The sequence below is a fragment of the Rhinichthys klamathensis genome, unplaced genomic scaffold (assembly GCF_029890125.1).
Source record: "Rhinichthys klamathensis goyatoka isolate OS25496 unplaced genomic scaffold, OSU_Roscu_1.1 h1tg000011l_1, whole genome shotgun sequence".
NCBI lineage: Eukaryota > Metazoa > Chordata > Actinopteri > Cypriniformes > Leuciscidae > Rhinichthys > Rhinichthys klamathensis.
In genome coordinates this window covers 1,518,139-1,581,649 of record NW_026606564.1, presented here as the reverse complement: position 1 = coordinate 1,581,649, position 63,511 = coordinate 1,518,139, and the positions used below count along the sequence as shown (strand labels likewise).

The window sequence follows — 63,511 nt, the reverse complement described above, 5'->3', positions numbered from 1 at the left end:
TTCTATATAAATTCTAAGATTCCCACGTCTGTAAAAAAAGGGTTCAAAGTACTGTATTAATATGATATATGGATTTTAATAATATGGATTGTTCTGTATTAAATTGTATTGCTGTTTTATATATATTTTAATATTCTGAGGTTTTTATGGTTAAAGGAAACGGAAAATATTTTCAGTTAAAGGCAGAAAATATTCTGGCAGTACATTTTCCTTTTTTTCTTTCTTCTTTACAGTGGGAATATTTGTTTTACTACTTTTAATGGTAATAAAAAATAAAAACTGAAATATTAAATTATTTAATAAAATATAATTTTTTATTTCTGTTTAATTGTCATGAAAATAAATAATTTTAACAACCCCAAAGTTTAATAACCTATTTTAAAAATCAACCCAAAATTTAATTATAAGAGCTTAAACATAAGAACTTAAATCAACCCCAAATATTACATTTTGGGTTTCTTCAATTCCAACCCAATATTAAGTAACTATTCTTTACTTTTTGCAGATTTAAATAAATAATTGTACCAGAGAATTTTGAATATTGTATATTTAAAAAAAAAAAAAGAATTAAATGGTAATATAATGGAAATCACCTTTGGGAATAATGGGAATTACAAAAAAATAAAATAAAAAAATAAAATAAAATTTAATAATAAAATTAAATATTAGTTTTTATTTCTGTTCAATTATCATGAAAAATAAATATTTTTTAACAACCCCAAAAGTTTAATAGCCTTTTAATATACACTCACCGGCCACTTTATTAGGTACACCTGTCCAACTGCTCGTTAACACTTAATTTCTAAGCAGCCAATCACATGGCGGCAACTCAGTGCATTTAGGCATGTAGACATGGTCAAGACAATCTCCTGCAGTTCAAACCGAGCATCAGTATGGGGAAGAAAGGTGATTTGAGTGACTTTGAACGTGGCATGATTGTTGGTGCCAGAAGGGCTGGTCTGAGTATTTCAGAAACTGCTAATCTACTGGGATTTTCACGCACAACCATCTCTAGGGTTTACAGAGAATGGTCCGAAAAAGAAAAAACATCCAGTGAGCGGCAGTTCTGTGGGCGGAAATGCCTTGTTGATGCCAGAGGTCAGAGGAGAATGGCCAGACTGGTTCGAGCTGATAGAAGGGCAACAGTGACTGAAATAACCACTCGTTACAACCGAGGTATGCAGCAAAGCATTTGTGAAGCCACAACACGCACAACCTTGAGGCGGATGGGCTACAACAGCAGAAGACTCCACCGGGTACCACTCATCTCCACTACAAATAGGAAAAAGAGGCTACAATTTGCAAGAGCTCACCAAAATTGAACAGTTGAAGACTGGAAAAATGTTGCCTGGTCTGATGAGTCTCGATTTCTGTTGAGACATTCAGATGTTAGAGTCAGAATTTGGCGTAAACAGAATGAGAACATGGAACCATCATGCCTTGTTACCACTGTGCAGGCTGGTGGTGGTGGTGTAATGGTGTGGGGGATGTTTTCCTGGCACACTTTAGGCCCCTTAGTGCCAATTGGGCATCGTTTAAATGCCACGGCCTACCTGAGCATTGTTTCTGACCATGTCCATCCCTTTATGGCCACCATGTACCCATCCTCTGATGGCTACTTCCACCATGTCACAAAGCTCTAATCATTTCAAATTGGTTTCTTGAACATGACAATGAGTTCACTGTACTAAAATGGCCTCCACAGTCACCAGATCTCAACCCAATAGAGCATCTTTGGGATGTGGTGGAACGGGAGATTCGCATCATGGATGTGCAGCCGACAAATCTGCGGCAACTGTGTGATGCCATCATGTCAATATGGACCAAACTCCCTGAGGAATGCTTCCAGCACCTTGTTGAATCTATGCCACGAAGAATTGAGGCAGTTCTGAAGGCAAAAGGGGGTCCAACCCGTTACTAGCATGGGGTACCTAATAAAGTGGCCGGTGAGTGTATATATATATATATATATATATATATATATTTTTTTTTAAATATATATTTCTTAAATAGCTACCCTACACATTTTTCCCATGAAATGCAATCATATCTCCCCATACTTGATATTTTCAGAGGTTGCTCAAAGTTTCTGCTTGAACAACACAGTGTACAATAAGATAGGTATTATATGTTCACAGAAAGGCAAGATTATGTCCATAGAAAATATACAGTCTGATGTTCAGCCTATCAGTCAAAGGTTTCTATTTGTAATTGCTAATTTAGTCAGGAACTACGGTGGTAGGCTATTTAAAGATGAAGAATGCAAGGAAACATTCTTTTAATTCAATAATCCACAGAATACAGGGCAGACACACAGGTCAACACATCCACTTCACAAAGACGAGACCGGACAAAGAACTGAACAAAACAGGGAGTATGTAGAGTAGACTATATACAAAGACTAAATTAAGTAATTAATGAACGACAGGTGAGCGGAATCATTAATCAAACACTAGAAAACTGGGTCAAATTACAGGGCCCACAGGCAAACAAAAACTAAAACACAAAGAAACTAAGCCTAAACCGAACATATATGTGACACAGAGACCCATCTGCTCTCACAGGAGATATTTAATGCTGTGCTTACTCTTCCATGTACTGTCTTTATTTGCTAAATCGGAAGGTCTGACCCTCCCCCATCTCATTTACCTTCAAGTGAAATCATATTCCCTGCATAAGTCCCTCTATTACTTTACAATGACAGAGGCTGCGTTCGAAACCGCATACTCACTGAGTAGGTACTTAATTTCAATAAGTTCTTACTTAACGAGTTCTAAAAGAGTAGGTACTATATACCTGAAATATAATAGAAATATGTATATATACTATATACACCCTGAAAGCGTGACTTATGAATGCAATCCGGACATCATCCGCCATGTTGACGTTATCACAAGCGCAACAACTTAAAGGCCCACTGAAGTGCCTTGAAACGTGCAGCTTTGTATGATGTGTTGACGCAATTTCCACTGAAACAGGAAGCTAAGGCGGGACATATTGAATGGCTCCTCCCCCTTTTCAAATAGCCAATAGCGTTTAGTTTACCTCACTGACTGCGAGTCGTACTTGACAACGCCATGGAAAAGAATTTGAGCGCTGATGATACGTTGGATTCAGAGGTGGGCCATCAGGGCCTTCTCTGCTGGCCCTGTCAAAATGTAAAATATGTATATATTATATAATATATCAAATATATTTCCAGAAAGAATATGGTTATTTTTTGTGAGGCTGAGCTGGATTTTCCATATGGTCATCTAAACGGATCACAGCTCCATGGACCAGCACTATAGCTAGCCTTCCGTTGAAGCTGCCATTTCCCATTTGATCATAACTTTGACTGACGTTCATCATTAGCCAATCAAATTTTGATGCGCCGTGACAGAACGCGCCAGGGGCCCAGCGATGTGTCGGCGCTAGCCCCCGCGGATGTCATCAACCGTTTGAAATTTTGGCGGATTGGGAGCAATGTCAGTGAACTGAGCTATGGCCGATGCCTTCACACCTCTTACCGATCCTGTTTCCGATCTCCTTCGTGTGCCTTTTTCAAGGCGTTCGTTTGGAGAGAAGAAAGAGATCATTTTAAAAGGAAGATCTAGACCTAAGCTGGATGGGCTGACCAAGGCCAAAAAGGTTTTGTGCGGCACTTCACTGAGGATTACTACGACCGCTATGACTGGCTAACAGCTAGCACAAGCTATTTTGCTGGCCGTGTTTGCTTTTTAATACCAGTGAGGGAACATGGAACAGCACGGGCTTTAACAGCCTTAGCTTCACCAAGGCAGCTATCAAACACCAGGCATCCGAGCGTCACCTCACAGCGGTGGTACATTTGAAGACCTTTGGTGAGTCCAGGGTGGATTTGCAGCTGGATGACCAGCGGAGACGAGAGACAAGCCTGCACAGGGCCGGCTCTAGCCCTTTGGTTGCCCTAGGCGAGATTGAGTTTTGCCAAAGTCCTTTTAGGCAAGTCATGCCACTCGGCCGCCATCTTGGCAACGCCTCCGGGCAGCTATTTCGGACTAACAAGACCAGGCTCCTATCTAAATGAATGGGCAGAGAGTCAGAACTGCAGTTTCACTGGTCACCGGGACATAAAAACTGCATGTATAGAAACAGCAGTAAAATATGATAAAAATCGCTGAAAAAGTTTGATGACTTTGCCCCAAAATAAGGTTTAAAACGCCTTTTCCCCCACAGGTTATCCTTTTACTGCGCATGCGCAAGGGTTCTCTCCCTCTGTCGTGTGCGCGCTACACAGTTTGAAGCACAGTATGTGCGAGCTCTTGCTCGCTCGCTCTAGATTCCGGGAGATTTGAACTAATTTGCGGGCATGCAGGGAGCCGCTATCAATCTGCGGGAGACTCCTGATGTCTGATATTTACACAACTCACACATACACTGCATATCAAATCTGCCGCCTTTTCAAACAGTAACATATTTTGCGCTGTCGCAAACCTCAACTGTGCGCATGCGTCAGTGGAACCAGACGATAGGCTTACATGTTTCCCGGCTTGACTGTTAAAAGCAGACGATTGGCTTTCCAGCGGGAGGGGCGGGACATGTGCATACAACCGCCATCTTTGGCGTTACAGGTTTTCCCTATATAGTTGTATTAAGGATTGATGAAGTGGCATGTCTCTATATAAATAGTCTCTGGTTTTGCACACTAAATATGGGTTGGAGCTTTTAATTTTGAACTCTCAAAGTGCAACAGATTGATGAATTTAACTCCTGTACTTTGGACTACTCTGCCTCTTGAACTTAGGGAAGCCCAGTCTTATGCCATTTTTAAAGGTCAACTTAAGACATACTTTTTAAAACTTTTTTTTAAACTGTTATATTTTTTTAACAATTGCCTATTGTTTAGGCCTACAGCGCTTTGAGAAGCTGCTTTTAAAGGCGCTTTATAAAATAAAGGTTATTATTATTATTTTGTTACAGTGTCTGTCTACATTACACTACTGCATAATAATATAATATTAATCCCATGACAGTAATAGCCATATATTGTAAAACAAATGCAATAATAAGGAAACTTTATAGCCTAATAAGTTTTGTACACATTTCTATACTTGAAAGCAAGTTATAACCCAGCGCCACCAATTAAACAAAACAAAACGAATGGGCCGCCGATGTACGAGTTTTATGGGCCGTTCAGACAAAAAATAAATAAATAAATATATAAAAGTATTCGAGATGTATCGGCCCAAAAAGCACGTCGGCCCACCGGGAATCTCCCGGTAGTCCCGATGGCCAGTACATGCCTTTGCACAATACTAAGTAAATTTATTTCGTTTGACACCTTAATGGCTGAGATGAGAAGACTTACCTCTATACTGGGCTTTCTTTTTATCTGGTTCCTTTCTCCTTTTCTTCCCTGTGCACCAGAGGGTTTAGACCGCTTCATTTTCGATCAACGCGCCAGCACTTGCCTTGCCTAACCTAACGTAACGTAACGCAACGCAACGCAACGCAACTCCCCCTCCCCCATTAGGAAATGATCGACAATAATCATCAATTCAATCTAATAATCAAGTTGACAAGTAATTAAACGTGTGGCTGAGGGACGCCTTATGATGATCATGTTTAATAAACATGTTTTATTTCGCTTGTCATTCTAATTCTATGATTAATGGGAAGTAGGCAAAGAGCGACACTAGAGGGCGCCTGCGCCCCCAACACATTTGCCGCCCTAGGCGATCGCCTAGTTCGCCTATAGCAATCGCCCGCCCTGAGCCTGCACAATGAGGCCCTGTCCACACGGACACGGGTATTTTTATAACCGTGACTTTTTTTACGCGGTTCGGCCGTTCGTCCACACGAAAACGCACTGAAACCGAACATTTTTGAAAACCCCTGCCAGGGTGAGGATTTTCAGAAACGCCTGTTACAGTGTTGTCGTGTAGACAGTGAAACCGGGGTTTTTGCCTTGCGACGCCAGAGTTTGCGCCGTTATCCGCTGTGTTTGACGTCAGATTTGCGCTTCTGATTGGCCAACGTGGCTTTACGGTTAAGGTTTATATCGCCGCCTGCTGGCATGGCATGCTCTTGACCGCGCTTGATAGCGTGTTTTTACGTTTTCATGTAGACGGAGACCGAGCATGTGTGGACGGGATTTTTTTTTAAACGCTGTAGGAAAAACTTTGGTTATAAAAATACCCGTGTCCGTGTGGACAAGGCCTGAGAGAGTGAAGAAAAACCGTGAGGATTTTGACCGTGAAACGGTACATTGTGCATCAGGACACTTTGACAGTCAAAAAGCTTTGACTTCTGTTTTTTTTTTTTTTTTTTTTTTTTTATTGACATTTTTGACTTCGCTGATGTGCTCTTCGGAATACTGCAAAATAAGAGCTTAGATGTGCAATTCAGTCTGGCCAGAATTGCAGATTTTTGCCAGATTCTTGAAGATGAGTGCGCACTACAGACAGCTACACACAGCGCTGATCGACAGCATCATCGCACAAATCCGCAATCGATTTGAGGATCACAAGCGACTGTTTGTTGCATTACTGATGCACAGCTGTTTTAAAAAGTTCAAGCAGACATTTCCCTGAAGCAGAGCTCAGGAGCCTGGATGAGAGCTACGGCGCACAGTTTGACCTGGGCAGACTCAGAGCTGAGCTCAAAGTGATGTACAGCATGACAGTAGTGTTACAGTTCACATTGTGTCAAAATGATTGATGGCCCTATAATTAATGATGATTGATGGGTTTGCATGACAAACTGACAAAGTGGCCTACTGACATTTCTGAGGAGCAACGTGTGTATGTCACAGCTTTATGCCCTCACATGCTTGATCGTTACTGAAGGCCCTGACTGAAACCCCACGGTACGCTACTGGTTGGATTCAATAGTAACGTTAGAGGTGTGAATAAATTCTAGCCATTTCATTAAAAAAAAGGTGTAAAACTCGAGCGTTTGAGCAACCGAACACACATCTCCAACCCATATTGCTCCGTGACGTGACAACGGTATATGTCCGGTTCGTGAACGAATCGTTCTTTTGAACCGTTTCTTTTTTTGTGAACCGGTTGAACCAGTTCACCAAATCGAACTGAATCATTCAAAACAGAGTCAGCGCTCGCTGATCCAATTTTTTAAAGTTACTCGCTTTCGGACGTGCCTAACAGTCACTCTGACTCGAAATAAACAATATCCCGGAGTATATGTTACTACAGTAACTCCGTTAACTGATGGAACTGATGCACAAGCAGCTGACACTGAGCATGTGTTTACTGCCGAACATACAGTCAGGTATACAGCCACAGTCGCTTTGGCCAGGTGGTATTTATAGCATAGGGACGCTAGAGAGCATTCGATTGGACAGGAGATGTGATGAGAAGCAGAAGTCCACGGTGACGTCATAAAAATCCGTGATCCATTTTAGCGGAAGTGAGAGACTGTAAGTTTTGAATGCTTATATCTCCTAAATGCGAATTTTGTCATTGTTTTGGAACACACCAGCTTATTAACATTACGGCTAACATATTCATCCTAAGAGCTAAAAAACGTACATTTTGATTTCAGGGGGCCTTTAAAAGATATGAATGACAGCTTTATTTAATCTAGCTTATCTGTAAATATTTTGATATTGATGAAACTTGCTCATTTTGTGGTCTTGTTAAAGAAAAGAGTGCTAATTTGTTTTGTGATTATAGCCTAACCAATACATTTTGGGTTGAAGTTCTTATATTTTTAACCCTTCTAATGTGACCCACAGTATTATCCTTAGAGATATTGTTTTTTATTACGAAAACCCAAAATCGTTACCTCTTGAGTATGTTGTTAATTTCTTTATTTTATATGAAAAAAATGTTCATCCACAAGCAATGGCTTAAATCTGCTTTATGTTTTCCTCTTTTCCTTGTTGAATTTAACTCTCTTGTTTCATCCCTCAGACTTATACACTGTAAAAAAATTGCTGTAATTGTGCAGCTGTTTGCCAGTAACTTACTGTAGATTTAAATTGATGTATATTTACTGGCAACAGTTTGTTCAAAGTTAAATGAACATTAAACATTAACAAGTCTTTGTCTTTACAGAATAAAATTATAAAATAACAGCCTCATGCAAAGCATTCTGGGAACCAGAAATCTTCATCAACCTTTTTCTGTTTTTTTTCCTTCAGATTTTGGTTCCCAGAATGCTTTGCATGAGGCTGTTGTAAGGGGTATACAGTCAAAGACCCAGAACCAGATATGAAGAATGAAGACCCGGAGTCAGAATTATAAAAAATTAAAGAAAAGTTTTACTGAAGATAGTTTGCATTTTCATCAGCAGAAGTCAGCTTCAAGACTCACACAGGAGTTCGTAGGCCGCCCCCCTTACAGTTACAAAGATCACAGCAGTTATACCATTTCCAAGGTCTAAGCTACGTCATTGCTTACAGGTTGAATGATTCTCATTGGCTAAGAAACATGAAAGCCTAAACAATTTAACACATGTGAGGAGATAGGGGTGCCTATCGCCATTAGTCAAGATAGTTGTCGTCCACTCATTAGATTTAGGTCTGTGGTGGCCTCGCAGGTTCGAGAAGGGCGCCGGGTTGTCTGGTCCGACCGTCCAGAACCTACATAGAATGTCATACGCACACACACACAAATAACAGACACTAGCAAATAACAGCTCCCATCAAGGCTGAAGAGAGTCTGAGCTCCTTATTATCAGTTAAAACATAATGCTAAAACATTCACTCGTTTGGGAGAAAAACAGATCACTGGCATTCACTCCCAAGAAAGGAAATATACTGGAAAGAATACATTTTAATACAACAATTAAAGCTTGATAGTAACGCTCAATATAGCTTGACCATATGTCCAGCGAAGGATCATATGTGTCCACGCTGCCTTTAGGACCCTCTAACCTTTCTACTGATCCCAGAGAAAGAGACAAACGGCCTTGTGGGTTACGTGGCCTTCGTGTCCTGCGTGTACTACGTGCAATCTCAAAGTAAGATTGGAATGCACCTAAAAGAAACTGGTTATTTACATCACATGCATTTAAGAAAATATAATTTCACAAGCACAAAGAATATAAAAATTATTATGTGATAATGAATATATTTGATTATTGATTTTTATAAAGGAAGTATATAACCATTCAAAAGGATATATGATTATAGATGTATTTGAAGAGGCAAGGGATTTTGACCAACCCTTCACTGTTATTTTAGTTTTATTCTGTAAAGATAAAGACTTGTTAATGTTTAATGTTCATTTAACTTTGAACAAACTGTTGCCAGTAAATAACATCAATTTAAAACTACAGTAAGTTACTGGCAAGCAGCTGCCAGTAATACTGTAATTTCTACAGATTTTTTTTTTTACAGTGTAGCTAAATAATGCAAAAAAAAAAAAAAAAAAAAAAAAAAAAATGCATTATGGCGAATTATTCAAAGATATTAAACCTTGTCATTGTGTTTTTTTTCTCTCATACTCATACTGATGTACGCAAAACCATGATATTTATGTTTTCTGTTCCCCCCCCCCCCCCCCCCCCCCCATTATGATTGTTTGGGATGGGATGGAATTGTTTGGGATTCATTATGATTGTTTGGGATTATGATCTTGCCCTGATCTTGTATGTAATTATAAGTTCTGCAATAAAAAAAGATATGAACGCAGGTGCACTAACACCTCATAGCATCAGCAACCCGACAACCCTAGAAAGGTTTTCCTCAGCGTTTGCAATGTTTGTAATGTCTGCAATCGGGCTGCTCGAAGATCTCGCCTTTGGAGAAGATACTCAAAAAATGTAAGTATCACTACTTAAAAATTAAGATTACCCCAGAATGAATTGCATTGCAAGCCCACCCCAACACTTACGCACAATAATAACGATAAATGCTGATCTATACGTAATTACATTAGCCTATTTTTTTTTTTTTTTTACTGAAAATGCATAGGAGGCCGTGACTGATAAATATTGCATGATATGAACTAAACGTTTTTTCAAGAAACAGTTTTGGATTTAGAACAACAGTGTGCCGGATAGCTTACATTTGCATATCTCCATTATTATATTGTGACATCGGAACCTGTAGCGCCCCCTTCTGATCTCACTAACACCTCTTCCATCAGCAATATAGGTTCTCACTGTAGTTTGGAAGGCAGTTTCTGTAGACTAAAACATTACATGCAGTTCACTCTTAAGTATATTCTTTTCAAAGTATATTATTTTGCATAATAAGTACTCTTTGTAAAAGTATACTAAATTGTACTCCTTTTTCACAAGGGAAAACACATTTTTTTATGTAACTTTTTACAAAACAGACTGTTTTAAGCCAGTACTGTTTTTAAATGTCAAGTGTAGATCAGATGACAGCTGCAAATACACAAGGAAATAGAAATGAGTCAACAGATAATAAACATTACCCATTAACCTAGCTGAACAGTTACACCTCTTTCAACCTTTGCTCAAGATGCTTCCGTTGTGATTCACTCCGCACTTTTCCAACATGATGCAAAAATAATCAATTACGCTGAATTATTGTATTGCACCAAGTACCAGGTATGTATAAAACATTTCTTATTTTACTGTTATTTCAATATGTTTTTGACTCTATGATAATGTATTTCTCTTTTCAATTGATCACATGATGGCCATTGTGCATTGCGTTGCACGAGTGCACATTCTTGTATTTAAGCATTAATGCTACAGTAACATGACTTAACATATTATCAAGTAAGATCTTGTCTATGTGCCTCAAAATTAGTTATTACTTCTAATTTAGAGAAAATGTAATGCTTTGACTGTTATCAGGAATTTGATATGACAGACTAAGGGTGATTTATGGAAACAACAAAAATGATCATGATATCAAAATTATTTTGTTTCTTCTAAATAGGGCATCATGGGAAATATCATGCACCACAGAGTTAATATGGTTCTAATTACATATTTGGTTATGGCAATGTCTGCACATGAATGTCTGACTTCTGAAGAAAAACAAGTAAATTGTTCATCAGAACTTCATCAACTGGAAAGTTCTTCAGAAACCCAGCATAAGGACAATGGTTAGTGCATCCATTTAATGTCCTTCGTTCATTAGCATTAAACGGTAACAAACATTATCTAATGAATGCCTTAATCACTGTTTAGCCCCGTCAAACATAAAACATGCATCATATACAGTATATATATATATATTCTTGTCAGATTATTTGCATGGCAAAAACTGTGTGAAATTTTATTTTAAAATACAAAAAAGCAAATCAATCTCTAATTGAAGCTGATGACAGTACCAAAATTGAGCATTAGTAATTATTTTTTAAATAAAACATACACATTACACCTCTTAAAATCAGCACAGTGATAATTAAACAATAATGTTCTGGGATCAAAACATTGATATTTGTTTTATTTTACACAGACAATAAATTATTATATTATATTATAATTATATTATTTAGTCCATATATACTACACTGTAAAAAAATTATCGTGATTTTAACGCTAAAAGACTGTAAAAATGCTACTGTGAAAAACTGTTAATTTGTTAACAGAAAGTTTCCTTAAGGTAAATAACTGTGATAGATCTAACGGTACTTGTAATGTAATTTTACTGTAAAATACCGTTAAATTTACAGTTTTTGAAAGTGGAAAAACAACAACAACTCATTGTATAATTTACAGTGAAAAACCGTAAATTGACATTCCCACAATTCCCTGCGTGACACTTCACATTTGATGTATTTTTGTTGAAATAATATGTTTCTTCTTAGTTTTCTTAGTTCTTTTCTTATCAGTTATGTACATTAGAGTTTTATGTTACATTTAATGTTGTTAAATTAATGTTTATTGCATTTTTTAAATTTCATGTTACCATGATGCTGTTTAGTGTTTGTGCGAATTACACTGTGCAGCTTAATACTATCTTTCTCGTGGAAGAGCTGCTTGTGATGAGCTTTGATTTATCACGTTACTTTAATTATTGCAGTGATGATAGATGATTGTAAGTGAATTACAAAGGTACAAAACAGATATTAATACATAAATAGGTTGGTAAATTATATAATATCAGATAATGAAATACGATTTATTACTGTAAATTTTAAGTTAAGCATGTAAAACCAAGAACGTCTGTACCATATTTTTGACGGTAAAGTTCTGGCAACCACAGCTGCCGGTATTTTTACCGTAAAAATGGCATTTTATTTTTTACAGTATGTAATACTGCAGCTTAATTATTTGGTTACACATTACCAAACGTAATTCACGTTGAACGCACTAGGTTAATGGCTTTGATGACAGGAACTGCAAAGACAATATTAAGCAAATGTATCACACTAGGTCTTGTGGCTATATTAATGTTTAACCTCATGGAATGCATTGGACCTTAAACTTCCATTAAATGTGAATTATGTTTGTATATAGTTTGTACAGTATAAAAATCATTATGTCTATGGAAAGTCCTCATAAAAAAATGGAAACTCAATGTGTGTGAGTGTGTGGTAAGGATTCTGTCCATAGAGCTTTTATTTGACTGAAACTTGACCTGAACCAAGCTCTGAAATGTATGGTTTTGTGAATTCATAGAGACACAAGCCACTGCCATCAAAAACAATAACTGTGTATTCCTGATGTACTGTAACCTCTTTGGTCAGACACAACAGGAGTCGCTGAAGGGAACTCCACCTGGCCTTCTGTGCTCGGTGCTTTGACAGCTGTGCTTTCCATCGGATGCCTCATAGCACTGGCCGTGAGATACCGTTTCTTCCGATGGTGCCTGGCCGGAAACAGTCACGCTTTATTACTGGACCAAGAAACAGCCAATCAGTTCAACCAAGACGGAGCGCTGGAGGGAGAAATCCCAGTGCGTGGCATGAGGGGTAGAATGATACATACTGGAGAAAGTTCAGATGAGGATGATGATGGCTTCATCGAGGACAACTACATCCAGGCAAGTGTGAGAGAGATAGAAGAGGAAGAGGAGAACCAACTGGAAGATGCTGAAGACAGTGATGATGAACTGGTCATTCCAGAAATTATATAAACTGGTTTTGTCCGTGTACTGCTATGTCCCCATAAAGTTTGGAATTACTATGACATTTTTTTAAATGTATGCTTTTTAACCCAGACAGTAAAGATGTTATATTGTTACACATTTCTATTTCAAATAAATTGTTCTTCAAAGAATATGCATTCTAGCAGTCAGTTTATTAAAGCAATATTCTGGGTTCAGTACACGTTAAGTTTAATCAACAGCATGGCATGATGTTGATCCCTCCTTTTGTTTAAAAGAAGCAAAAATATGGCAGTTGCAATAGAAGTAAAAGCAGCAGAAGCCTACATTAAAGTACCTTGAAACGGAAGTTACAATAGACTTTTTTTATCCATATTTTGACATATATCCGAGTGAAATGGTTTATCAAACAAAAAAATTTAGGGTGGGACGTGATTTTGTCCATGGTGAATTGATTGGATGGTTGTGGATTGCTATTGCTGTGATGTCATGTGATTGACAGGTTGCCCCGCCCTCACACCAGTAAACACATCATCAGAGAAGAGAAGAGATGATGTCGCTGCAAGAGGGAGCGGAAGTTATTTTGATTAAAGATTACGAGGACAAAACATGTGCAATATTCCATAAAAAATAGGATTAAAGTTGTGCTTTTTACAATGTAGCCCAAATGCATTTGGCATTGTAAACACTCTTTGTGGATTGGTGGCCCTTTGTACCAGTCGCACTGAGACTTTTCAAATGATACCAAACATGTATAGTGTTGTGATAATTGTTCACATTAAACCATATCGATTTTTGGGTGAATTTCAGATGGTTTCAGCATGTGAAATTGAAGAGATGGGGGAAGAGGGGGTGAAGGGAAAGAAATGTAAATTAAGACAATACTGAGGTGGTTGACTTGAGTGTGTTTTCGTCTTGGATGGAGATGCTAATTCTTCTAGAACATCTTCCAGTTTTTCCAGCCTTACAAAAGAGAGGAAGTAGTAAAAAAGGAAGAAGTTGAGGATCAATGAGGATAGAAGCAGAGATAAAGAATATAAGTTATAGATTGTTGTGGAAGTCAGGCATTTTGTTACATTATCCTATGCCAGATTGGAAGATGCCAGATAATCCCATACTACAACCAGAGGTCAGGAAAGATGCCACTATTGGCCTCTCTACACTGACAAGCAAATACTCCAAAATATTTGCTGATGATACTTCCTATTCTTTTGTTTTCTGCCTGTGGTAACTATGAGTGAAATGTCACTTCATCATTGTGTATCTGACATTGCCACCTTGTGGAATAAAGGTGAATTGGACTTATTCAGTCATCGAAGATTCAATTATTGTTGTGCGGAAAAAATATACTTACACTGTTACATACCTCGGGTCATTAGCGACCCTATACCATTTTTTACAAAAAATGAATGGGAAAACAGGTATTCTTTTACAATTTTATTATTTTTTTCTTGTTATATTGTTTCTAATGAATGGATTGAGGAATACGAAGACGGTTGATGTCTAACTTTAAAAAATAATTGAAGAGGGAAGTGAATGACGTCCCGGGTCACTAAAGACCCGAGGTAGGCATTTAAGGGTTAATGCTTTTTGAAAGTCTAAGACATGGTTTCATACTTTACAGGCAGAGAAGTTGCATCTGAATTTGTGTCAAGTTTTTGACATTTTCACATGTGAGTTCCGAATGAAGCACAAGAATATCAATACAGCTTTTTTGATGTTTTTGAAATTAAGGCCTTTTCACTACTTTTTAGATAGTGAAAATTAGTTTTGAATGTGTGTAAAGTTTCAGACAATTTACCAAAAATAATTTACCCCATAGGACAAAGTCAGTAATAAATGACGGCACATCAGCAACCTAAAAGAAAAGTTAATGGACAGAAAACTAATTTTGGAAAATGATTTTAGCCTTAAATATTTGTAAAATATAAAGTCTTTTATTTTTTCTCGCTGTGATTTCATAATTAGTTCAATAGAGAAGTAAGTTATCTCATGAGACCGGGTTGTCATCATCGCGACACATAACACCTGAAACCCTGAAAATGACTGTAAACATGATGGTTTAAACAGCTTTATATAATACACAGGTTTTAACAGAAGAATAAATATGTGCTTTTATAAAATTATAAGCTTCCCATTTCTACTTTTGAATCCTCCAAAAATTGGCTACATCCTCCATTGTAAGTGCCTCATTTAAAAAAGAAAAATAAGAAATGTATGTTTAGTGGTAATTAACATAAGTTTTGCCACAAATGCTGTTGAATAATCTTAACTTTTCATATTCAGGTGAATCCCCAAAGATTTGTTTTCTTAAGATCACACACAGTTCAAACAACAGCTCAACACCTCAAACTTATCTATTTAATCCACCCATAATAATTGTTTACCATATTGTTAAGTTATTTAGCTCATTCTTCACTGTTTGTTTTATTTTCAAGTGTAGATGTTCCTTTACAAATCTCGTTTAAAAAGAAGAAGAAGAAGAAGAAGAAAGAAGGTAACTTGTGGTGTCTTCAATTCAGCAAATGAAAAAAAAGACACTGTCATTCCCACACTTAATGGAACAAAGATGCTTACAATGCTTTGTATGTACATATATTTCACAATAAAAGCATTTCTACATTAACTGCTTAGCATCAAATTTGTGTACAATTTATTTAGTTTAGGTGAAATAAAACAATCATAAAGATCTCCCAACAGTAGCCTACTTAAAACATTAGTCAATCAACATATGCGAGTTGGTTCAATGAACAGCTAGTCTGGAAAAGAAATATAAATATAGAAAACAAAGCGCTATAGACATAAGATTAGACGTTTAGACATAACAGCATCACTTCAAGTCAAGACAGAGCATGAATTCAGAATAGGACAGGCATTTTGCCACAGAAATAGTATGAGTATTGTGCCAGTGCACTAGCAGTTCTCCATTCATCAGATTGGAAATGCAAGGGGAAGTCGAACACATTGCATTCTGGGATATAGTATTGAGTGTGCTCTGCACGTTTTGTCAAATGTCATCCAGTTATTCCAATCCTGCCTTCCATTCAGTCTTTTTATTTCTTTCTCTCTTTTTTTGCAGCACTTAGATTTGTTTTCTTATAATCACAAAGTTGGCATGACAGCACACACCTCCAATGTATGTAATTGATCCATCCATAATAACTGTTTACCATTCAATCTTTATTTGCCATTGTGGCATTTCTTTTTAATATCTGCCTTAAAGTCTTGTAAAATCAATAAAAAATAAAATAAAAATAACTTTTTTCAATGAAGTATTCAATACTTCAGATCCGACATGAAAAAAATACTGGTTGCATCTGAAATCAATACTTCTGCCTATAGCTAGTTGGGGGAAAACCAAAGTGTCTGAATTCACAGTAGGCCTATTTAAAGCTGCCGTCGGCAACATTTTTTTGATCATATTCAGTGAAATCGACACTATAATCTGACAGAACAACATAAATAAAGTGGTTTTAGAAAAAAACCCGAGCTTCTAACTCCACCTGGAGCGTGTTATTTGTTTTGCAAAAATCCACAGCTCCCGGTTCATCATGTCCAATCAGCGCAGGGGGGTGTGAGATCTGACTGTCAATCACAGATCGGGCACACGCCACCCCTCGCGCACGTTACAATCACATGCACACGCCTGAAGTTCGCGGAAGTTCGCGCAGTAACGAAGAGTGATGGCGGAAAATCAAGTACGCTCATTTAGAGTATAAATGACGTTAGCAATTGCAATCTATCGGTAGATTAGCCAGGACAGCATACCTCCAAATATTCCATGGTGTTGATGGATGCTGATGAGACGGGCGTGTTCCAGGGCTCTCAAGTTTTGAAGACAGGTAAGAGTGACACCCAGCCGACGGGGGGTTGGATACATTTTTGTCATTGGTTGTTGCGTTAAATCTTACCCAGATACAATAGTGCTATTTTCTGATTGGCTATTGTGTAGCTTGACGAACAACACCAGAGGAAACACGCTTGATTCATGCCGGTTCCACAGTGAGAGCGGCGCGGCCAGAGTTTTGGGCGCTGCGGCATATTAAATATATTTCAAATAGTTTTTCAGCGTGAGAAATACAATGTGTGGCGGGAGAGCGTGACAAAAGACCGAAATGAGTGACTGTCACGCTCAATGCGTGACACTTGAGAGTCCTGGCGTTCACTGAAAATCTGGTGCACACGCACTGACGAGCATGAACTGGGTGGGAGGGTATCCGTTGATAGTGGGGGAGGGGCATGAGAGTTGTAAACATTCAAAATTTTCCTAAATCCACTCAATCTGCCAGACTTGCCGACTGGAGCTTTAATAAAAGAGTAGGCAGAAAGTACCCAGAAGACATACTAGGCCACTTCTACTTCTACTTCTACTTCTATCCCATGAGGACAACAAGGGAGAGGATTTATGAATGAATGATAGTGAATAAGCGACGTATCTGACGCTGATAGGTCACATGATAATGACAACATGGCGAATGTAAGTCCAGATTGAATTCAAACTACACACATTCTATTTAGAACATACTTTTTTAGCGGTCGTGAAGTAATTACTTATTCAAAATTAGATGCAACCTCTGTCGTTTCCACTCTTAATAGAACAAAGATGCGTATTTCACAAAAACTGCATAGCATAAAATTAGATTAGAATGTATTTAGTTTATGTGAATTAACATAATTATGAAGAGCGCATCACAATTTACTTTACTGCTAAACTTCATCACATGTCGGCTACCACTTATATTTTATAGAGCTGTATATAGATTTTATAGATTTATTAATTATGCACACTTAAGTGTGTATACTTATTGTTTTGGCCATTCGACAAATATGAGCTGGTTGATTTACTCTGGAACGTGTGTAGAAATAGCTGTTGAGTGTTGACACAGTTGGTTTTGGTGCTATCTGGACTGTACACAGCTGTGTGGAATGACACACTTCATGTGAACAACAACATTACACTTACTTTTTTTGCCACCGAAATAGTGCGAGAAGTAGGCCAGAATTCATCAGATGGACGGTGAAGTTGAATGCATTGCATTTTGGGATACAGTATTCAAAGGCTTGTACTTTATTGTAATCTACTGCACATACTGCTTTCCATTCAGAATTCTTCCATAGGGATATGGGATATTCCTACTTGTTATCTTTGACTTCCAACTATAAGGGCGATCCATTGCCTGGCGCTCAGAAAAAACATAAAGCAAGAAATGACAATGCTATTATTTGCTTTGGAGGTGTTTGATTGTCAAAGATGTCTTCTAGACAAACTGCAGAGAATACATGATGCCATTTATTTTGCAGGTGTAAAATTAACAGAACAATATGTGCAAATAAGTTGTATCAGGAACCAGGGGCAGAAGGAATTTCCCATTTATCTCTCATAACAAATTCGACTGACTAGATGTTGAATCCCTCCATGGACGGTTCCTTTGTCCCGTCACTGTATACACTCTCCCCCTTCGTCGTCTTCGCCTTCTCGCATTTCTCTTTCCCTGCACATAAACTATCACTTCATATGCCATCACACCTAGCACCACAGCGCCCCCACTGGCCAGGAGGGTCACACCAGAAAGCAGCATGTCTGACTTAGTGAGACTGAGAAGCGTAGTCCCACAGACCACCAGCGCCAGGCCAGTGAAGAGCAACAGCACGGGATCTGCCGTTCCTCCACTCCGCAGCTGCTCGATGCGTCTGCGGTTGTGTATGCAGCCCATGTCTTGCACAGCAGAGCTGAGCAGCTGCTTCATGAGGACCACCAGAGCCAGGAGACAGAGAGTAGATCCTACGCCCAAGCGCCACAGCACCGAGGCCCCAACAGCAGAAGAGGCGGTCGAGAGGAGCCCCACGCCAGCCGAGCCCAGGCTCAGAACCATGGCCACTGAAAAGCAGTAGCACACAAGAGAGACGTGCGGCTTTTTGAACCACCACAGCTCCACCTGGTCCTCCACGGCTTGGCGCTGGAGCCACAAAGGGTCCGCTTGCAGATGAAGGTGAGCTCCAGGACTCATCACACTCAGAGGGAGAAGCTCCATCTCAAGGGTCGTCTGGCGGCTTGCTGTATGGTCAGACATGACACATTTTACAGTTATTAACACTTTACAAAAAGGTTCAATGCATTAACGTAAGTTAAGTTTACAGCATTTATTTATCTAGGTTGTTATTAATTTATAAGTATATTCATTATATTATTATATATTAGTTGAAAATAGATTATTCAAGTGCATTTTACAAAAAAAAAAAAAGTTTTTATACTTCAGAATTTCATGTTTCAAACAATGTATTATTTTGTGTCAAATCGATTAATTGCAATTAATCAGATCTAACATAAAAGTTTGTAAATATATAATATATGTGTGTATATACAGGCTACACACACACACACAGCACACACGTTGACTTGATTTTGATCTTATTTTACAGGTCGTACTTCATTTGTAAAAGCAGTTTAGATCAAAGCCTTCCCTTCATACATCAAAACTGGTGTTCCCCAGGGCTCAGTTTTGGGTCCTCTTTTATTTATTATTTATCTTTTACCCCTTGGTAATATTTTTAGTAAATTTGGTATTCAATTCCACTGTTATGTCAATGACACCCAACTTTGAATGTCCTCCAAAGTTTGGAGTCAAAACCTACCTCTACTTTCCCCCCATTTATCCTCTCAGATTGTTTAGCTGAGATTAAAGAGTGGTTCACATCAAATCTTCTTAAACTTAAAACTGAAATACTTTTTGATTTTTGAACCAACATGGCCAAATATAAATGTTCCTCTGTGAATATTGATAATTTTCCAGTGTTTGTTTTGTTTCTAAACAGGTTAAAAGTTTGGGTGTCATCTTTGACATTAGTTTATCATTTGAAGGTGAAGCCCATATAAACAGTGTCATTAGTTTGAAATATTTCCACATACGTAATAGTAATCGACTTCGTCCGGCTCTCTCAGTAAAGAGCACTGTGATTCTTGTTCATGCTTTAGTCAATACATATATTGATTACTGTAATGCTTTTTTATGGCCTGCCGTCAAAGGTTCTCTCCAGACATCACACATTGCTCTCATACTACAACACTTGCATTGGCTCAGGGTTAAATATTTTATTGATTTTAATTTCTTGCCTTACAAGGCACTACAATAAATTTGCCCCTTCATACTTATCTGACCTTCTTCACTCCTACTCATACTTTAACATCATCTTCTGCGCTCACTCTTGTTCTCCATCAAACTCACGCAACGTCCCGAGCCTTTAGTCATGCAGCTTGTTATTTATGGAACTTGTTGCCACAGGATGTGCGAACAGTGAAAGTCTTCTTTTTTAATATCTCTCCTTAAGACTAATCTTTTTAGGCAGGCTTTTATGTGATTGCTTTTATGCTTGTATCCAGTCTGTAATAATGATATGTTGTATAATGCTGGTTGTTTTATTGTGTTTGTAAGGTGTCCTTGAATGTAATAAGGCGACTATAAATAAAATGTATAATAATAATAATATATATATACAATATATATACACACAAACTTTTATGTTAGATGTGATTATTGCGATTAATTGCTTTGACAGCACTAATCATTTGCTGTTTCTTTGTAATTATTTGTGAAATTTATTTCGAAGTAAATTCTACACCAGTTTCTTTTCAGTGTAATGGAAACTGCCGCGTGCACTCATCAAGAAGTTCTAATTTTGTGCAAAAAATAAGGTTTTAAAGTCCCCCTGTAGTCAATAATTGTATCCCTTAATACAAATTTTTGGTCACCAAAATTACATATTTAAATGGGGGGGTTTTTCTTGAAAAAAAAATAATACTCCATGCCTTAAAATAGCTTGAATTCCTTCACAACCTTAAAAAGCATTAAGAAAACTTGTGAAGAGACACTGCAATGTCTCTATAAAAACTCAATCTACTTTTTTACTTTAGTAAAACAATTGTGTTAAAACATTAAAAATGCAAAATAAATGCTTCAGTATGTGTAACCCAACCTGTTTTTTTTTTAAACAACTTTACCTATCCCTCTATTACTTAAATTAAGTGTATACTATTGAAACAGTTTTTCAAAACACTGGAAGAAATGATGAAATCCATCATTATAAACCACAGAGATAATTGTAACTAATGGAGATTTTCCTCACCTTTCCTCAGTGCATGCTTCCAATCCTTGATTCAAACTTTTGAATCAACATCATCAAATTTCCAAACGTGATCCTCTTGTATCCTGAACAGCAGATTTCATTCATCGTCCTGCTTTAGAAAGTGAAATTTTAGTAAGCTTAATTCTGACAAACACACGCACACACACCATCCTCATTTGCTTTGGCTGTAGCGCAGGACTGGCAACTGTCACATCTCTCTTTCTTTGTCATTTTGTTTACCTGTCTCTCTCATTCTGTGGTGTGTCACAGTGCAAGCTGACTGGACATTGGTGCCAAGCACTTGGGGCGATGACATACTTTCCCCGTTGTCTCCTGCCACATTCCACCAAGACAATAAGAGGTTTCTCATTGTCTTCTTAGCGACACACTAAACAGCATGTCCGCAAATGAAGAACACACACAAACGCTCACACTCACACATGTGTGCGCCTAGCAGGCAGGCTGACTGACACTGAAAAGCAAGGATGTCTTTCAAGGCATTGTGGGAAAGACAATAGGCCGACTGGAGGGACATCCCACAAAGTGAATCTCTGATGTCACGCTTGCAGCATAATGGATGTTTTGTGACTGTAAGGATGGTGTCATTCACATGACAGAAGTTTACTTCGCCTCAGCAACAATAGAGCCACTCTTCTCAGTGTTTATATGTGCTGATTGTCCAGAAAAGCATGTGTGGCATGTTATTCTTCATAAACCTCATTTAGAATCATATTGGAAATTCATACGCTGTGGAGGACTCGGCATATCGAAGCCGTGCCCTAAATTTGAATATATCCTGCTCACTTTTCTACTTAAAGTAGTATTTAACTAGTATTTAAGAATGTTGAACACGTTTACAATTTATTTTTGATTCAGTTTATATAGAAGTCTATGTTTTGGATGAATATTTTATGTACAGACGAGCGGCGGCTGCCCTTGTTTCAAGAGTTGTGAGCTAAAATTCAAATTTTGTACCATCACACCAAGTTTGAGATCTCTACGACTTACGATCTCTGACGTCCTGCTGCTTGGACCTTTGCTTCTGCGTCGGGTCAGAGGTCGACTCGGGTACGGCCGTTACCGAAAGCCATTAATTATAGTTTATAAAGTCATAAATATGAATATTTTTCTTACAAAAAAGCATCACTTTGCTTCAGAAGACCTTTATTAACCCCCTGGAGCCGTACGAATTACTTTTATGATGAATGGGTGTGATTTTTGGGATTCAAAATCACAGTTCCCGTCACTCAGTTCACTATTCACTCCCATTATAAAGCTTGTTGGAAAAGCCAGGATATTTTTAATATAGGGCTAACTCCAATTGTGTTTTGGCTGAAAGAACAAAGTCATATAAGCACCCAGGATGGCTTGAGGGTGAATAAATTATGAAATAATTATCATTTTTGGGTGAACTAACCCTTTAAATAGAATTTATTTATAAAGTGTAAGGACAATGACAAAGCCTTCAGTCTGATGAGGAAAGCTACAGGTAGCTAGTGATTTTCTGATGTATTAGAATGAATCATGTTCTGGTTTTATTGTAATAAAAATCTGGGTTGCTTAATTTACCGTGTTAATGTTGTCACATGACCCTCTTTTACCATTGTGGCGGCTCAAACGGTGGCATGCAGATGGAGATCGAGCACAGAAATGAATAGTAGAGTATCAGTGATGCAGTGATTTTTCAGACTTCATGAATTTACAGTGTTCATTTATCGCAGTTCAGTGTTCAGTGATATTTTCCGCTGCGGTGACTCAGACATTAACGTTAACGTGTAGATGGAGATACATGCACAGCTTGTACATCAAGCTTATCATATAAACATATTCAGGCTGAATGTTTGGATCCAAACACAAGCAGCAGAGCATCACTGAAAAATAAAAGACCTCTAAACTCCAAAAACATTTTAATTAATAATAACAAATGAGTTTCTTTGCATTTTTAAATTACACGTGAAGCTATTCTATTCATGGATGATCATTTAGAAATTGCTCTGCGTTCCGTGTATTTGTTCAAATTATTCTTCATAGACCTCATTCATACAGGTTCATACACGGAATTCATAGAGTACAATTAACAAACCCTAAGTTGAAAATATCTGGAACATTTATTTAAATCTGTTTTTCTCGTGTTCTCCGTCGTTTCATAAAGTAACACCCATATGACATATATTTGATACACTTTATTCAGCCATGGAGAGCAAGAAGTACATTCAGTTGGCAAGCGGTGGTAGTTTTGTTCTGGATGTGGGTGTCTGGCCGAGAATCTCCTGCTTGAGTCTATGGATCTCCAGTCGCTGAAACTGGATGATCTTCTCCGTTTCTTCAAAACTCTGCTCCGTCACCAAGCCAGCCCTCCCCGCTGAAGCTGCACCTGAGGCATGACAGAAAAAAGGCAGCTGAGAACCTCCAACATGAACATCTGAGTTGGTCCATTGTAAAGATGTAAAAAACGCACCAAAAACCATCAGTTTCAAGTCAACATGGGTCACCTCTTGTGTTAGCAGAGCCCTTGATGTTCTTGTTGAAGTTGGTTTGACTCTCGTAGTTGTGCAGCTGCGTTCGGACAGTGCGCAGTTCCTGACGCAGATCATTGATCTCTTTCATAAGAACTACGTTGTCCTGGACACAGATGGCAGATGTGAGAACCTTCACACAAACAGAAACTTGAGGAAAATCCGGCCCACATCTGGACCACAAGGAATCCACATGTACCAGATGCAGGCAGGATCTGGGCCAACACTATGTTGCTGTCTGGGATTGTATTTCTATAGGTAGACGTGGATCAGCATTACTGACGCGAACTAGCGCTACGCTTGATTTCTACATGCACGTGTCCGATTTAGACTGAAGATACTCATTTCCACACTGTCATATTTTGTTCCTCTCACCTTCATGAGCTTCGTATTGTTGGCCTGGAAGACGTTTGCATCTCTGCTAATCTGTTTTTTCATAGTAGTGATAATCTTCTCATAGTGCTCCCTCTGTCTGCTGTTTTCCCTCTGCATGTCTGTGTGCACTGCCACTTTCTCCATCTACAGACAAACACCACACAAGCTCGCTTCAGTGGAGGTCAAAACAGACCGAAATATGAATAACAACCCCAATGTCTAGAGCTTACCACATCTGATGGCTGAACGTAACATTTATAGAGCTCTCGAATGTTGTCCTTCAGCCTTTTTGGGTCCTGAATGCATTCCACACATGTGTGAAGGTCAGCTTTAAATCTCTGTACCAGAACCCCAAAGTCCTGCACCTGGAGAAGACAGCAGGACAGTCACTCGTTAAAAAAATTATAGGACATTGGTATATTTATATATTTAATTGTCAACTAATGCTCCCATAAAGGGCAGTTTTAAAGACAATTTATAAAAATAATAAATAATACTGGTAAAGGTAATCTTTAGCAAACCTCAAAATGAATATTTTCACATTTTCCGTACTGTATATCATAATGTAGAAGTAACATAATTTGTTGCCTAAATTCACTTTTAGTACTGATTTTAGTTTATAGTATTTTATTTTTTAGATAAATCTGTATAGAATGTACAAAACAGCCATTTATTGGTTATTGGCAATAGCATGAAAATCATTTCTGGCAGGGGTGTACAACTAAAGAGTACATCAAAATGAATCTAAAAGTATGGATACTGAGTGAAAATTTTACTTAAAGGAATATTTCTGAGAATAGCCAATCAGCAGTAGGGGGCGTGTCCACTCATGATGAGAGAGAGTGAGCATTGAGCAAGAGACCGATTTGAAGAAAGACTGTAGAAAGAGAGATGGCTGAGAGACATTACAAAAGAGAAAAGGAAAAAGAAGGGTTATAATCAGGCAAGAGCTTTAGCACCCGCGTTATTATTAGATGAGCTTTCCAGCGCTTATGTGGAAAGGCCTGAAAACGGACGGCAAGGTTGCGTTGTTTCTGCTTCATACGTGAGTAACATTGGATTTGCTATGTTTCACAGAACCAAGATATTCTGTTTAGCTCTAGTAACAGGACAGGATTGAGTCCCATTGTTTGTCTGGAGCTGCTGTGCTGCTGGCGACCAACAACAAACTCTTGCTTGTACTCTTGTGTACTGTATGTTCTACCTTGTCATTCATTCATTCATCATCTCTTTATTTTTCGGGAAGCATTATTTTGCTTCACCTCAGGTATGATAAAGAGACATCCACTCTTGCATTGCGTGTTTGTGCTTTTTGGGGGAGGGGAAATGAAGGGAGGGGTGTGTTTGTTTGGGTTGATTTCAACAGTGTTTCTCAGAAACTGCTTACTGCACCTTTGATTAAAAGTATCTAGTCAAAAACATACTTGAGTGGAAGTAAAATGTAAAATTTTCATCTTCGGAACACAAATGAAGATATTTTTGATTAAATCTGAGAGCTGGATCACTGCTACATAGGCTGCCAAAGGGAATGATACTTGACGGCCCAGAAAGTCATTAAAGAAAATGTTTAAATATTTCATGTGCCTACAGTGGCTCCACTATAAGTTTATCAAGCGACGAGAATACTTTTTGTGCGGAAAACAAAACAAAAATAACGACTTTATTCGACTATTCCATTGCTTCCTTGTGGGCCTGAGACGAGAGTTCAAGAGATTTCCAGGACGCATGCGTGAGAACTGACATTCTTCTTCTACTACTATGTACAGCACGCGTCTTCCTCTGCTTGTAAGACGCGCGCTGTGTAGTAGAAGAAGAATGTCAGTTCTCGCGCATGCGTCCTGGAAATCTCTTGAACTCTCGTCTCAGGCCCACAAGGAAGCAATGGAATAGTCGAATAAAGTCGTTATTTTTGTTTTGTTTTCCGCACAAAAAGTATTCTCGTCGCTTGATAAACTTATAGTGGAGCCACTGTAGGCACATGAAATATTTAAACATTTTCTTTAATGACTTTCTGGGCCGTCAAGTATCATTCCCTTTGGCAGCCTATGTAGCAGTGATCCAGCTCTCAGATTTAATCAAAAATATCTTCATTTGTGTTCCGAAGATGAACGAAGGTCTTACGGGGTTGGTACAGCATGGGGGTGAATAATGAATGACTTAATTTTCATTTTTGGGTGAACTAACCCTTTAAGATACATTTTATTTGAGTAAAATCAATGAAATATATTTTTGTTCAATGATATTTTTTCTTTTCTTTTTTGGTGTTTTGAGATAATTTTATGATTTATAATTATTATTTATGCAATAATTAAGACCCATTTTTTCCCATTGAACATAATAGAAAATGTATATATATATATATATATATATATATATATATAATTAAAAAAAAAATTTATTAAAGCTATATTTCATTTTAGAGTCAAGTCTAGGCCTCATGAAAGCAATTTTTGAAATGAGATCGGAGCCATCTGGTGGACACACTGAGCATTTTTATCACGCAATAGCACATTTTTACCACTAGTGGATTTACAGCTCTCTGTAGAAACCTATGGTAGAAACACTCTAGTGATTTTTTCACATTTGTTTAATTTTTTTCAGGTTGTTGATTTGAATATATAATAACAGATTCTCATAAACTATTTTTGTCATTTTTTATTTATTTAAAAATTTTTTTTTTTTTTTTGGTTGGTTTAAATGGTAATTTGAAGTGGCAGTTTTACTTTATTATAATACAGTCAAACCTGAACATTGCATTATAAAGAGAACAAATGGAAAACAGTTTGTCACCCATTGTTTTAAGAGATTCACCCCTTCACTGTTGTGTGCTTTTTTTCTGCATCCTGGCTGTTTTGTAGATTGTATGCACAAAAAAACTCTGTATTTTCACATTTTTGCCAATTTCCCATTCATTTCCTATGGGGGTCATTTTTGACCCGAAGGTCCTGAGTGTGACTATTTTGTTTTAAGACCACTCCCTGGTAAAAACGTCAATAAATATTCACAAAGGATTCAACATTTTATAATGTTCATTTAAATGCTAATTGTTTTCAAGGTTTAAAACCTCTAATAAAAAACATTTAATAGTGGCCAATATGAATTTTCAGTAACACTCTAGTTTGGGGTCCAATTCTCACTATTAACTAGTTGTTTATTAGCATGCATATTACTAGGATATTGGCTGTTTATTAGTACTTATAAAGCACATATTAATGCCTTATTCTGCATGATCATATTCTATATCCTATACCTAAACTTAACAACTACCTTACTAACTATTAATAAGCAGTAATAAGGAGTTTATTAAGTCTGTAAAAATTCTCAATGGCCAACTTATTTTATAATTATGACTTATTAAAGGAAATATTAAATATAGACAGTGGGTTCTAAATTTAAGGGACAGTTAGTTCGCAGTACAAACACAGCACTAACCTTCTTCATTTCTTTGTGTATTTCTTTGTCTTTGGTTTTCAATTTTAAGTTCAGTTCATCAATTTTCAGTTCCAGTTCTGTGTTCGTCTTATGGAACTCCTTCAACTCTCCCTCCATCTGGAACACACACACACACACACACACACACAAACATCTTTTATCACACTGTGTTCATAACAATAACCTTGCTTATTTTTTATTTACATCTGACAATGTATTCTGGATACCACTTTATTTCGATAGTCCTCTTTGGGCATTCTACTAACTATGTACTAACATGTAGTTGCAAAGTCACTTATAGTTGTGTATGGCTCAGGCAGAAAGAGCTGAATAAAACATGACCGGTTGAAGGGATGATGACATGACATATATGCAGTAAAACACCTCCTGCATCTGCTCCTTCAGCTCTTCAATTTGATTCTCTTTTGGTGCAATCTCCTCCTCCATGAATTCAGCCCTGTGCTTCATCACTTCCAGCGCTTTGTTAAGTGTGCTATTCTTCTTATTCAGATCATAGATGCTCTTTTCCTGTTGAGACAAAGCAGATATTCCTCTCATGTACAGTCCCTTGGCATGAGTACAATACTAAATCCGTTTTTGCCAATATTAATTAAACTAATTGAGGCTCTGTGATTGATTTTCTTAAACCATAATACATTTATTTATCAACCATGTTTACTTCAAATGCACATCTTTCACTCATTCATGCTTTTATCTTCTTGATTATTGTAATGCTATGTACACTGGCTTGCCTAAGGGTTCTATAAGTGAAGTAACAATTGATACAAAACGCAGCAACCAGAGGACTATATTATGCATATTACACCGGTTTTAATGGAAATACATTAGTAACCAGTTCATCAAAGGAATGACTTTAAGGTTCTTTTATTGGTTTTTATAACACTGCATTTCTGGCATCTTTATACATTTCAGACTGTCTGTCGAGATACGTTCCAATTCGTAGTTTACGATCCTCTAAGCGCTAATCATAAACAATCTGGTGCTACTTCTTTTAGCCACTCTGCTCCAAAAATGTGGAATTGTCTACCAAATGAAGTGAATACATAGCATTCATATTTTTAAAAGGCGGGTTAAGACATATCTTTTTAAATCAGTATAGCAATATTTTACCTTCTGATTCTCTTGTAGTATCTATATTCATTTATATTGACATTGAGGTGAAATTATAAGGCCAATTCTTTTATTTTACATTGTGAACCTTTTATAGTTGCATAAATGTTGTTTCTTTATATTGACATTGTGTGAATTATTGTATTCCCAATATTTGTTTTGGTAACACTTTACTTGAAGGGGTGTGCATAAGACTAACATGACAGTGACACCTTCATAATCATGACATGACACATGTTATGAATATGAAGGAAGTTTTATGCATGTTTGTGACAACTGTCATTAAGTGTCAATCGCTCAATTATGACATTTTTAATGCAAATATGACATTGTTTGAGATGTCTTTGTTATGACACCTTGACATAAACCAATACATCATAACCTGTCAGTGTCTTTGTCATGACAACTTGACATTACTAAGACAACAAAACCTGTCATAAATATGACATAGCAGATTAATTATCAAACTTAAGAAACCACTTAGCTTTACTGGTTAACATTACATTAAACTGTCAGGTGGTTGGTTTTGACATTGGCTCTCATGAAGCCATTATAACTGTTTAATGACAAATTCAATTTGTACCACTGTAGTTGAGGTCAAGAAAAATATTCATGACACAGTTATAATGGCCTTATGACAGCCAATGTCAAAACCAACCACATGACAGTTTAACTTAATTTAATGTCAAGTTGTCATGACAAAGACACTGACAGGTTATGATGTTATGGTTTATGTCAAGGTGTCATAACAAAGACATCTTAAACAATGTCATATTTGCATTCAAAATGTCATTATTGAGCGAAAGACACTTAATGACAGTTGTCATAAACATGCATAAACCCTACTTCATATTCATGACATATGTCATGTCATGGTTATGAATGTGTCATGTCAGTCTTATGTACACCCCTTCAAGTAAAGTGTTACCTTTGTTTTAAAGCTTGTGAAGCACTTTGAGTTGCATTCCATGTATGAAAAGTGCTATACAAATAAATATGTCTGTATTAATAATAAAGATGATGGATGCATTACTTGGAGTGGTTTCTATGACTTTGGAGGGTGCGAAATTAGCAATTTGTAATCCGTCTTCAACTGCTTAGACAGGCAAATGTTGTTTAAGGAACAGGGATAAAAAGTGACAAGAGTGTTAATGTGAATTTTAGTTCTAATCAGACTCGACCGTTAGTCACTTGATTTCTACAGGATTGCGTCTGATAGCCGTGCCCACACTGAAATATCACTGGAACAAAGTGCTGCTCCTCTTGAATATTGATCATCAAATATGGACGAGGAGAGACGTATGATTTGTGATTGTGTCTTGTCATTCAGAATGATCAACGTCAGCTTAGAAAGACAAACTGCTTATTGCAATATGAAAAGAGCTATATGTAAATAAAACTGACTTGACTTGCTTTTCCTCATGTCATTATGAACAGGGTTCATGTGCGCTCACCTTGTCCTGCATAATTCCATCTTTATTCCGAATTGCGGCCTTCAGCCCAGTGATGTCATTTTCCAGTGATTTGATCACCGACTGTAGCTTCTGCACTTCCTGCTTCAGCTTCTCGATCTCCAAGTTCCTGTTATCAATTTCCATCTGGAGGCCATGAAACTATACGACACAACCCAACCTACATAAGATTCAGCTCACTGCATATACAGTATGTCATCTTTTATACACTGTACTTTGCAGGATTGAACTCAAAACCGAATTAGAGTCACTCACCGACTTTGTTGTGGTGTCTAATTCCACTTTGAGCATAGCGTTGGCCTTTTTTTCTTTCTGAAGATCTTGCTCGTATTTCATACGGATATCATGGATTTCGATATCTGTGTCCTCCTCCTCTTGCTTTATGTATTCCTCAAGTTCCCGAACCTGCTGCTGGGATTCGTCCTGAAACTGCAAGGTGGAAAGAGAAGGGCAAGATATTATTCTGTTTCAATATACTCCTTACACAATCGTAGGACTTCACAAGACTTATATAATGACAATCACACTAATATGGATCATATGGTGGTCTTTTTTTTGGAGGTTGACAGCCAAAGACTGAATAATTAAATTATTAAACATACAGTAGTGGTCAAAAGTGATGTCCAGAGGGGATTTTTTAATTTTTTTTATTAAAATATGATTAAACCATCAACATATGGGGAAAATATTTATATATACAGTATATATATATATATATATATATATATATTAGTGCTGTCAAACGATTAAAATATTTAATCGCGATTAATCGCAGTAATGTCATAGTTAACTCGCGATTAATCGCAATTAATCGCACATTTTTATCTTTTCTAAATGTCTCTTGATTTCTTTTTGTCCCATTATTTTTTTCTCATTTTAATGCTCTTATCAACATGGAAAAGTGGATCGGCTTGCTTTGTGCAACTGTATTTTTTATTGAAAACAACATTGACAATACTGTGTTCAATTTCACACTAACATTCTCACTTGGAGCAAATAATCTCTCACACAATGTAACACTGTCCATCAATAAAAGGGTGAAAGAAATACTGACCAGGTCTTGATATTGACTAGGGGGCGGAGAATTCGAATCAGCTGTGTGTGTGTGTGTGTGTGTGTGTGTGCTTGGCCATCATCAAGTGGTATTTCAGGCTGGACGTTCTGCGATGATGATAGCTCAGTTCACAACGACAAAACACACAGATCAATTTGGTCTCGTCAATGGAACCATTTGGCAACTTTTTAAAAGTAAACTTTCCATTCAGAATCTTATTGGCATCCATTTCGGAGTCTCGCGCTCGTCATCCACTCAAAACGTAACGTTAACCTATTATTTGGCCGGCTCGCAAGCCCAAACAAGTGTGTGCGGCGTGTCTGTTGTTTTGTTTCCGGTCTAGCTAGATCCGCTTGCGCTTTCAAAACATCCTCGCGCGGCGCAAGCCATTGAAATGAATGGGTTTCATAGCGCAGCGCCGCGCATGCCGCGTCCTGTTGCAAAAGCATGTGAAAAAAACTACAAAGTTTGCTAGGCCAAAAAGACCGTTAATCGCGCGATAAAAAAATTAACGCCGTTAAAATGGGTTTGCGTTAACGCCGTTAATAACGCGTTTAACTGACAGCCCTAATATATATATTTAAATATTTTAAATATGAGTGAAGAACAAAACACTAAAATTGGTTAAGATATTTATCTGACTAAATTATTTGGCAAAGAGGCAAAAACTACAGCAACAGGTTTTATTTTACTATGCAAAAAAAAAAAAAAAAAATGCATAGAAAAACAAAAAGCTCACAGGAAAAAGCATACACTGACCACAACATAATCAGTGATTAATATATCATTGGTTCTCTGTTGCATTTGCATGTGTTCATAATTTCTTTGTATGACAGCCTGGGCAAAAATGATGTCCACACAATTTGGCATGTTTCATTGCGTTATCACAAATAAAACAACACATTTTGAATAATATTTGAATAAAGGGTGAAGATGTCAATTTTCCTAGGCCGGACATCACTTTTGGCCATTACTGTGCTTCACATGGTTTGCTGGTCACCAGCATGGGAAACAGTTTTGCTTGAGAACACAATGAGTATGTTGGTCCACCAGCAAGACCAGCACTATAATAGCTCTAACCAGCATAAACCAGCCTGGACCAACATGGAATTCATGCTGGATTTTCTTAAGTGTTCGTAGTTGCCTTTACCTGGTTCAACAGCATCATCTTCTCCTCCAGCTTGGCCTCATAAGACTGCATCATCTCCTCCAGGGCTCGGGTCTTGCTCTCCTCCATGCTGTGCAGCTGCTGCTCACATTCCTGCTGAACGTTATGAAGCTTCAGTTGTAGCTCCTGGTATTTCTCATATTCCAGCATGAGCTTCTGGTTACTGGTTGACTCTGAGAAAAACAGCTTCAGTTAGCCTGGATAACTCTGAGAGGGGAACGGGCTGCTTCTGAAGATAGTAAACTGGTTTACATTACAAGCACACTAATAGCATTATTATTTTAATTCAGTCTTGATTTAAGTTGTCATGAGCTTGTCGATAAAACGTTGTACATAGGAATCTTCCAAAAAGTTTTAGACCTACATATACCAACATAAATACTACCAAAAAAAAAAAACTTTACGAAGCCTAGAAATTAATAATAAACAATGAATAGAAGAGTAGAAGCCTAATAATGTCAGAAAATATATACTCTTAACCTCTTAAGGCCCAAGCTGATTTTTTACATGCATTTTTTAATTCTCTTTGCTATTTGGGCTTATTGGAACCTAATTAGAATAAAAACTAAGAATCATCTTTTGATATGATGTACTTTTAGAGAAAAATGATGTCCACATATGTGGACTCATGGTCCGAATTTCCATAAAACACAATAAAGTCACCTTTGTGTAATAGAATGAAAAACCCTTTATTTCTGCCTTGAACACAGCAGTTTTTTTCCTGACTGTTTTTTAATGTATTAATAACACATACACACATATTTTTTAACATGTTTTGACTATCAGAGAGTAAAAACAACATGGAAACATTGCAATATTTAAAAATGTATACGATGGTTAATAGGGAGCCAATGCAATGTTGACATAACCGGGCAATATGGTCATACTTCCTGATTCTGGTAAGAACTCTAGTGGCTGCGTTTTGAACCAGCTGAGGTTTGTTTATTAAGCGTGCAGGGCAACCACCCAGTAGAGCATTACAATGATCTAGCCTTGATGTAATGAACTAACTGTTCCACATTTTTCATTGAAAGCACATGACGTAATTTAGATTTTTTTAGTTTTAAAGTTGGTAATTGCTAGTCATCCAGTTTTTATATTGTTGCCATGGTTTTGGGAAACCTATTGGCTGTATATGAATTAGGTCAAGCAGAAAATTGCTATTTGTGCATCCATACATTTTTTTTTACATTGATTTACATTAAAAACACAGACAGCAGCAGGAATATTAGGTTGCTTTCACTTTAAGAGCTAATGCATGGATCCAATATATTGTTACACATCTATCTATAGATTACAGGAACGTCTTTCTGTCTGTGTTTGTGTGTCTCTGTTATTCGCATATCTCTCGAACCGTTAGTCCGATGGACTTCAAACTTGACAGGTGTCTTGCTACGGGCATGAGAAAGTGCAGTGCCAAGTTTGACGTTGTTTGAATTAGAAATGCAAAAGATATCGGTAAAAATGTAGATAAAAGAAGCACACATTGGCTTTTACCGCTCTAGCCGCTGGCCACTCCCCCTCCTCTCACACTGCACACTGAGTGGCCACTCTCTCTCTCACACTGCACATTGAGGGGCCACTCCCCCTCTCACACTGCACACTGAGTGGACACTCCCCCTCTCACACTGCATACTGAGTGGCCACTCCCCCTCTCACACTGCACACTGAGTGGACACTCCCCCTCTCACACTGCATACTGAGTGGCCACTCCCCCTCTCACACTGAGTGGCCACTCCCCCTCTCACACTGCACACTGAGTGGACACTCCCCCTCTCACACTGCACACTGAGTGAACACTCCCCCTCTCACACTGCACACTGAGTGGACACTCCCCTTCTCACACTGCACACTGAGTGGCCACTCCCCCTCTCACACTGCACACTGAGTGGCCACTCCCCCTCTCACACTGCACACTGAGTGGCCACTCCCCCTCTCACACTGCACACTGAGTGGCCACTCCCCCTCTCACACTGCACACTGAGTGGCCACTCCCCCTCTCACACTGAGTGGCCACTCCCCCTCTCACAGTGCATACTGAGTGGCCACTCCCCCTCTCACTCTGCACACTGAGTGGCCACTCACACTGCATACTGAGTGGCCACTCCCCCTCTCACACTGCACACTGAGTGGCCACTCCCCCTCTCACACTGAGTGGCCACTCCCCCTCTCACACTGCACACTGAGTGGCCACTCCCCCTCTCACACTGCACACTGAGTGGCCACTCCCCCTCTCACACTGCACACTGAGTGGCCACTCCCCCTCTCACACTGCACACTGCACACTGAGTGGCCACTCCCCCTCTCACACTGCACACTGAGTGGACACTCCCCCTCTCACACTGCATACTGAGTGGCCACTCCCCCTCTCACACTGAGTGGCCACTCGCCCTCTCACACTGCATACTGAGTGGCCACTCCCCCTCTCACACTGCACACTGAGTGGCCACTCCCCCTCTCACACTGAGTGGCCACTCCCCCTCTCACAGTGCATACTGAGTGGCCACTCCCCCTCTCACATTGCACACTGAGTGGCCACTCCCCCTCTCACACTGCACACTGAGTAGCCACTCCCCCTCTCACACTGCTCACTGAGTGGCCACTCCCCCTCTCACAGTGCATACTGAATGGCCACTCCCTCTCTCACATTGCACACTGAGTGGCCACTCCCCCTCTCACACTGCACACTGAGTGGACACTCCCCCTCTCACAGTGCATACTGAGTGGCCACTCCCCCTCTCACACTGCTCACTGAGTGGCCACTCCCCCTCTCACACTGCACACTGAGTGGCCACTCCCCCTCTCACACTGCACACTGAGTGGCCACTCCCCCTCTCACACTGCATACAGAGTGGCCACTCCCCATCTCACACTGAGTGGCCACTCCCCCTCTCACACTGCACACTGAGTGGCCACTCCCCCTCTCACACTGCATACTGAGTGGCCACTCCCCCTCTCACACTGCACACTGAGTGGCCACTCCCCCTCTCACACTGCACACTGAGTGGCCACTCCCCCTCTCACACTGCACACTGAGTGGCCACTCCCCCTCTCACACTGCACACTGAGTGGCCACTCCCCCTCTCACACTGCATACTGAGTGGCCACTCCCCCTCTCACACTGCACACTGAGTGGCCACTCCCCCTCTCACACTGCACACTGAGTGGCCACTCCCCCTCTCACACTGCACACTGAGTGGCCACTCCCCCTCTCACACTGCACACTGAGTGGCCACTCCCCCTCTCACACTGCACACTGAGTGGCCACTCCCCCTCTCACACTGCACACTGAGTGGCCACTCCCCCTCTCACACTGCACACTGAGTGGCCACTCCCCCTCTCACACTGCACACTGAGTGGCCACTCCCCCTCTCACACTGCACACTGAGTGGCCACTCCCCCTCTCACACTGCACACTGAGTGGCCACTCCCCCTCTCACACTGCACACTCAGTGGCCACTCCCCCTCTCACACTGCACACTGAGTGGCCACTCCCCCTCTCACACTGCATACTGAGTGGCCACTCCCCCTCTCACACTGCACACTGAGTGGCCACTCCCCCTCTCACACTGCACACTGAGTGGCCACTCCCCCTCTCACACTGCATACTGAGTGGCCACTCCCCCTCTCACACTGCACACTGAGTGGCCACTCCCCCTCTCACACTGCACACTGAGTGGCCACTCCCCCTCTCACACTGCACACTGCTCTGTGCACATTTCTGAGTGAGCACAGAGAGGGTCGAAGAAAGCAGCGGAGCTTAAGTAGCGTTTTCTTCACTGTGTAGTCTGCTCCCTGAATCGTGTAGTTCAATTTTCCATATTTATTGTATGTCATTATGTCAGTATCAGTATTTGCTTTGTACCATGCACAAATAAAAATGTCACTGAACTTTTGCTGTGTAATTGTAACAATGAGCACTCAAACACACCAAACCAACAATTACTAAAAACACACAAAAACTGATTTTGCACGGGCACTTTGCACTAGTTCATTTTATTTCTCAACTGTTTTCATTCATTTAAGGCATTACTGACTATGTTTACAAGAATACTTGCCAAGACGGGCATTTTAACAATTTTGTTTGAATATGTCAGTTCAAACGCAAGAAGACGTGAAAGAGACCTCAATTCAGTATTCTCACGCTGTCTGAACCTACCTTCGAATACGTCTTGAACAATGTTGAGATCCACTGCTGTATCTGGTAGTGTAAACGTTTATCATTAAGATTGTAAAAATGAATGAAATATGTTTTGTTTACCCATGTCCTGCAGCTCTTTATCATGTTTCTCTAAGATTTCTGACAGAGCTTTAACATGGGCTGCTTGCTGTTTCTCTTTTTCTGTCTTCAGGACCTGTAATAGAAAATTAATTATAAGTTTAAAAGGATAGTTCACCCTTCTCATCATTTACTCACCCTCATGTTGTTCCAAACCTGTATGAGTTTCTTTGTTCTGATGAACACAAAAGAAGATATTTGAAAGAATGTTGGTAACCGGACATTTGACGGCATCCATTGACTTCCATAGTATTTTTTTTTTTCTAATATGGAAGTCAATCAGAGCCGTCAACTGTTTGGTTACCAACATTCTTTAAAATAACTTTCGGTTGTGTTCAACAGAAGAAAGAAACTAATTCAGGTTTGGAAAAACATGAAGGTGAGACAACATTTTTAGATGAACTATTCCCTTAATAAGCCATTTGTGTTATGAAATAAAAATATAATTTTGGGTCTCTTGAAACTGACCTCTTTCTCAGCATTTAGTGAATTGTTCTGTTGGAGACATTTTTCAGTGAGTTCATTGATCTTCTCCTTGTAGGTCATGTCCTTGAGGCTGATCTGGTGCTTGATATCCTCCTGGAGCTCATCCACTTTTGTGTTCAGATCCAAAATCATTTTATTCTGCAATATGGTCCAACATGTTCATTTTGCCATTCAGCTTCACCATATCAATGACATTACAAAATATTTCCTAAAATTTCTCTTAAATGCCCTGTTTTATGCAGCATTGAGATGGTTCAAGAACACAATTACTGATTTGAAGACCTCAATACCAGAGCTTAATGTTATTTTTTTTCATTTAAGCATAATCAATGCTACTTTACATCAACAAAGTATTACAGATTTTGCTGATTTTTTGCAAAAAATACAAATGACCAACACAAGGGAAAATAATGACCAACATAAAAATGAAATGATCAACACAAGGGAAAATATTTCCTCAGATTACCTTTTCTTCAAGGTCTGATTTGGTGACGAGGATCTCTTCTGTGTATTTTAATTCCTTCTCTCTTTTCAGCCCTTGTCCCTCTTTATCAATGATTTTCCAGATGAAAAGACAACCGTCTTCTGAGACTGTTAGGAGGAACTGGTCATCAAAAGTGATAATCATCTATAGACAAAAGATAAATGCATACATGCTTGACTTCTGACTAGGAGCTCAAAGGAAACTTAATTCCAATGACTTTTAGCAGTGCAAACCTTAGTGACAGGTCCAGCATGGGCCTGGTACTCTAGCCAGGCATTCTGGATGGGTAGAGGGTATTTGATGGCCCTCACCGTCCCAGTGGAGGTTCCAATGAAAAGCGCTCGTCCTGAACGAGACATAGCAACAGTGGTGCAAACCACATCGCCTGAAGGCACTTCCCTAAGGATCTGCAGCAAAAATATCAACACACAGTTTTATTTTGAGGGATCATTGATGGTTTCCGTTTAATCCAAAAGATTCAAATATGCTGCGCCACAATTGTTCACAAGAAATGCGACAACCACTTGACTCCCCTGATGTCAAACCTGGTGCAATGTGCTGTGAGGGGCTATATTTAAAGGGGCACTATACAGGATTTTCACAAATAATCAAGTATAGAAAAATAATGCCTCTCAATCATTACTTATGGTCTACTAGAAGTGTGTGGTGGTGCAACTGATATATCATGTCAGGCGGCGTGGCTTCTGGCGGTGTTCAGTCTGTGAGGAGGGGCCAAATTTGAATGTTGAGTTTACAAACAGTAACTGAAAATCATGCAAAGTGCATCTTTAAATATACAATTTCTGGTTAATTTGAGCTTTTTCCTCACATAAAGCTATTGTAAGGCAATTGGTCCGTCCTCCCCAATTAATTGGACGAATTGGAGCTAAAAACAGGGCTATGCTCCTTTGTAAATATCTGTATTGGTGTTGAGCTTGACAGTTAAGAATCTGTCACACTCCCCAATTCGTCGATTGAGGGTTTAAAGCATGGATATGTTCTCTGGCAGATATCTCTATTAAGTACAGAGCTAGACATGTGGAACTGACATATTTAAGTTGCAAAACCTAAAAACCAGGCCTACTCTCTCCCGTTACCCACCGCAAATTTTCAGATTAAGGCTCACAGGTTTACATGCTCCCCTCTTAAGGGCTGGTCGCAGTGTACTCTATTTCATTGTAGAGCTTGGCAGATGAGAACTCAGATGGTCAAAGTCAAAAGAAGTGGGCCACTTTCTCATCTTTCACCATCCCCAATTTATTCCATTGGGGATTAAAGCAGGTTCATGCTAATTTGTCAAAATGTTCATGAGTGTAGAGCTTGATAGATGAAGGCTGGTGTGGATTAAACTGCAGTAAGCGGTCAGCACTCTCTCATCTATCTTATAAGTATTGACCTTCGACCTTGGACATGTCACATCCTCCCTCCCATTCATCAGACGGTGCTTTAAAGCAGAACTATATGCTCCCCTCTGAAGGTTCAAATATGGTATACTCTTCTGCAATGTGAGCTTGGCAAATGAGAGTTAAAGTGGTTAAGTTGCAAGAAACACCCAGTCTCTCATCTGTCACCCTTCCCAATTTATTAGATTGGGGTTAAGCAGGGTTAGGGCTGGTTCACACAGAACCAACAGCAAAAACCCGAGGCGCAGGTCAGTGGAATGGAAAAAAGAGTGCAAGGTCTAGAAATGTGTTTTTTAAAAATTTGACTTCTTGAGCGGCGCATTTTTAGGACGCCTGGTCTAATGCAAAAGTTCATTGAACATGGAAGCTTTTTCCTAGCGCCTATAACACTGAGGCTAACCCTTGGTAGCAAGGCTAGAGAGTCACAGGAATGCGTCCTATTGGGAACTAATGCTTATGTTTAACTCTTGGTCAAGGCCAATTAAGTTCTTCAGTGCTTGGCCTGACAAGATTGTGCTTGGTGACTTCACAGCTTACAGGAAGGCATTGGTCAGCATACCCATAGTGTCAACAACTGATGCAGCATGAGTTCCCTCGAAAGTGAACATCTTAGGGTTACATATGTAACCCCGGTTCCCTGAGAAGGGACGATATGCCATGCATCAAGCATGCCTGCACATCTTCCTTCAGACAATTCATATCTCGTTCCCTTCACATAATAAATCAATTCTGATATATACTGAAAACCCTGGATTTAAAGGACTACATTATACTGAATCAAGTTCTGCAGTGAAAAACAGTTGTTTTGAGATGTCAAATGAGTCTTTCGAGACTGCATTCATGTGCCCACCTGACAGTCTTGGATTTCCTTCAAAGTGCAGTCTGTCCCGACAGCAAAGAATGTCTTGGCATCAGGGGAGATGGTGAGCCCTGTGTAGCTGCAGGTCTTGAGCACGCTGTCGGACTCTCGGGTACCGCTGAGAGTATTCCACTCGTACACCGCCCCGTCCATGCCACACGACACAAGACGACTGTCATCTGCACTGAACGCTACGGCTCGCACCTAAGGCACAATAATATGGACTGTAACACTGTTTAAAGAGCCAAGTTTTAATAAGGCAACACTACATCTGTGGATTTCCTCCTTCAAAATATCATATTCCACATAAGAAAGAAATACACATATGATTGGAACAACATGAGGGTTGTTAAAAAATAAATACCGGTATACCAAACTGTATTTATGAAAAACATTTATTTTATGCTAAGTATCCTACAAATACAATTACATATTTATGTACTTAATATAAATACCCTGCAGTAGTACTTTTTTAGGGTACTAAACTGATAGTTTAGATATGCTGATATAGTCCGATTTAGTCTGCTAAATTGAACAACTAATTTTAATCGGAAGTTATCCTTTAGTTATCCGGAAATAGTGCTGAGGTATATCTAAAGCTATACTTAAGTTTATTTGATTGTGCTAAAGTGGAACTATTGCAAGTATACTTTAGGAACATTTTAAATATCTTGCATTATTATACAGTGATCACACTATCCATACTAACGCTGATATTAGAAATGTCCATTGTGCAATAAAGAAGTACTCCAAATAAAGTTTAATTAGAATTTTTATTTATATCAGTTAGTCTCAAGCGATATATGACGGTACCGGTAAATATGTTAATGGATTTATAGTCTACTTAGTATGAAATAAATGTATTTTAAATACATGATGGTATAGGTTTTTTTTTTTACCAGGTTGATTTCCCAGGGATAGATTTTCAAATCTAGGTGAACTGTTTCTTTCAGAAAACATACTTTTTCATTGTGCCCCTTCAGATTCAGGATGTCCTCAAACGTGGTAGTGGAGTAGATGTTGATCACATTTCCATTGACAGCAGCAAACAAGTGGCCCCCATTACTGAACACACACTGGGAACAAATGTATGGAAAATTAGCCACCACAGTCAATCAACAAGGTGTATAGGAATGTGATGAATGAGAACAATGCAGACTTTCTATGCATGAATGAATAGATAATAGCAAATTTGAACGGATACGCAGAGACGCACCTCACGGCAACTGCGTACGGTGAACTCCTTCAAAGTCCTGATGTCATCGATGAGCAGAGTCATGAAACGGAGTTTGTCTGAGAATCCCACCAGGATGAAGAGTCCAGTGGGATGAAGAGCTACGCTGTAGGATTCCTCCTGGAACTCCATATACATCTCTAAATCACTGGACGACAAACACTAACTCTATTGGATATCCAAAAGCATCCCTCCTAATAAAGACCTGACGGCTTAGACCTGGGGCTAGTTGCATAAACTGCTAAGACGGGGGACACACTTAACGACTGTAAGGCCGATTATGAATGTAATTTGATACTTATGACTTATGGCTTCATTTATTTGATCAAAAATACAGTCAAATTGTAAAATATTATTGGAATTTAAAATGACTGTTTATAAGATTTGTTTATAAGACACAATTTAAAAATGTATAGATGTGGATATTTTCGCAAAGTGACCATTATCAATCATCATATTTTATTATGATAAATATGATAAAAATATGATAATTTGTAAATATTGCTTTTACAGACTCTTACAAGAGCATAAAGAGCCTAAATGAAAACAATGTCTCTTTAAACAAAACTATGAGACAAACAATGCTTTAAAGCTCACTGTGAGAGATACTGTGACAAAGCTAAACATACTTGGTCTCAAAGTTCCAGATGCGCACTGAGCGGTCCAGGGAACAGGTGGCAATGAGCGGTTTGCGGATGCAGGTGGACAAACCGGTGACAATGCTGGAATGGAATGATTGAGACAGGTACTCAAAATGAGCACGATCACCCTGATAAAAACAATGGGAAAAAGAGCAGAATTAGTCATGACTGGTATAATGGATAAATACAGAACTGTGTGTAGATCATCTCTAAGACCGGTTGGTCTAGATTTTGGTCTTGCCCCTTACAATAGCTCTCACACAGTTATAAAAAGAGCAGAAACTGATTGTTTGCTCATTTTAGTAGTGAAGTTTTGTTGAACACAAAACTACAGTAAAGACGGGCAAGGCAGACCAGGGTAATCATTGTGAACTAAAACTATTAAAAACAAGTTTGTTTAATATACCTGAAATAAAATATAATATAAATATTCATTTATTTATTTATTATTAAAGTTAAGATACAATTAAAGATGAAAACCTAACTAAAACTAAAATTGGAATAACATAAATGGTAATATTTAACTGATTATGCGCAATACCTGCAATCCTACACCAAAATGTAGCCATGATAGTATATAAATAACATTAAAATAACACCGAGACGAACAAACGGCACCTTTTCTAACTCAACGACGGAGAGCTGGATGCTGTAGAGCTGCCCGCGGTCTGTACTGGCGGTCAGGGTCTCTTCTGATGGACTGATGCACAGAGTGCTGATTTCCTGATGCTCTGCAGAACTGGAATCATTACCGAACACCTCTGGAGGAATCTGAGATGACGAGACGAGGAAACAGTGTCAGGATCAACCGGCCCCGAAACACTATCGTGATCATTTGAATGGGGGATAATGTCAAGGCACCGCACCTTTATGTCTTTGGTCTTCTTGTACTGGTCCTCCTCCTCGATTTTCTCAAACAAACACACCGTTCCAGGGCCAGCGGAGCAAACGAATCCACTAGAATAACCTACAATGGCCGTCACCCGCAGCAGGGCGGAGGAGGGCTCGTTTGAGTCCTGCTTTTCTGACTGACTGCGAGATAAAGACAAGAATAGACAACATACAGTACAAAAGGTAATCCCCATTCATAGCATCATATATGTTAGAGTTTAAAAAATATTGCAAATAGGCCTACTATAGACATTGTTTTGCCAAAACAATGCCATAAGGAGACCTGGTGGTTATAGATCATAATTAAATGTACCAGAAAGTTAAAACACTGATAATAATCAAAACAATCAGGACATATTAATACTCAATAAACTTATGTACTATGCTGTTACAATTATAACACATTTTTTCAACTTTTGTGACATTTTGTGACACTTTTATGTGCCAGGGTGTGATTTTTATATAACAGATTTTGACTGCTTACTTTGGAAATTTGAACGTCACATTAAAAATGCCTTAGAAACGTTTCAAATATTTTCACACGTTTTTAATGCCTTTTATGTATCGATTTTATTGCTCTCAATCTTAAAAGAATATTTCATATTTCATAAAAATCCGATTTATAGCATGTTTAAACACAATAAAAACAATAACACTATGAACATTTACTGTTTTGAAATGATTTACTGTATATAAATGTTTCTAAAAATCCTTTCATGTGGGTCATTTCCACTACAACATTTCCCATAATATTTAAATTTGAAGGTTTTTTCTAAGGTTACTTGTACTTGTGTACAGGTGTCAATAAAAAGCTTAAGATGAAATACTTGTGTGTATATTATGTGTGAAGAAAATAAAGAAACGGAACGGAATGTTTTTCTTACATATCATTAAGGTGTACATTTGTCAAGAGATGCAAAAAGTGTGAAAATATTTAATTGAATGTATTGATACATAAAATGCTAGCTATGAAATTGTTCTTAGCAAGACAAAGAAGCCATTTTGTTAAAGGGATGTTAAAAACACTATTTTCATAACCGTCATTTGTCAACCAAATGTTATTAACCATTAGCCTAAACAAAAAATTATACAAAAAAAGCTTCAAATTATACATGAACTATAGTAAAACCAGTAGGGCACAAGAAAAAAGTATTGTATCAATAATTATGAGAAATTAAAAACATATATATATAAATATATATTTATGAAATTAAAAAGGACTTTTAATATGAGAATTACCTCTAGTATTATTACTCTGAAATGTTTTCTAACAAAATATACTCATTTTATTTGCATAAACCTTTACTTTTTTGATAAATAAATGATCAATTTTTCATGCTGCAATTGTTCATCGATAAACAGAAACAGATTGAAATGTGAATTTTTCCTTTTTCAAACTTTTTTATTTTTAAAAATAGTTTTAAAAGATCTGAAAAAATAAAACAAATGATGTGTATTTTGTATGATATGTATTTTATTTGAATGTACTATTTCAGGTTAAAAAAATCACCCGGGATGTGTTATAACAAGGTTTAAGAAATCGTGAGATAAATGACAGGATTTCTCCTGTAATTGTTAGCAGAGTGCCAAAAGAGTGTTTTAAGAGAAGAGAAGTGCCCTAGCACGTGACCCTGCTGATGTCATCAGCACATGACCTCACAGCTCATTCCACTCACCTCTTCGCCCTCTGCACAGACGCCACGTTTATCTCCCAGCGTAGGCGACTTGATTCAAACATCATCAGCTGACCTGTCTCTGTTCCGGCCACCACCTTCTCTGTGGATATCCAGGTGTGGCACAGGAAGTTGTGGGCGTCTGTTTTAAATGTGCTGGACTGTTTCAGGGATTCTCCAGCATAGCGGAAGATCTTGAACACCCCGTTGCCGCTCACACAGATCTGTGTGTTGTCCTGAGGGTTGAAGCTGACCTGTGAATGGGAATGGATAGATTGTGTTAGGAAAGCTTGAACATTGCAGTAATTCTGACCTGTCATCAAAATAACAGTTTACTTAAATAAATAATTCTGTATTACGGTAATGAGGATATGAAAAACAGGATGAATTTTTTTGTGCATATGGCATAAGGGTGTGCTTTAAACATTATAATAATTTGTTATTTTTTGATGTACGAAGTACGAACTATCATATTTCATGTGGAAATGCCAGAAGTTTATTCCAGGGACTACAGACCAATATTTTATTATAGTAAGCATTAATCTTTATACAATATAGCAATTGTCGCGGTGGCTGTAATGAAGTGCACGAGGAAAGAGATAGAGAACAAAAATAGTATTTAATAAAATAACGCATCTGATCAAAATCTTGATTTTTATATATATATATATATATAATATTTTTTTATTAGTTTTTATTAATTTTAAATGAACTTTTATGTTTATATTTCCATTTCTCATTTAGTTTATTTAAGTAATTTTGTAAAACTTGTTCATCTAATATTTATATGAATTATAATATCTATATGATTTCTGCTTTAAAAAGAGGGTTTTAATATTTTTAGTTAATGCCGATACCCCTGATTCTAATATACCATGTGATAAGATTTAGAAATCATAATTCATTTTAATATAATTAATAATATCTTGATGACCAATGTCTAGGTGACTCAAAACCATCAAGAACACATGTGGGTCATATATTTCTCCCCAAAAATCGAAAGAAATAAGAAATCATATTTCGCTTAAAGAACATGACCAATATTTTTAGGACCATATTATCTCTTTTTATTTTCATTCTTTTCATGAAAATTAACCATAATTCTCATGTAATGCAAAATATTAAATACTTTAAATAGCAATGATAAGTAATGGTAACTATTCTACTACCTTTAAAAAAAATAGTTTAGTAGGTATAGTATTAATAAAATTTAATTTTAATGATATTACATACAAAATATATATTTGTATTACATTATCACAAATTACAAAATTATTAATTACACAAGCAAACACCCTTTGAAGTAAAATGCCCAGCATTACGGTAATGAGAATTTTGGTTGCTTAGGGTTATGTTCGGTCATTAAAATAATGGCACAGTGCCAAAAATATTAATATTATCAGTCCTAAAAATAGACTTCATCTTCTTTATGGAAAATATAATGTCTTGTGCTTCTCATTTGATTTGGGGGTGAAATATGATCGTTTGAAGGCAGCTGTGTTTACCTGGTTTATGGGGCCGCTGGTGCTCGTCTTCACAGTGGCCATCAGCTTCTTCTTTTCCCACATCCAGAGGAAGAGAGTCCAGTCTGGTCCTCCTGCCTGACCGATCAGATACTTGGAGTCAGGAGAAAAGGCCATGCAGACAAACTCATCCGCTGGGATCTCTCCTCCAGTCAACACCTTCCTCTTCCTGTTCTGCTCGTGCTGTAGATCAAACACAGTGATGGTGGCTTTCTCTCCACATTCGGACACAGCCAGATAACGCCTGTTTGTGCTGATGGCCAAAGCCTTCATGCCCTGACTTCTCTCGGTACCTGTGCCGACACAGACAAGACAGTAGAACACAGGAAACACATGTTGGTCACCAACATACAGTCTGATGATCATTCTCACAAAACATGTCCAGGGTCAAATTTAATCATAAAGTCAAAATAAAGAAACAAGAAAATATATTTTGCATACAATTTTAGAAGCAGTTCAACCAAAAATGAAAAATATGTTATCATTTACTCACCCTCAAGTTGTTCCAAACCTGTATGAATTTCTTTCTTCTGCTGAACACAAAAGAAGATATTTTGTAGTAAGCCGGAAACCAAACAGTTGATGGTATTCCATAGTATTTTTTTCTCTCTCCATACTATGGAAGTCAATGGGGCCCATCAACTATTTGGTTAGTATTCTTCAAAATATCTTATTTTGTGTTCAACAGAAGAAAGAAATTTATACAGGTTTGGAACAACTTGAGGGAACAACCAGTTTAAATTTGGGAGAACTATCCCTTTAAATTTGTTTGTTTGCCTTGGTATGTTATTTGCATGACAGTTAAACAGATGGAGAAGAAAAAAACCTATCCTGTAACACAATTTTTTTTTTTTTTAAATCATTATACATTTAAGTAGTAGATTACATTAACCCTACTGTATAGGATACATTTATTACAATAATATTTAACATATTTAAACATTTTATTTTATTTATATCTTATTTCTTTAATTTGATTTTGGGAGAAATATGACCCATTTGTGTGTATGAGTCAGATATTCACAAGAAATACAGTTAATAACCAGTAATATTTATATTAAGACTAGTGAGACAAGTGATAATGATATAGCAGCTAATTGTATCATAATGATATATGAGCCTAGCTTTATAATATAGGCTGCACTAGGCCTATATATTAGCCTACATATAAGATATAGCCTATTAAAATACGTATGAAGTATGTAAAGATGAATGTTTACTATAATAAAGTACCTGGAATAAACTTCTGGCATTTTTGGTTGATATTATAGCGCACACAGTTGTTTCCGCACGGAAATATGATGGTTTGCTCATCAAAATACAACAAATTATTCCTCACTCCTGTCCGCAATCCGAATACATAATGAGACTGTGCCACTACTGTAGCCATCTGACAAAATTATTAGCAAACAGTTTGTAGAAAAGTAAGATTTAAGCGCGTTGTCTGGTTTGTTTGCTGTGCATCTGTATAACGCTGCCGTGTTGATTAGTTACTAAGGTAACAACAAGCTAACGGAGAGAGAGAGAGGTCAGTCACGCCCGTTACACCGCCCACAAGCTAACTAAAACTTTGACGGACTAAATAAATAAATAATGGTAGAGTAAAATGTGCAAAAAATGCTGAACTTCTAACAGAAGTTAGACATTAACGTTATTTAAAAGGGAAAGTTTCACGCGTCCTAAATTGGGGGTAGGGGTGTCTGACAACGTTGGCGTGGTTTGTAGTGAGAATCTGTAATGAGATTTTTTTTAAACGAATATTTATAACCAATTTACTATTTCTGAAGTAGGAATGGTTTTGTCATGTTTTAAGATGATCAAAACGCAGCTGCATTTCTCCATTAAGACCACGTGATGGCGCCCATACAAAGCACGATTAAGTCATGACTCATGACGTGACAAAAAAAGGTATCCAAATAATTTATTAATAATTTAAGTGGCCTGACTTTGGCATGGAAGCTTTAAAATATGGACACAGTTACAGTTAATTTAAAGTGTTTAGAGATAACAGAAAGAAAAATGTTTTACAGTATTGTTACATTTGAAATGTTCCTCGTATTGTTTTTTGTTAGCCTATTGGTTCAACTCATCTTTTATTTATAAAGCACTTTCCAAACCATTAGAATGGGTCACCAGCGTGTTGTCTATAAATAGTAAATAACTCTAAAATACATAGAAACATAAAATAACATCAAGAAATGACACCAAGAATTGAAATCATACAAATCACTCACAGTTCTCAGTTGAGTTAATTTTCATCAATATTTTCATCAGATTTCATAACGATGTTGTTGATGAATGTTGTTGAACTTTTTTTGTTAGAAGTGTTAATAAACCATGTGTTTTTATAATTTCTAATTAAGACACAGGATGATTTTTTGATAAAACATCAATGGCCCACGAAAGAGTGCATGATCCCAAAATGTTTATTGTAAATATTAAAGCAAGGCAAGTTTATATGGCACATTTCATACTATGGCAATTCAAGTGCTTTACAGAAAGGAATTAAAATAATCACAAAATAAAAGCAAGGAAAATTAAAACAGTTAAAAAAATAATTAAAAGAGATGTGTGATACAGTTATAAAATGAATTAAACGATTAAAAAGATAAACTTATCATCTGGCAAAATACCGGTTTATCATATTTTTCACAACTCCCAGTTTTACTCTGAGATTTTCCCATGGTGATTACACTGTGTCTGTGGTGTTCTTTTAATAACACATTATATGAACTGAATTCAATGAAAATATTAAAGCGGGACCTTAAAGTTTACAAAAGTAATAAAGAAAAGTATAAATTACACGTTTAACAGCAAGTGGCTCATTTTACTTGAATTCGCCCTATTGAAAGTATCGAGCAGCGCTCATAAGCGACTTTCAAGGTGGATTTATTTTATCATGACTTAAAATGCTTACACAGCACACGCATTTTATACATGTATTATGATGCCATGCTTTAAATTATATATATGATGTATATATTTTTGCACATGGGTTTTGCAGTAGACGTCCCCTGACCTATTTTTACCTGAACACTGAGGGGGCTCCTGACATTTAAATAACTCTTGGGCTTAAACGTTTGTTATTTTGTTACATATATTAATATAAACTTATAAATTATGCACGTATGCCGTAAACTTACCATAAATACGAAAAAAGCAAGTCCCCCAGCAGCGGAACCATTCTTTGTCGGTTTCTGTTTCCGTCAGGATTATAATATTCCGCACACCCACAAGAAGCAGTTCTCTCTACACGTGAAGCTTTTGGATGCTGTGAAGTCCTCTGTTGCTTTATTTATTTGTCTAATTTCAGTTCTATATTATTTGATTATGGTAGAAATAGATGAGGATCCCCAGTTGGGGCTTGATTCTGACGAAGACGACGAGGAATTATCAGACGACGGGGTGAGAATATAGTGCATTTCACGTGTGAAATGTTTAGGCAGTTTTACATTAGAACACAATTTCATGCTACGAATTAACAACACAACCAGTGGTCAAGAAATAAAGTATACATGTGCGTAATTACATTTGTGTCATCTAATTCTCTTTGATCAGCTGCAAGAAGCTTTCGCCAAGGGTTTGCTTAAACCTGGAATGAATGTTCCTCTGGATGAGCCAAAGAAAGCCGTCAACAATGTGGTGAGTTGACCAGAGCTGCCTTTACACATTAACATACATTACACATGACCAACACTTAATAACTCACATAATTTGTATGATGATACCATGTAAAATCTGACATGAAATAATAGGTACAAACATTTTAAATGGAACTGTTTACCGAATCTTTAGACTGTAGACCGAATATAAACAAGTAAAAAAAAGAAAAGAAAAAAAAAGCTTGCATATGTTTTAGGTTTTGTATCATATTTGATAAATCAGACTTTTATGGCTCATACAGTATGATATCATGATCAAGGCTCTTGATCATACGTGTGCTGTATAGGCTGTCATATAGGCTACATAAAATTATAATGAGAACATTATAATTGTGTGCTTGGGACATGGCTTTTAATTGTGAGACTTTTGAATCAAGCGCTCAAAAATTATATAAAAAGTTTGATTTAGATTTATCAGCCAATATATAGGTTATAGGCTTTGAAATATAAATAATTATCGGTATTGGGCAAAATTTTTATATCGGTGCATCCCTACCGAAGTTACATTAGTCCATTAAATCTTAATATTGCTAACAAAACAAGTTTTTCTTGTTTACTTTATAACAATCTTTAAATATTTCACAGCAAAAAGATACGTTTACTATTACCTGAGGGTGGACATTTTTAGATTGATACTAATAGGCCTTTTACTTGCTAAAAATGTTCATCTATCAAATATGACATTATCGTACAGATACAGGCTTTATAGGCTTAGTATATGAATTGTGATTTGTTGAAAAATCTAATCCATAATCAATGGTTTTCATTCAGGAGGGTTTGAAGAAATGCCTTGCTGAGTTTAAGAAGAGCCTGCCCTGGGCTGAAAGGCTTGACCTCACCAACCTCCCAGCTGTTGACCTCATAGCAAAAGCAGAGGGCAAAGCACAACAATCAGAAGGCGGGGAAGACATCAATGCAGAGGATGACTTTCAGAGGGAGATGTATTTGTAAGTGTAACTTGGGTCATGTAGAACAGTGGTTCCCAACCTTTTTTTGTTATGAGACCCCCTTTTTCCCAAGAAAATATTTTAGGGCCCCCCTTCACATTTAATGATATTATCGCTCTTGTAAGCTTGCAGTTGCAGCAAGGAGGACAACATTTTTTTTTTCAAACAAACGGTATGTTTATGCACAAATAATATCCTATAATATTGAAAATACAATAACAAAAACATCAGTAGGCCCTTTGTAATTTAAAAACGTAAGCCTAGGAGAAGCCTATAAATTGGCCCTATTTAAAATGCAAAAACAAAAATATTCACACTGGTGTGTAGGTAAAAAAAGAAAGAATATAGGCTATTACTAAATGACTGTTGTCTGGGGCCTCAATACTTGCATGTTATTTGTGAGGCTTTATCAATGTGAGGCTTTATTTTTTACGCTTTTGGCGCTATAGCGAGCGATGATAAACTTGCGTTTATTAACAGAATAATGCGTCTTTCGGAAGAACATTGTAGCCGGAACTACTTCTCTCTGTGTACGTCTATGACGAGTCACGCAGGTACTGGGCTACTCCGCAGCGGCAGCGATCCGAACCAGTGTAAAATAGTCCCAATGTAAACACTTATTATAGGTGTACCATAGTGGTTCAGTATAAGACAAAAACACGGATTGGAAAATGGATTCATGATGAACTCGCTCATTATATACATTTTGTAAATTTTAAACAGAAATAAGTCAAGGGCTTTTATTTAATGCTCATTGCTCAAACCTTTCAAAATATGATGCGACCCCCCACAGAGCTCGCTGAGGCCCCCTTGTGGGCCGCGACCCCCCTGTTGGGAACCGATGATCTATAGGACGTTTCCTGTCAGCAGCGCCTGCATACTGGACTAATCTTTCGAGTCTTATTGCGCTGATACTGTCAAATACACACAAGGTTTACATAAACAAAGTTGGTTATGTCTAAAGTGAAAGCAAACAGAGAAAATCTGCTTGTCAAATGCGATATTAGACGCGTCGCGTGCATTTCTTAAAGAGACAGTAATAATATGCTGCCGCTTGTCCTTAAAGAGATACTGCACCCAGAAATAAAAATTCTGTCATTATTTACTCACTCTAATGATGTTCCAAAGCTGTATTCATTTCTTTCTTGTGCTTAAATATACTATGGAAGTCACTGGACAGGGTTCCCGCGGATCCTTAAAGTCTTAAAAAGTCTTAAATTAGATTTTTAAAATTTAAGACCATAAAAAGTCTTATAAAGTCTTATTTTTACTTATGAAAGGTCTTAAATTTTAGATGACACTTTGACTTAGACATATCTAAAAGCTTTCCAAATTAAAACTATCTAATTAGCGTACGTATTTTTTTATTTATTTATTATTCTATCTTTGTGGATTTACTAGTTCACGTGACATTTCGCGTCACTCACGAGTCGCGGCAGCATAACTGTCTCCTGCACGCGAGAGGAGAGAAAGAGAAGAAAGGTCGTAAATGTCAGTTCAGTTGTAAGTTCATTCTTTATGTGCGTATGGTGTGCGATGTGTATTGTCTATTATGGTATTGTAATCATTGTTTTAACAATGTACGAGGCACTGCGAGCTGACATCGCATTTCTCTCGTGCTTTCACTGCGTGATGTGTGCAGTGTAACTGTTATGTCCCCAAGTTAGTTTTTGTCTTATATTTATATCATATTATGTTCTTATATTAGAATATCACATCAGAAAGAGTGCCGTTTTCCCGTGCACGATTCCAAGTGTGATATTTATGTTATACAACTGTTAAATTAACAATAAGTTAACATTGAAACTACTTTTTAGACACAATATTGTTAATATTGTTTGTTTTTGTTTGTTTTCCCTTTATTTCGCCGACTATAATTTCAAAATGAAACCGTAGCAGAGTCTCAATGCAACCGACAGCGATGATTTCTTGACTGAAATCCGCGTTTTGAACGAATCACTTGCTTCTTTCCCGAATGAATCAGCCGTTTGAACGAATCGGTTGAACGAATGACTCCCTCAACTCACTTATTAAGACAGTGATTTGCCGCTGCGGTTTCATATTTAAAGTACCCTTTAAATAAAATGTTAAAATTAGAAATCATTTCATATTTAAATATTGAATATTGATTTAAAAATAGGCTATATATCTCATAGCTTTATTTATGCAGTTGTAAATGGAGTGTAAATATATTAATGCCACTTCTGATGCCGCTTCTGTCACCTCTGCAGTCTGCACTGCAAAGATGGATTTTGATTGAATGATTTAATTTGACTGGTAACAGTGGTACTGTATGATTATTATATAATTAAGTATTATTGTATAATTACTGTATAATTTAATTTGAATGATAGTATTTGACATTAAAGGTGATGCATAACTCTAAATAAGTTTAGAAAAAATGTCCATATATAGGTGAAAATGCCCCTGAAAAAATCAATTTAAGGTGGCAAATATTGCCCCTTAATCAAAATATTAATTTCTGTCACTGCTGTGAACTGACCATTGCATAGAATATGAAAAATATTAATATCTTCGTGAGTCAGCTGTCAACAACAGACCTAAACCAGCCATGGCACCAGCACAAAAACACAATCAGTAAAATATCATCTAATTATTATCAACAAAACGTTGAAAATATCAAGATATATTTTTGTCAATACTGCACAGCCCTAATGTACGGTATTAATTTTGATTTCTTCAGGTCTTAAAAAGCCTTAAATTTGACTTTCAAAAGTGTGCAGGAACCCTGCTGGAGTACAGCAACAGTTTGGTTAGCCACATTCTTCCAAATAAATGAGTCTTTGGAACGACATGATTTTTTGGGTGAACTATCCCTATAACTGTTAACTGTTGCGTTACAGCTACAGACAGGCCCAAGCAACTGTTTTATTGGCGCTGCCAAAGCTGCATAAGTTTAAGATTCCTACCAAGCGACCAGATGATTACTTTGCAGAGATGGCCAAGAGCGATCAGCACATGCAGAAGGTAAGAGCATGAGCACAACTGTTGACTTGGCACCTCTGCTTTATAGAAATGTTTTGTCCACTGCACAATGAGAGTAGGAGAGCCCCTAGTCTCTCAATCCCGTAGGCAAGCTTTCAAAAACAAATGATACACGAATATATGCTACCATTCGTGGGTCAGTAAGAATTCTTTTGTTGTTGTTGAAAGAAATGAATCCATTTATTCAACAAGAATGCATTAAAAATTGATCAAAAGACGTAGACATAATGTTGCTAAATATATCTATTTCAAATCAATGCAGCAAAGAATCCTGAAAGAAACGTATCAGTAGCCATATTTCCATCCACCTTTTTTATGCTCATTTTGGTATAGTGCATAAAAAATTGCTGGATGGAAACGCCAAGATGCGCATACATTTTAAAAATGCGCTTAAAAAAATGTATATTCCAGAAGTTTCCCCTGCATCCGAACGCAAGATAACATGACAGCGTTTATTGCGTTTCGTCTGCGTGCTCTGAGACGCAAGTAATTTATGATAAAAGAGCCACAGTGATTTCAGCAACTTCCATTTTTATTACAAATGTTTTGTGACAGTTTTGTTCTCTTGAACACATGGGATGGAAACGGCACTTTATTTGGAAATTTTGCGCATAAGTAAAATGAGCAAATTTGCATGAAAGCATAGCTACTGTTTCCACAAAAATATTAAGCAACGGTTTTCAACATTGATGACAAGAAACAAGCATCAAACCATCATATCAGAATGATTTCTGAAGGATCATGTGACACTGAAGACTGAAGTAATGATGCTGACAATTCAGATTTACCATCACAGGAGTAAATTACATTTTAAAATGGATTAAAATAGAAAAGTTATTGTAAATTGTATTATTATTTCTGTTTTTACTGTATTTTTGATCAAATAAATGCAGCCTAGATGAGACTTTTAAAGCATTAATCATTTAAAAACATTTTTAAAATCTTAGACCCCCAACATTGAGTAGATGATAATTTCGACAAGGGACGCAAATCTTCATCCAAGACGGATACATTTAAAATTGACTGTCAATGTCAATTCATAATCTACATTTTCCAGGTTCTTATTTGTTTGTTTGCAACAGGTTAGGAAAACGCTGCTTATTAAGCAAGCAGCAATGGAGAAGTCAGAAAAGGCCAAGAAGCTCCGAGAACAGAGGAAATATGGCAAAAAGGTCAGTTTTTCTCTCTAAATGATGTTTTTAGGGTTTGTTATTGGGTGCTGGACAGACATTTGCTTTAAATCTCTGGCTCTACAGGTTCAAACACAGGTGATTCAGAACAGGCAGAAACAGAAGAAAGCTATGCTGACAGCTGTGAAGAAATATCAGAAAGGTACATTTTCATCAGAGCAACATGTTTTCACTTTAGCACATATCATTACCAAGGTTATCTGAGCAAAGTTTTATATTCCTTACACTAGTGGAGAAAAATGTCACTCATTGTTTATGTCTTACAGGAATGACAGATAAACTGGAATTCCTGGAAGGAGATCAAGATCCGAAACCGAAAGGGCCAGCAGCAAAAAAGCAAATAAACAAAAAAAGGTAAGCAATGACTCTTTATTTGCTGTTTTTTAGTAGGATTATAATTCAGCTGTTCAAACTCTATATTGAGGTTGTTTTTCAACCGGTTACAAATAACTGATTTAAAGACCTGAGAGGCATAACCGTAAAACTTCAAATAATAGCCCGGGCTTTTATTTTCCCAAATCGTTGAACTGCACCGGCTTGTATTTGAGACAGGCGTCTATATGAGACAGGCCTTTATAATTTAGCAGGGCTTGACATTAACTTTTTGAGGCACTTGTCCTTCGGACAAGTAAATTTAGGTTTCTCTTGTCCATGCACAAAAGTCACTTGTCCGGGTAAAGATTTATAATTTTATCTAGGGCTGCACGATTTGGGGAAAATGTCATATTGCGATTATTGAGTTCAATATTGCGGTTGTGATATGCGATTGCGATATAATAAACAAATGGTTTCATGAGTCAACTTGTTTGGTTCTAAACCAAATGCACACACAGATTAGTGATAATTCTGAAATTAGCAATAACAACTAAATGATTGATAACACCTATAATGATCAATAAGCCATTGATGTCTGGATAAAAATTAACTGTCTAACAGGTAGGACATATACAGAAATTTAATAAAGTTATCAAACAGTCTGGGCTGCATAAATTATAAATTATATATAGACTACTACTTATTGAAGCTACACAAGTTCTTTAGTCAAGAGCAGTGAGTAATTTTCTCTGTTCCCTTTGTTCTTTCAGTAACTTTACTGACAGAACGCTTTATTGGTAGCTGGCCCTTTAAGAGCAGCCGCTGTGGACAGAGACGCGGATATCACACGCGCCTCATTCTCTCACGAGTCAACTCTTTATGTCCATCATAAGACTGTTCTTATGTTATGAAGATACTCGACAAATGACATTTTGGCTTAATTGTGTGTGTTGTTGATGTTCGTTCAAGCGCGAAAGAGAACTTCTGGCGCGCGGTCTGTGCATGCGCATTATACTGGCGCACGTCTTTCTGTGAGTCACATTCAGGACATTCACAGGCAGCGCGAAAAAATGTGTTCGTTTCAAATCGGTAAAATTAAATCTGTAAAATAGACGTAACGAGTGGCACATAACGTGAAGTAACATGGCATTTTATTTTGTTTGAAATTTAACTTGTCCGGTCGGACAACTAATTTTCTCTTCTACTTGTCCTACAAAAAATCCACTTGTCCCGGACAAGCGGACAAGCCTTAATGTCGAGCCCTGTTTAGTGTTGAGTGTAGGCCTAGAGTAGCCTGGTTCTACCAGACTCTCGTACATTTCATTTGTACAGAGAGTCTGGCCTCGCTCCATTGAGAAACGTTTACTTCCTTGTAGGCGGGTTCTCTGTTAAAGTTCAAAACTATTGGATCTGCCCAGAGTCACTCAGGATCTGCCATAGCCAATCGCTAACGTGTGGTCGTGACGTATGTCATGCGCCGAAACCGGCTGGAAACAACAAGTCCGAATTCCATATTCATAAATCTAAATGCTAAACCTCTCTTTCTTATATTTGTGAAAGAATTTTAAAAATACCTCTTTTCAATTAAGTTGTCTGAGAACAAAAAAAGCCTTAATAACATTATCTGTTTGTAATTATTTTCCTTTTTTCAGTGTCATTTAATTCTCTTAACTTGTTAATGTTTATTTTATATTATCCCCCTAAGGTTTTTTTTTTTGTTGTATTTTTTGTATTATGTTTTCTGTTATTACTTGTGTATTGTTTTAAGCAATAAAAAAACAAGTCCGAATGATCAGAGGATTATGTTTAGAATAAGATGTCTGTCAACGAGAGCTGCATGTTTTGTTCATCGAATTTAAGAGTTCAAGGAACAATTCTAAATTCTAAATGTATATTTGACACTATAAGGACAGTGATGTATTCAGTCAACCGTCGAAGCTGGGTGTAATCATTAACAATACGCCGCTGCGGTCGTTTCGGATCTGCCGCAAATGCTGTAACGTTACAGTGATCATCGTGCACGCCGAGCTGCCCAGCACGAACTCCTAACCTTTCTGCCTCCCTCACTTGGTCCTCCATTAGTGCAACAAGAAGAGACGACAACAACTATAGGCTTTGCATCCCTATCGTTCGCCTTAGCTAACTCATTCACCACTAGCGGAGTGAGCTGGAAAATTAAACTTTTCCCGAACCCCGTGGGGAGGAGGGCCACAACATCATGGCCACCAACAACACTTAGCAAACATTGATCTTGCTCCGGCTTTAACTTCTGTATATTCGGAAGTTTTGCAACAACGGACCGAATAGATTTTCTCACGTCTTTCTCCGCTGCCGTTACTGAACTCCAACTCAAACTGACGCGCTACATCAACGTCATTGTTCTCAGCCACTCCCTCTATTCGCTAATTGGTCCTACAAAAAATTGATTTCTGGAAACCTAAGAATACACAGCAGTCCCAGACGTAGTACTGAAGGAAAATGAAATTGAGCGGAAGTGCGTAGGAGGGCGGAGCCAGGCTAGGCCTAGAGACTCTAGTCTCTAAAAATCTCCAAATGCTCCGCGTGAAACTGCGGTCTTCCGACCTTTACTATCGCGTCAATTGATTTTGATTAATATGCGCGAGGGAGAGAGAGCAAGATAGCGCTTGTGTTGTTTGAAGACGTGAGTGCGCACGGCCGGGGTTCTCTCTCTCTCTCTCTCTCTCTCTCTCTCTCTCTCTCTCTCTCTCTCTCTCTCTCTCTCTCTCTCTCTCTCTCTCTCTCTCTCTCTCTCTCTCTCTCTCTCTCTCTCTCTCTCTCTCTCTCTCTCTCTCTCTCTCTCTCTCTCTCTCTCTCTCTCTCTCTCTCTCTCTCTCTCTCTCTCTCTCTCTCTCTCTCTCTCTCTCTCAACGCGCCCTGTCAAGCGCAGCAGTCATTCTATTCTACATCACTCACCGATCAAAAAAGGATTTGGCGGGACAAAAATTTGCTTTGCCGGCCGCCAAAAAGCGGACGATCTGACGGGTTTTAGAAGATTAAATAAAACCCGAAACTAAAAAAACAGAACCGGCCTTTATTTACCCAAACCTGCAGCCACACCAGGCGTGTAAAAGAGACAGGTGTCTATTTGGGACTCGGCTATTATTTGAAGTTTTACGGTACTTTGGGTCTTCATTTTATGGCAAAATATTTAGTTAAATGCACCGTTTTGTAACTGTGTGTGTGTAGGCTTGGGAATCGGTTCCAGGTTCCGGTTTGGAACCGGTTCCAAGCGTTCCGATCCATCGGAATCGTACACGTCCACACGTTAACGATTCCACTAACGATTCCGAATGTTCTGTTCCATCCATTCCCGCGTCGCGGCACGACGTTACAGTATGCGCCTGGATTTTTAAATCCCCCAAAAGCGCGATGTCTACGAGACGTATTTCAGCTCCAATGACGGCATCAAAACAATGAAAGCATGGCAAAGCGGCTCTCCACTGCTCTGCTTTCCTCGGCAAAAAAGTTAAGAAACTCGACGCTATAAGCCCTCAGTACCGTACCGAGCCGAGCAGTTCGCACGTGACTTTTATGCAGTGTTTCCCACACATAGACTATGTGTGGGAAACACTGCATAAAAGTTCAGCACAAAAGCACAGCATATTCTTTTCGTTGTATTTCCTTTCCCCGCTCTCCCTCCGTCTCTCTATCACTCACGCGTCTCTCTCACATACACGCACACACACACACACACACCGCGTCTGTCTATGAGGCGCCGGACTGGACAAAAGCGAAGCGAACTCCGCGAGCGACTCTGGGTGAGAGAGAGACAGAGTGTGACTTTTATTTAAACTTATATAAACTAATATAATTGATTTTACTGGACAGTTTAAAGCTCATAACCATATTTTGTTGTTACTTGAAGAGTGCAGTGTTATGTTGCATCATGCAGTATTTGTCCTGAAAAGGCTACTCGGTAAATGTCTTTAATTTAAGGTCATTCCTATTTTATTTGTATACATTTTAATCATTAACTTTAAGCACACTCTTTTATGTCTAAAATAACAGTAAAGGGTAAAAAAAAACGAATTCCCAAAAATTAAAACGGAAAAAACGGAATTTGGAAAAATAAATAAAACTGATTTCATAGGGCCCTAGATATTGCACACTCGGTTTTCATTTTCTAAAACCACTTTAAATTAGGGATGGGCATTTTTCTAAAATATTGCATTCGAATATTCGGGCTCATAAAAATCTAATATTCGTTTATTTAAATGACATTTAACGAAAAAGACGTTATTTTTTAAGTTTAATTTTTTTTACGTTTTTGTCACCATTTCTGAACACGCTTACAATTAGGCAATATACACAACAAGCTTACAATATATGTTAAAGTTTTCTTTTAGTTGAAAACATTAAACAGTAGGCCTATGTGTAAACAAAAAATATAAAAAACAAAAGCATTAATAAAAGCGTGCTCAAGCAGCGCGAACGGGAAAAAACGCCTATAAAAAGCATATTGCGCCAGATATCGTACAGAACGCACACACACACACACGAGTCAGCATATGATTATCGTGTTTATATTGTTTCACGTTTATATTGAGAAAAACGATATCCACATGCAGGGGCGCCGCCAGCAATTTATGCTCGAGGGAGAAAAGGCGCTTTGCTGACAGACGCTTCAGAGACACAAAGATAACGGTGTTTCTAACAGCACTTTGCGTTTTCTGATCTTAAACCTGTCTCCCTCAACGAAACTTAAAGGAAGTATATGTCTCAATCATTTTGCTATAAGATAAGTTATCATTTCGGATCACGCGGGGTCCAGCTGCGCTTACCTGCAGTCGTGAATGCAGTGATGGACAGCTGTCTTTCCTCATTCGACTGTTTGGATTTCATGTGATTTCTCATTGTGTTGATGATATTATAACTCAGATTAATTAATTAATTTGATCAAAAGTAATTCCATTTAGTAAGATCATTTTCAAGTAATTCCAAACTTCGCGAGGCAGACGACAACATTATGTGATCAAATACACACAACTTGTTAACACACTCCACAGCGCCACCCAGTGCATTTAATTATAACTGCGAGTTAGTGCTTGGGATTTATCATGGATTCACTGCATTTACGGCCAGCAAAGCAACGTAGTAAAATTCGAATAGTATTCTATTTTTCGAATAATAATTACAGATCGAATATTCGAAAATTCAAATATTCGTGCACATCCCTACTTTAAATTAGACATTCAAAGCCAACAACTCTCAAAGCCACTCTGTAAGTGTTCAGCAAATGGTACAGGAATCGATAAGTAATGACATCGATAAGCAGACTCGACAATGGCATCTATATCGATAATTTCTTAACGATGCCCATCCCTGTGTGTGTGTGTGTGTGTATATATATATATATATATATATATATTAGTAGGGGTGGAACGGTACACAGAAGTCACGGTTCGGTTCATACCTCGGTTCAGACATCACGGTTCGGTACGATTTCGGTACAATGGAGGGAAAAGCAAAACAAAAATGCAGAAGGCATTATTTTTTTTAAATAAGTTTTATTAATAAAGGCATATAACCAGTTTATTTGTAGTGCACTGACAATAGTTTAATTAAATAAATTAATAAAAAGACAAAAGGACCTTGCAATATGTTTGGTAATTGTACCGGAATTAATTTAAAATTAATTTGCTATATTTCAGATCAATATATTTGTTTTCCTTAATTTTAATTAACATTATTAATTAACCATGTAACATTATTCTCATCTGAATTATAAATAATTGATTTCTGTAAAATAATACTACCATTAAAAACACATTCGATTTTCTTTTTTAATCAATGTAGAATGTGTAAGATTAGTGCTCCGAGAACAAGAAATGAAAACCAATGCAATATGATGAATGTCCAAAAGATGGGACCCACAGACTGTTTTGAAATGAAGTTGGATAAATATGTTTTGCTTTTAAAACTGTGTATGTGTGTGTGATTTTGGTTGGGTGACAGTTGTAGGTTACAGTTTGACAAGAGTTTACAGTGTGACAAAAGCACAATGTTGTGTTTTAATTGCGAGTGTACACAAATATAAGTAAACACTTTGCAGGTTTAATGATCTGTATGAACAAAATGACGGAGTAGCCTATGTTTTTTGTCTCCACTGTTCGATCGCTCTCGTCTCTCTCACACACACAGTTCGATCGCGCCCGCGCCTCTATCTCTCTCTCTCGCGCACACACACACACTCCAGCATTGCAATCTTGACATCGCTGCCTGTTCATTATGCGGTCACACCAAACGCGAATAGAGCGTCAAATTCGCGTCTATCTATTCGACGCTAGTCCAAAGCGAATAGGACGTTTGAAGTGAACGCGCGCTCAGAGCTAAGCCGATGGTACAGATTATGTGTCCCTAAAGAACCCGCGTATCTAACAGTAGTTCCGCATTACATTAATTAATTTGCACGCGAGTTTTATTTATTTTTATACCGTGTATTCTCCGTGTAAATTCGTGCACCGAACCGTTTCGGTTCAATACGAATACATGTACCGTTCCACCCCTAATATATAGGGCTCCAGACTAACTTTGAAGCACTTGAAAGTGTTCCTTTAATGAATACTGTAAAAACGTTCGACTATTTCTGCCATAATACAATGGTTACAGTTAGCGTTACTACATTAAATCCATGGTGATTGTTGGTGATATGTGGACTAGAAAGCCTTCTATATCTTTTTCATTTATGGCACATTGTTTCTCCTGGTTTACACGTCAGCACTGTTTGATTTGATATGGTTTATAACGAAGTTCTGCACTGAATTTGAATGCTTCTCACTAGAACGGTCTGCGCATCTCAAATGGTGTTTGTTGTTTCTCATATGCAACAGAAATGGCAGCTCTTATCAGTTGGGTAATGTAGTGGTGGCAACCAGAGCGACCTCAAACTAAAGATAGTCAGTCTGGAGCCCTATTATTTATTTGTATTTTTCTTGATATTAAATGTTTGTCCTGCTGTCTTTAGTCCTAATGCTAAGAAGAAATACAAGGATCAGAGGTTTGGCTTTGGGGGCAAGAAGAAGGGCACCAAATGGAACACCAAAGACAGCCACGACGACGTTTCAGGATTCAAGGCCAAAATGGCTCACGGGAAAGGTGGGAAAAGAAGCGGCAAAGGAGGCAAGACGAATGTAAGTGGGGTTTTTTAGTTTTTTTTTTTAGTCTGAATCTGTTAATCCAGATACTTTTGAAAATGACGTTTTTTGGTCCACACCAGCATTTTTAAGCCTTTTTTCAAAAAGTTTCTCGTCCACACTGAAATGTCAGAAAATGCTCAAATTATCTTAGTGTAAAACATAAGTTCACAGAGAGACCGGGGCCTGTTGTATAATCTTAGCCACTATGTTACGACTGTCACTTAAGAACTAGTCCGACCCACTAGCAGTTAAACAAGTAAACATCTCAGTAATCAGTCTTTCTTTTCTTATTAAAATTAAACCAATCTACCTTTTTATGTAACGGACTTTAAAAAAGTTAAGACCAGTCTTGAAGACATAAATGAATGACGTTTTTCTCAGAATATCACAGTTCTGACTTTATAACTCGCAAATCTGAGAAAAAAGTCTGAATTGTGAGATAAAAATTACCTTTTTTTTTTTTTTTTTTTTGTGGCGGAAACTAGCTTCCATATAAAGCTCCTTTTTCGCAGGACAAAAACATGTCTCAGTGTGGATGAAAGACCATAACGTAAAGAAAAATAAGTTTTCAAATGTATCCAGATCAGTGTAGATGTAGCCAAATTACTATAGTTTTGTTGTAACATTTTTTAAAGATTCCACATGTTTTCATCTCTTTCTTTTTTTATATATATAGAAACGGCCAGGGAAGGAGTCAAGGAGAAAAATGAAGGCACGCAAATGAGCTGTATCTTCCCATCCGTAGCTCTCACTGAAATGGATTGCGCCATTAAAGACTTTTTTAATCTCCTCTATTTTTTATTACTTGGGTGAAGTCAGGGCTCTGTTCTTTTTTCCCCCGTCGAACACCTTTGTATATTTCAAAAGACTTCGTTACCTGAGAAGATTTTTTTAAATGTTTGTATTTAGCAGACTAATGTTAACACCAAAAATAAAACCTTTCAGAATGGTGACACTGGAATCCATTTATGATCACCATAACATAATAATTCTGAAAAGTATACCATAGATTTACATTATTTTGCCCTTGTAATGTTTTTTTTTTTTTAATGTAGAGACAAACAGTGACTGTAAAGTACTCTCTTTTCGCACCAGTATTTGTATTCGCAATGGGAATAAACATATTGCTTACATTCGGTACAAATTTGAATCTGGCACTCGCTGGATCTGAGCTTCACATTCAGCAATGCTCTGTGCCAGAGGAATACATTAATATTCATGAGATTGTAATTAGTTTATCTGCCCACTGGTCCTGGTTGTAGTATTCTGACAGTGTCGTTCCTGTGCCGTCTGGGTTCAGATAAGCAAATGAAGTGGGATGTTCCTCCCGGGAATCTTAATGTCTCTTTTCAAGAGAACAAACGGGATCTCTGAGATGCAGAGTAGAAAATACTGATTTAAGAGTCGAGAGCTGCTTTGGTTGAGTTTTACAAAATCAGAAAGACAGCGAATCTTCAGAATGGAACAGTTTATTCATTAAATATTTTAAGATTTAGGGAAAAACGTCCTAAACGTCATTACTGCATCA

General features: G+C 37.8%; 3 protein-coding genes across 4 annotated transcripts; 1 reads left to right on the top strand and 2 right to left on the bottom strand.

Moving 5' to 3' along the window:
* Window positions 1-18,312: 18,312 nt before the first annotated feature.
* Window positions 18,313-21,567, bottom strand: tmem125b (transmembrane protein 125b). Of its 2 annotated transcripts, none has more exons than XM_056263702.1 (3): window positions 21,326-21,567; window positions 21,086-21,229; window positions 18,313-19,019 (listed from the first exon to the last, which is right to left on the bottom strand). In XM_056263702.1, the coding sequence occupies exon 3, from the start codon at window positions 18,994-18,996 to the stop codon at window positions 18,343-18,345; it is 654 nt and encodes a 217-aa protein (XP_056119677.1). In that variant the 5' UTR covers window positions 18,997-19,019; window positions 21,086-21,229; window positions 21,326-21,567; the 3' UTR covers window positions 18,313-18,342. The 2 variants fall into 2 exon arrangements, with proteins under 2 accessions (XP_056119677.1, XP_056119681.1); XM_056263706.1 differs by having other exon boundaries at window positions 21,086-21,168.
* Window positions 21,568-23,248: 1,681 nt separating this feature from the next.
* On the bottom strand, window positions 23,249-47,178 carry cfap57 (cilia and flagella associated protein 57). The gene is made up of 22 exons (XM_056263608.1): window positions 46,940-47,178; window positions 45,689-45,999; window positions 44,187-44,437; window positions 42,486-42,651; window positions 42,238-42,390; window positions 41,608-41,747; window positions 40,961-41,126; window positions 40,707-40,820; window positions 39,736-39,948; window positions 37,716-37,889; window positions 37,465-37,626; window positions 36,981-37,136; window positions 36,495-36,588; window positions 32,216-32,406; window positions 30,267-30,440; window positions 29,994-30,152; window positions 27,793-27,936; window positions 27,409-27,525; window positions 24,207-24,341; window positions 23,977-24,120; window positions 23,578-23,707; window positions 23,249-23,459 (listed from the first exon to the last, which is right to left on the bottom strand). The coding sequence occupies exons 1-22, from the start codon at window positions 47,094-47,096 to the stop codon at window positions 23,299-23,301; spliced, it is 3,612 nt and encodes a 1,203-aa protein (XP_056119583.1). The 5' UTR covers window positions 47,097-47,178; the 3' UTR covers window positions 23,249-23,298.
* A 1,741-nt stretch (window positions 47,179-48,919) lies between these two features.
* On the top strand, window positions 48,920-62,871 carry ebna1bp2 (EBNA1 binding protein 2). The gene is made up of 9 exons (XM_056263688.1): window positions 48,920-49,111; window positions 49,265-49,348; window positions 50,140-50,315; window positions 53,180-53,303; window positions 54,404-54,493; window positions 54,578-54,653; window positions 54,778-54,865; window positions 61,812-61,977; window positions 62,660-62,871. Exons 1-9 carry the CDS (start codon window positions 49,037-49,039, stop codon window positions 62,705-62,707), a joined length of 927 nt encoding a protein of 308 aa, XP_056119663.1. The 5' UTR covers window positions 48,920-49,036; the 3' UTR covers window positions 62,708-62,871.
* Window positions 62,872-63,511: the final 640 nt, after the last annotated feature.

What these genes read in the sequence shown, in the direction of transcription:
- tmem125b (XM_056263702.1), bottom strand. Translation starts at nt 18,996, where the DNA reads ATGGAGCTTCTCCCTCTGAGTGTGATGAGTCCTGGAGCTCACCTTCAT.
- cfap57 (XM_056263608.1), bottom strand. Translation starts at nt 47,096, where the DNA reads ATGGCTACAGTAGTGGCACAGTCTCATTATGTATTCGGATTGCGGACA. An exon ending in CCAGCGGCCCCATAAACCAG is followed by an intron (nt 44,438 to 45,688) that starts GTAAACACAGCT and finishes TCCCATTCACAG; the next exon opens with GTCAGCTTCAACCCTCAGGA. An exon ending in ACAATACGAAGCTCATGAAG is followed by an intron (nt 23,708 to 23,976) that starts GTGAGAGGAACA and finishes ATCTGTGTCCAG; the next exon opens with GACAACGTAGTTCTTATGAA.
- ebna1bp2 (XM_056263688.1), top strand. Translation starts at nt 49,037, where the DNA reads ATGGTAGAAATAGATGAGGATCCCCAGTTGGGGCTTGATTCTGACGAA. An exon ending in AAGCAAATAAACAAAAAAAG is followed by an intron (nt 54,866 to 61,811) that starts GTAAGCAATGAC and finishes TGCTGTCTTTAG; the next exon opens with TCCTAATGCTAAGAAGAAAT. An exon ending in GCAAAGGAGGCAAGACGAAT is followed by an intron (nt 61,978 to 62,659) that starts GTAAGTGGGGTT and finishes TTATATATATAG; the next exon opens with AAACGGCCAGGGAAGGAGTC.